The sequence below is a fragment of the Erinaceus europaeus genome, chromosome 13 (genome assembly GCF_950295315.1).
Source record: "Erinaceus europaeus chromosome 13, mEriEur2.1, whole genome shotgun sequence".
Lineage (NCBI taxonomy): Eukaryota > Metazoa > Chordata > Mammalia > Eulipotyphla > Erinaceidae > Erinaceus > Erinaceus europaeus.
Window position 1 is genome coordinate 69,048,134 of NC_080174.1, and position 71,191 is coordinate 69,119,324.

Consider the following 71,191-nt stretch of genomic DNA (forward strand, 5'->3'; position numbering starts at 1 on the left):
ATACTCGCTCCACACACTGTCCAGCCAGCCCAGAAAGCCCTAAGTAGCCTAGGTGTCACAAGTCCTGGATTTCTGTCTGCCCTCTAGAGGCACCTGCAAATAACTCGGCATCCCTGCACCACACCTCCCGCCAGCAGCAGGCACTGTTGCCATTTCGATGGTTTACAGACTACCTCTCTCCACTGGTGCTCACTTTGTCTGAGTCCCCAAAGCACTTCCGGTGCTCGCGGAATTTTGGTGCCGCCGGAGGTTCAGTGTGGGGACTCGGCGCGCAAGGCGGCAGGAGTCGTTTCCGGCCGTGTTGGAGGATCAGCTTGAGGCCCTGCGGCGGCGGCGACGAGAATATGGAGACGATCCTGGAGCAGCAGCGGCGCTACCATGAGGAGAAGGAGCGGCTCATGGACGTCATGGCCAAGGAGATGCTCACTAAGAAGTCCACGGTGAGAGAATGGGTCGTGGGCAGGAGCCACGTTTGAGGTGGGGCCCCTGCCGGTGTGTAACCGCTGGGCGCTGGTGGGGGCCCTCGGACCCTCCCGCGGCCCAGCCGCTGCCTCTCCCGGGGTCCGGCCCCGTCTCTGGGACCCGGCGCCCCCGCGGCCTCGGCAGAGACCTAGCGGGTCCGCGCCGCCCTCGGGCGGCCTTCCCACCTCCGACTCCGACTAACGGCGCCTGTGTCCCCGTTTGCCTTCTGCAGCTCCGGGACCAGATCAACTCGGACCACCGCACACGGGCCATGCAGGATGTGAGCGCCCCGCAGTCCGCTTCCCGGGGGCGGGGGGGGTCGGTCTGGGATGACGCCGCGGCGGGTCCTCGGGGTGCTCGGCGGGTGCTCGGGGTGCTCGGCGGGTGCTCGGGGTGCTCGGCGGGTGCTCGGGGTGCTCGGCGGGTGCTCGGGGTGCTCGGCGGGTGCTCGGGGTGCTCGGCGGGTCCTCGGGGTGCTCGGCGGGTCCTCGGGGTGCTCGGCGGGTGCTCGGGGTGCTCGGCGGGTGCTCGGGGTGCTCGGCGGGTGCTCGGGGTGCTCGGCGGGTGCTCGGGGTGCTCGGCGGGTCCTCGGGGTGCTCGGCGGGTGCTCGGGGTGCTCGGCGGGTGCTCGGGGTGCTCGGCGGGTGCTCGGGGTGCTCGGCGGGTCCTCGGGGTGCTCGGCGGGTCCTCGGGGTGCTCGGCGGGTGCTCGGGGTGCTTGGCGGGTCCTCGGGGTGCTCGGCTGCTTCCCAAGCTTTTCTGGATGCGGGGTGGGGTGTGGGGGGCTCTCTCGACCTTGCTCGCAAAGGGGTCCCGCTCACAGCGCTCTGCCCCACGGCTTTGCAAAAGTCAGGAGTCTGTCTGACTGAAGCACGGCAGGTATTCATTCTTCGGCAGAGGGAATGCTGTGAATTTGTAGTTTGCTTCTGGAGCGCCGTCTGAAAGTATCTTTTTGCCTACTGAACTGCATGTGCCTAGTAAGAGTTCCCATTTCTTGCTTTTAGGAAAATAATAAATCCCCACCTGCACAGGGGCAACTTCACAAGTGGTGAAGCAGGGCTGCAGGTGTGTCTCCCCCCCCCTCAATTTCTCTGTATACAAAATAAGAAATAAAAGGTTTTTTAATAATAATAAAAATCAGACTTGATACTTCATAAAGTTGAGTCAACAGAGATTTATTATATATTATGCTCTCTGCTGCTGCCTTTGTTGAAGTGTGTTGGGGTAAAGGAAAAGAACTAACCAGAGTTTCAGATTTTGGGGTAATAGTTGTACAAGTCCCTGGTCTCAGTAAAATTCCCAAAGCCAAAATATTGTGGAAACAAAGTTTGGTAAATAGTTGACAAAAGCTGACCTAAGCAGATGGAAGCTTTTTTTTTTTTTTTTTTTTTAATGGTCTTTATTCCACCTAGGAAGTAAAGTATCTGTTTTATTACATAATGATTATGTATTCCAGATTGTGCTAGATATATTACTATGTAATACTAAAAGCAGCTTATACTTAATAATTCCAAATTCTGGAATCTAGTCCCAAACTTTTGGAGAAAGGATTGTGTACTTGAACCATTGTAAGTTCAGATTCAAAGGAGGTTGTGTGGTGTTTTATTTAGCCTGTGCACTCCTCAGTCTAGTTTTTTTTTCAAGTAGAGCAGATCATTTTGAACTACCCTTTCGTTATTGATGGTCTTAGATAGGAATTGCTATTTACCAAAGGGTAAATCTTCTATGACTCTTATATTACCTTTTTTTTAGGGAAAGTAAGCACCAGTAGTATGTAAATACTGGAACTTTCTACCACCTCTCAAACCATTATCACTTAGGTGGTCTACAAACTGGACCAAAAGAACTAGAACTTTCTGTCAAAGGTTACAGACAGTACAGGAGTTTCAGCAATCCCCTCCCCTTTTAGATTTCCCTGAGATTTGACGAGAGGCTCCTTAGCTGCGTAGTTGTACAAATCACTGCATCCTTACGGCTTTGTGTTTGCTTTTCAGAGGTACATGGAGGTCAGTGGGAACCTGAGGGATTTGTATGATGACAAGGATGGGTAAGTGGCAGTTACTGTCAGCCTAGGAGTAAATGTTTCCGAGGATCCCTGGATAAAGAGCTCACCTATACTGTGTGTCCTTGGGAATTTTCCTGAAATTGCAGGTTACGAAAGGAGGAACTTAATGCCATTTCAGGACCCAACGAGTTTGCTGAATTCTATAATAGACTCAAGCAAATAAAGGAATTCCACCGAAAACACCCAAATGAGGTATGGTCTTGGGCGATATTTTCTCCAAACTCATGGAGCATTCTAAAGTTGTAAGGAGGTTGAAGATAATTTCCCTCAGAGGTACCTTCAGAAATGAAGAGTGCAAAGAACGTAGTTAACTGATAGCTTACAGCGTCAGTGCTTTCAGGATTCCTCTCTGCTTAAGCCAACTAAGTGCAAAGGACTTAGTTTTCTCATTTCTGCCCAATATGAGATTCTTCTGGTGAATAGTTTTTGTTTCAGAGCTCTCCATTGGGTTTGTCAAGATTGTGTCATCCTTACATCATAGTCTAGGCTCTCTCTCACTACATATTTCTGTTCTCTTTCCTTTCTCCCTTTCTTTCTCTCTTTCTCTTTGTTTTCTTCCACCAGGGGCTTGGTGCCTGCATAATGACTCAGCTGCTTCAGGCAGTTTGCTGGGTTTTTGTTTTAGAGTTAAAGATAGAGACAAAAGAAGAGGCAGGGGCTAGGCAGGGGCACACACAATAATACCATAGAGAAGGACCCAGGTTCAAGCCCCCACTCCCTACCTGCTGGGGAGGTGGACACTTCACAAATTGAGAAGGGAAAGGGGAGATAAAGAGAAAGGAGGTGGGTGATAGTGATAGTGTACAAGCTACTATGTGCAAGGACCCAGGTTTAAACCCCTGCTCCCCACCTTCATTGGGGAAAGGTCAGGAGCAGTGAAGCAAGTATTACAGGCATCTCTGTCTCTGTCTCTATCTCTCTTCCTCCTCTGAATTTCTCTCTGTCCTATCAGAGGGTGGAAGAGGGAAAGAACGAAGAAAGAAAAAAAAGGAAACATGGCTACTGCAAGTGGTGGATTCATCTTGCACCAAGCCCCAGCAATAACCCAGGTAGCAATTAGAGAGAGAGAGAGGAGAGAAGAAAGAGAGACACCTGCAGCACTGCTTCACCACTCATGAAAGCTTCCCCTCTACAGGTGGACATCAGGGCCTGAACCCAGGCTCTTGTGCTTTGTAACATGCACTCTATCGGGTGTTGCACCTCTTGACCTCAAGATTTCTTTCTTGTTTTTTTTTAATCGTTATTTATTTATTGACTAGAGACAGCCATAAATTGAGAGGGAAGGGGAAGATAAAGAAGGAGAAAGACAGACATCTGCAGCACTGTTTCACCACTTGCAAAGCTTTTCCCCTGCAGGTGGGGACTGGGGGCTGGAACCCGGGTTATTGCACATTGTAACAAGTATGCTCAACCAGCTATGCCACCACCTGGCCCCAACCTCAGCCTCAAGATTTTTTTTTTTTTTCCTTCCTTTCTTTTTTAAATCAGTGATTTAAATCGATTTATAAAGCCATAAGATAATGGTTATTATCCCATACCATTCCCACCACCAGAATTCTGTATCCCCTTGCCCTCTATTGGAAATTGCACTTGTTTTCCCAAACATTGAGTGTCATTTGTTGTAAAGTGTTAGGTTTGTGGGGTCTAGCCTCAAGTTAGGGAGGAAATATACCTAGGATTTTAGTGGGGTCTAAGTTAACCTCAGGTTTTCCTGCTTTTACTTTTTGATGATTCTAATAAATGTCATGGGATAATGTCCTTTAGTTGCTATATATATATATTTTTTTTAATTTATTGGGGAATTAATGTTTTACATTCAACAGTAAATACAATAGTTTGTACATGCATAACATTCCCCAGTTTCCCATTTAACAATACAACCCCCAATATGTCATTTATCATCCTTCATGGACCTGTATTCTCCCCCCCACCCACCCACCCCAGAGTCTTTTACTTTGGTGCAATAACTGTATATATTTTTTGCCAGTATCTCTGGGCCAACTGTATATAGTGTTTCTTCTAAAGATTATCAAGGGGTGCCAATAATGTTGTCAAAAGAGATTAAGAGATGTATCTTACTTCTTTTTGTATAGTTAGTTGAGTAGATAGAGCGATTGAGAGAAGTGAAGTAGGGAGTAGGAGAGGAAAGAGTGTCAAGGTCGAAGTAGTAAATATTTGATTAGAAAGGTGCCTTCTTTAGGCCAATCTACTAAATTGCTGAGCTTACTAGGTCTAAATCTAATCACAGAGAGTTATTGAGCACTATTACTTTGAGGTATGTAGTTGCCCCAAAGGATTATTTTATTTTATATTTTTATGTTTATTTTCCCTTTTGTTGTCCTTGTTGTTTTTCATTGTTTTTGTAGCTATTATTGTTGTTGTTGATGTAATCGTTGTTAGATAGGACAGAGAGAAATGGAGAGAGGAGGGGGAGACGGGGAGAGAAAGATACGACACCTGCAGACCTGCTTCACCGCCTGTGAAGCGACTCCCCTGCAGGTGGGGAGCCGGGGGCTTGAACCGGGATCCTTATGCCTGCCCTTGTACTTTGTGCCACTTAGTTTGGGAATAAAGAAAAGACTTGATTTTTTTTTTTTTGAAATTTTATTTATTTTCCCTTTTGTTGTCCTTGTTGTCGCTGTAGGTATTGTTGTTGTTACTGATGTTGTTGTTGTTAGATAGGACAGAGAGAAATGGAGAGAGGAGGGGAAGACAGAGAGAAGGAAAGAAAGATAGACACCTGCAGACCTGCTTCACCAACTGTGAAGCGACTCCCATGCAGGTGGGGAGCCGGGGGCTCGAACCAGGATCCTTACGCCGGTCCTTGCGGTTTACACCACGTGTGCTTAACCCATTGCGCTACTGCCCGACTCCCTACTGGATTTTTTTTTTCTTTTTTCCAATTTTTCAGGTGGGGGGGGAGATAGCATAATAGTTATGCAAACAGACTCATGCCTGAGTCTCCAAAGTCCCAGGTTCAATTCTCCATACTACTATAAGCCAGAAGATTTTTTTCAATTTTTCTTTTCTGTTTGTATTACTGTAACAATGTTTTAGCCGAAGAAAACAAAGTAACTAGAGAACAGTAAAACTCCCTAAAAGAAAAGGCAAGACCAAAGAAAACATCCAAAGTCCTACTTCTTGCATGATTTTCTGTGATATTGTGACTTTTGTGCTTGGAAAATCCATGTAAGCTTCTCTTTTCCCTCAGATCTGTGTGCCAATGTCAGTGGAATTTGAGGAGCTCCTGAAAGCTCGAGAGAATCCAAGTGAAGAGGCACAAAGTAAGTACCTTTTAACATTTCTATCCAGCACCAGCAAAATACAGAATATTAACAACTAAGGTTTTTCTCTCAGAGCCCTGAAAATAGAGACCCAGACAGATTTATAGCTGGGTTTTCTTACTGACTTTTCTCTTTGCAGGTTTCCTGTCAACATTGTTATCCTAAACTGGCCTTAGAAACATAGTTTTTTGGGAGTTGGGCGGTAGCTCAGTGGGTTAAGTGCACGTGGCGCGAAGCGTAAGGACCGGCGTAACAATCCCGGTTCGAGCCCCAGGCTCCTCACCTGCAGGGGAGTTGCTTCACAGGCAGTGAAGCAGGTCTGCAGGTGTATATCTTTTACTCCCCCTCTGTCTCCCCCTCCTCTCTCCATTTCTTTCTGTCCTATGGAACAATGACGACATCAGTAACAACAACAATAATAACTGCATCGACAACAAAAAACTGGGCAACAAAAGGGAAAATAAATAAATATATATATAAAAAAGAAAGTTTGAAAAAAAGAAAAGGAAAATAGTTTTTCTAGGGGCTGGGTGGTGACGCACCTAATTGAACGCACATGTTACAATGTGCAAGGATCCAGGTTTGAGCCCCCTGGTCCCCACCTGCAGGGAGAAAGCTTTGTGAGTGGTGAAGCAGGGCTGCAGATATCTCTCTGTCTCTCTCCCTCTCTATCCTTACCTCTTGATTTTTGTTTCTATATAATAAAGATAATAAAAATGTTTTTAAAAGTCCATTTAAAAAAAAAAGAAAAATAGTTTTTCTGAGCTAATCTAACTCAAATTTACCAGCTTGGAAAGCTTAGTTCTTTTTACTTCAGGAGCATAAGGAAGATACTTGGGCAAAGAACTTTTCCATTTCAGGAAACTTAGAAATTAACTCATTTGAAAAGCCAACTTCAAGAAGTAATCTTTAGCATCTAACCATAGATATCTCTGACTTTTTTTTTTTTTTCCTCCAGATTTAGTAGAGTTCACAGATGAAGAAGGTTATGGTCGTTACCTTGATCTCCATGACTGTTACCTCAAATACATTAACTTGAAGGCCTCTGAGGTAAGACCTGGAATGGGGAGGAAGTTCTGAGTGTAGGGGTGAGTCAGGCCACTGACTCTGCCAGACATAAGGCCACTGAGGCTGCCAGACATAAGGCAAGATAGTCTTTCATGTACTTTGTAATTGTTATGTAAATATTGGGGTGATGCAATTTCTTAGAATGAAGTAATATTTAAGATGAAAATCAGACTTCTACAGTGAATATTTGTATATTTTATTTATTTATAATTTTATTATTTTCTTTATAGACACAGATAAATGGTATGAGAGAGGGAAACAGAGAGATGCCTGCAGCCTGCTCCACTGTGAAACATCCCCCCTATAGGTAGAGAGAAAGGGCTGTGTCCTGGGCCAGTCCTTGAGCATGGTAACTTGTGTATTTTACCGCTTGCACCACTGCACGACCCCTCATAATTTTTCTCTGGGGCTGGGAGATGGTTCATTAGATTAAGCATGTGCTTTACCATATGTGAGTCCTTGGGTTCATTCCCCAGTTCCATGTGGGAATACTGTTGACAGTGTTGGGAGGAACTTTATGAATACTGGGACTGTGCTTTGGTGTTCCTTCTCACTCTATCTCGGGGGAAAAAAAATTATTTTATTAATGCATGAAGCACATTTTACTTTTGTGAAAGTAAGAAAAAAATGTTAAACATGGGTGGGAGAGACAGCATAATGGTGATGCAAACAGACTCTCATTCCTGAGGTTCCCAAGACTCACACTCAATCCCCTGCAACACAAGCCTGAGCTGAACAGTGCTGGGGGCAAGGGTCTAGACATATCAAGTTTCTCCTTTTTATTATTATCTTTATTTATTGAATAGGTACAGTGAGAAATTGAGAGGGAAAGGGGAGATAGGGAGATAGAGAGAGACACCTGCAACTCTGCTTCACCACTTGGAGAGCTTTCCCCCTGCATGTGAAGGCTCAAACCTGAGTCCTTGCATATTGTAACATGCACTCAACCAGATGCACCACTGCACCGGCCACCCAAGTTTCTTTATTAACCTCACATAAGTACATGGAAGATAAAAAAAATTCTGTCTGCCAACAAAGGACTATTTAACATTGTGGTGAGTCTAGGAGTCTTGAACAAAGTGTATGACAGATGATGTCAGTCTAGTGGAATTATTTCCCCAGTTAGTATAAGAATTAAGTGACAGTATAGAAAAAGACAAATATGAGTTGGGCCTTTAAAAAGTCGTCTCGGGTGGTCTGGGAGGTGGTGCAGTTGATAGGGCATCGGACTCTTGAGCATGAGGTCCTGAGTTCCGTCCCCGGCAGCACATGTACCGGGGTGATGCCTGTTTTTTTCTCTCTCCTCTTATGTTTCTCATTAATAAATAAATAAAATCTTAAAAAAAAAAAAGTTGTCTTGGGGAGTTGGGTGGTAGCGCAGTGGGTTAAGCGCAGGTGGCGCAAAGCACAAGGACTGGCAGAAGGATCCCGGTTCAAGCCCCCATCTCCCCACCTGCAGGGGAGTTGCTGCAGGTGTGCAGGTGTCTATCTTTCTTTCCCCCTCTCTGTCTTCCCCTCCTCTCTCCATTTCTCTCTGTCCTATCCAACAACAACGACATCAGTAACAACAATAATAACTACAACAATAAAAAACAAGGGCAACAGAAGGGAATAAATAAATAAATATTTTTTAATGTCATCATTTGTTTGAGATTATATTGTAACTTAGTATGAACATCTAATTTGAGCTCTTATAAATTTTTTTCTCCCCAGAAACTGGATTATATCACATACCTCTCCATCTTTGACCAATTATTTGATATCCCTAAAGAAAGGAAGAATGCAGAGTACAAAAGGTAGGCCTTACTAGCATCTAGACCTCTACCAAATTTCAGTAGATTATTTAATGTGAGAATTTGAAGGCAGAGTTCTGAATTTTGTTGCCTGAAAGATACATATGAATGACTTCTATGTTTAATGAAGGATGAGGATATTGAATGGTTTCAGGACATTTGTAATACACCGGCCTTGAGAATGTGTACCGTTGGGCCCATCAGTGATCCTATACTCAGATTATTTCTAACTTTACCTCATTGCAGAAGAAAGTCTTCCAACAAGGGATCTCTTTGTCTTTGGAATTTAATGGGAAAAATTAAACTTCTTTAGATTATGACTGGAGAGATGAGCATGGATCTAATATATACATGAAAATTTTTGTTTATTATTATACTCCTGCTTAGTGATCTATAGTCCTGATTTCCTGTCTTTTTCATTTTTTTTTAAAGATTTCATTTATTTATTGATGAGAAAGATAGGAGGAGAGAAAGGAGAAAGAACCAGACATCACTCTGTTACATGTGGGGCTGGGGATTGAACTCAGGACCTCATGCTTGAGAGTCCAATGCTTTATCCTCTGCGCCACCTCCCGGACCACTGTCTTTGTCATTTTTAACTTTTTACTTGAAATCCTTACTGTTCAGCTCTGGCTTATGGTGGTGTGGGGGATTGAACCTGGGACTCTGGAGCTTCAGGCATGAGAGTCTGTTAGCATAACCATTATGCTATCTACCCTCCACCCTTAAAAAATATTTTTGTATATTGTTAGATAGAGACAAATTGAGAGGGGAGAGAGAGATAGAGAGGAAAAGAAATAGAGACACCTGCAGCCCTGCTTCACCACTCGTGAAGCTTTCCCCTGCAAGTGGGGACCAGGGGCTTGAACCTAGGTCCTTCCACACTGTAATGTAAGCATTTAACCAGGTGCGCAACCAGCTGGCCCATACCTGAAATCCTTCTTGTGGAATTGTATTATGATGAAAAGAGATAGAAAAGATCAAAATCAAAATGGTATGTAACGGTGCAGTGAAATAACTCACACGGGTGTTGTTTTGCCATGTGCACAACCCAAATTTGAGCCTAGGTCCCACCATATAGAAGGAAGCTTTTGATACTATGGTCTCTTTCTGTCTGACCTTCTGTTAAAAAAAAAAAAAAAAAAAAGATTTGAGCACACTTGGCACAAAGCACAAGGACTGGCATAAGGATCCTGGTTCACCGGCATAAGGATCCTGGTTCGAGCCCTGGCTTCCCACCTGCAGGAGCGTCGCTTCACAGGCAGTGAAGCAGGCCTGCAGGTGTCTATCTTTCTCTCCCCCATCTGTCTCCCCTCTCTGTTTCTCTCTGTCCTATCCAACAATGACGACATCAATAACAACAATAATAACTACAACAATAAAACAACAAGGGCAACAAAAGGGGGGAAAAGGCAAATAAAAAAAGATGAAAGTATATTTTGCAGTGCATAACATCTGCTCTCTGTATGTTGCTTGTTTGTCTGTAGATACCTGGAGATGCTGCTTGAATACCTTCAGGATTATACAGACAGAGTGAAGCCCTTGCAAGATCAGAATGAACTCTTTGGGAAGATTCAGACTGATTTTGAAAAGAAATGGGATAATGGTACTTTTCCTGGATGGCCGGTGAGCTTCAGTAGAAACATGGTGGAGAACATGCCAGGAAGTTGAACTGTCTTACTTTATTAACACAAGATAGAGAAGGGGAGAGAGAGAGAGAGAGAAAGAGGGAGGGAGCATGAATGAACCAGAGCATCACTGTCACATGGAGTTTCAGGGATCAAATTTAGAACCTCATGCTTCTAAGTCTAGCACCTTATTCACTAATCTGAAACTGATAAGCTGGTGTGCACTCAGTCTATATTTTTATTACTAGGAATAATCTTGAATTTCCCTAGTCTTTCAGGGACCCTCTGGACATCATGGACTATCTGCTTTTTGCTCTGCTCTTGTAGAAACTTGAGTCATTTTTATAGATGCATATAAATAAAGGACCAACTAGCATCTGGCAATTTAGATGACCCCATTGCCTTCAGTCTTAAATCTTTTCATAAAACCTTTTTTTTCCCCCCAGAAAGAGACAAGCAGTGCCCTGACTCATGCTGGAGCCCATCTTGACCTCTCTGCATTCTCTTCCTGGGAGGTATGTTGTTTTTGTTTGTTTGATTGTTTTAGTCATTATATTGATCTCATCTGTTTACTCCACAGAGGAACCACTCAAGTTTCTCCTGTTTCTTTTTTATTTTATATTTCTATTTATTATTTTATATTTATTTGTTAGGAGGCATTTATTTAATTTCTTTATTGGGGGATTAATGTTTTACATTTGACAGTAAATACAATAGTTTGTACATGTGTAACATTTCTCAGTTTTCCACATAACAATACCACCCCCACTAGGTCCTCTGCCATCCTTTTTGGACCTGTACTCTCCCCTACACCCACCCAGAGTCTTACTTTGGTGCAGTACACCAACGGTTTCTCCTGTTTCTAATGCCATAGACATAGTATAAGGCACTTGTTCCTAGGATAGAGAGTCTGCACAGTCATTTCCCCAACTGCTTTGAAAATTTGTTAAGTGGGGGCTGGATGGTGGCTCACCTGGTTAAGTGTACAATTACAGTGCGCAAGGACCCAGATTTGAGCCCCCGGTCCCCACCTGCAGGGGGAAAGCTTTGCAAATGGCGAAGCAAGGATGCAAGTGTCTCTTCTCCTTCCCTCTCTATATCCCCCTACCTTTCCATTTCTGGCTGTCTCTATCAGATAAATAAAGATAATAAAAAGAAAATTTGTTAAATGATTCCAACTAAATCAATTTTTTGTGCTTAATAGTAGGTTACAAGATGATAAGATTACAGTGTCTAATTCCATAGCACACCCACTACCAGAGCTCTGTGTCCCCAACCGCTATATTAACCATATTGAATTTTTATGGAGCAGATACAACACTAACAAAATACGGCCACATATATACTTGATCACTGAATCAGTCCTTTGGAAACTTGAGTTTACTGTTGGGAGATTGACTGTAGAATGTGTGGTGATGCCCCAGTTTCAGGAACCCCACACACCACACCAACTTGCATAGTCCAAAAATTGAACCTTTGTTAATTCAGAAAATCTATTCTAATATTGTGACCTCTCTCTCTCTTTTTTTTTTTACATAGGAGTTGGCCTCCCTGGGTCTAGACAGATTGAAATCTGCACTCTTAGCTTTGGGCCTGAAGTGTGGTGGGTAAGAGATGTTTTCTTTCAGAACTGTCCTTTTTGCTGTATGTTTGCATTGTCTCCTAAGAGTCTTTGATGCCATTCTTCCTGTTATTCAAGATTGCAGAAACGAGCAAGGTTGTATGGTAAAGTAATCCTGTAATCTTTACCCTTCTTAGGACCCTAGAAGAGCGAGCCCAGAGACTGTTCAGCACCAAAGGGAAGTCCCTAGAGGCACTTGATACTTCCCTTTTTGCCAAAAATCCCAAGTCAAAGGGTACCAAGCGGTGAGTGAGTGACATTTTCTGCTTAGGCTGTTTGCTTGTTTGTAAGATGTGTTTATTAATGAGAAGGGGCAGGGAGAAAGAAAGAAAAACTACAGTATCACTTTGATACATGGTGATGCCAGGGAGCAAATCTTGGACTGCCGTCTTGAGAGTCCAAAGCTTTCTCCATAGTGCCACCTCCAAGTCTACCCCATTTAGTTTTCTTGTTTGGGTTATTTTTACCAAAGCTCAGCTCTGGCTTATAATGATGCTGGAGAGGATTGTACTTGGGACCTTTGGTGGCTTGGGCATGAAAGTCTTTTTGTGTAACTATTATGTTATTTCTCCAGACCACGGCTTAGTAGTTGAGGGTTTGTTTGTTTTTTTTTTAAATGAGAGAGTGGGGAACACCAGAGCACTGCTTTGTTCCTGCTTATAGTGATGCAGGGACTTGAGTATGAGACTGTAGAGCCTCAGTTGTGGATGCCTTTTGGATAACCATTATTTTGTCTTCCTCGAATTCTGGGAGGTTGTTCAGAGGATAAGATACTGGACTCTAGAGCAGAAGGTTCTGTGGTCAATCTCCAGCAGTGCATGTGCCAGAGTCATGTCGCCCTGGGCCCCACCACTTAACAATTTTTTTTTTTGTAAATAATGTGTATTTTATCTTTTATTTGTATATGGTTTACTTTTTTTAAATTGATTTAATAATGACGGTAGGATAAGAGTTGTACAGTTACACCGCAAGAGTTCCGTATCCCATTCCCTCCATTGGAAGGTTCCCTATTTTTTTTTTTTTCCTTTTGCCTCCAGGGTTATGCTGGGTGCCTGCACTATGAATCCACTGCTCCTGGAGCCTATTTTTTTCCCTTTTGTTGCCCTTGTTGTTGTTATTATTATTGTCATTTCTATTGGATAGGACAGAGAAAGCAAGAGAGGAGGGGAAGACAGGAGAGAAAGACACCTGTAGATCTGCTTCACTGCTTGTGAAGCGACCCCCCTGCAGGTGGGGAGCTGGGAGCTCAAACCAGGGATTCTTAGGCTGGTCCTTGTGCTTCATGCCATGTGTGTTTAACCTGCTGTGCTACCGCCCAGCCACCAGGTTCCCTATTCTTTATCCCCCCTGGGAGTATGGACTCAGGATCATTATGGATGCAGAAGGTGGGAGGTCTGGCTTCTGTAATTGCTTTTCCGCTGAACATGGGCGTTGGCAAGTTGATCCATACTTCCAGCCTGTTTCTATCTTTCCCTAGTGGGGCAGGGGTCTGGAGAGATGGGGTTCCCAGACACATTGGTGAGGTTGTCTGCCCAAGGATGTCAGGTTGGCATTATGATAGCATCTACAATGTGTTGGCTGAAAAGCATTAAGATATAAAGCAGAGTGAGGTGGCGCAGTGGATAAAGCATTGGACTCTCAAGCGTGAGGTCGTGAGTTCAATCCCCGGCAGCACATGTACCATGGTAATGCCTGGTTCTTTCTCTCTCCTCCTATGTTTCTCACTGATAAATAAATAAAATCTTAAAAAAAAAAAAAAAAAAAGATACAAAGCAGAACAAATTGTTTAATAACCTGACAGCTAATGTGCAGGTGAGCCAAAGGTATTGTCAGGGGAGATGGTGTCAGTGTTGGAAATAGGACTAGAAAGCTGGATCAGGGAAGAGAGTAGCTCCCAAATCTGGGAAAAGTATATAAATACCATTAACTGTAAACCCCATCAATTTGATCTGAGGCCCATATTAAGCACAAGAGCCTGTGTAACCTCTGCATCCATGTAGGTCTGAGCTCATATTTTGTGGTCATAGCTCTTAACTTACTCCCTGCAGAATTTTTACCACAATAGAAATGTTTAAGCATATTACATCACCATCGCTGGTTCAGAAACCACTCTGTTCTTTTCCTCCATTTATGGCAGAGTGCTCTCACTTTTGTTATGTACCAAGCATGATTTGTGGTTGAATGAATGTGAGGTCTCTAATGTTAAAACTGCACTCTTAATATCTCAGTAGTTCATGGAGATTACAAAACTGAACAGGTTTCAATTTTTTTTTTCTGAGCTTATTTTTGACATTGACAATTGGATCTATTCTTGAGTCTCATGTTTATATCGGGTAATTTTGTGGGTTTATTTCCTAGTTCTCATGTCAACAATGAGAAATAATTGTTATCCTGGTTTATTTATTTATTCCCCTTTGTTGCCCTTTTTTTGTTATTGTTGTAGTTATTGATGTCGTTGTTGGATAGGAGAGAGCAGGGGAAGACAAGAGAAGGGGAGAGAAAGACACCTGCAGACCTGCTTCACCACCTGTGAAGCAACTCCCCTGCAGGTGGGGAGCCAAGGGCTCGAACCCGGGGTCCTTTCGCGGGTCCTTGGGCTTTGCACCACGTACGCTTAGCCCGCTGTGCTACCGCCCAACTCCCAATTATCCTGGTTTTTTACAGATAAGGACTCAGATATTTTTATGTAATGTGTCCAGTAGGAGGGTTGGAAATTGGTCCCATGTCTCGGGTACTCCCATCACCCCACACTTTTTTTTCTAAGAAAGACCAGAGCACTGTAAAGCTTTGGTGGTGGTAGGGATTGAACCTGGGATCTCAGAGCCTCAGGCAGGAGAGTCTTTTGCATAGCCATTATACTGTCTCCCTTCTTTATTTTAATGTAGCACCATGAATGAGCTGAAGGCTTCACATGTATGCAGTTCCACTGAGTAGCTTCTCTGGCACAGTTGTTTGTCTGATTGTATCTTTAGAAGAGAGAGGAAGGGGGAGTCAGGCGGTAGCGCTGCGGGTTAAGTGCACGTGGCGCAAAGCGCAAGGACTGTCATAAGGATCCTGCTTGGAGCCCCCGGCTCCCCACCTGCAGGGGAGTCACTTCACAGGCCGTGAAGGTCTGCAGATGTCTGTCTTTCTCTCCTCCTCTCTCCATTTCTCTCTGTCCTATCCAACAATGACAGCAATAATAATAACTACAACAATAAAACAAGGGCAACAAAAGGGAATAAATAAATATTTTTTTTAAAAAAAGGAGAGGAAGGAAAAGCAGTGAGCTGCTCCACCATCTGCAGAGCTCCCTCACGCTCCTGTACTGTCCACATGGCTCTTGGGGGCTGTAAGAACTCAAACCCAGGTCCCATGCGTGGTGAGGTGTGTGTCCTATCTGCCACTAGTACCTAGCCCCCAGAATTCACTCTTTGAAAATTTTAATGATGGAAATGTAAATACCTTTATAAGGATTTCACCTTTAGAGTGGAATCAGAGAAGGAGCTCTGGTGAATTTCAAATAGTTTTTGGACTTTGTTTTTTTTCCCTTCACCAGAGTGCTGCTCAAGTTTTGGCTTATGGTGGTACAGGATTGAAGCTGGGACCTTAGGTCTTCAGGCTTGAGAGATTTTTGTATAACCACTATGCTATTTCCCTGAGCCTGATCTCTGTAATCTGTCTGCAAGTCCTGAGCTGAAGAGAGTATTTGTTTTCATAGCATGATACTTAAAAAAAAATTATTTACACAAGACGGTGGGGGAGGAGGAAGGAAGGGACGAACCGGAGCATCACTCTGGCACATGGGATGCCAGGAATTGAACTTTGTGCCTCCTGCTTCCAAGTTTAATGCCTGTTCATTGTGCCACCTCCTGCCCCTCCCCCCTTCTCCCCCTTGCCACCAGGGCTTTACTGAGGCTTCATACATGCACAATTCCACCATTCCTGGCAAACTCCCCATGCCCCCGTGCCCCCCAGATAGAGCATGAAAGGCAGCTATACCACAGTACTGCTTCATTGCTTGTTAAGTTTCCCCTTTTTGTGGTACTCCTATGTGGTGGCCTGGGGCTTGAACCTGGGTCTTCTTATATGATAATGTCTGTGCTCTACTGGATGAGCCATCTCCTTGTCCTCATCATGGTACAATACTTAAGTTTAATTTGTAATGCATCATGAAATAAATGTATTTGGGTTTGGACAGAAGAGCCCTTCAGTGATACAAGCTGTTTTTTGTTCTCAGAGACACTGAGAGGAACAAAGACATTGCTTTCCTAGAAGCCCAGATCTATGAATATGTGGAGATTCTTGGGGTGAGTAAAAGAGCTATAAGTACTACAAGGTTTAAGAGTTAAAAGTAGTAACTCAGAGGATTTTATTTTAAGGATTGGAAGGGAAAGGGTATGTGATTAGGTTTTTTCAACAGGAAGTAGAATTCTCTCCAGTAGATGACTGTTAAGTAGGTGATTATTGCTAAGTGATATTCCCAAGCTTGTTCAATTTCCATGAGACAAGACAAAAAGAGACTAAATTCTCTCAGTATAGTGTCCAGAAGAGTGTAGGTTCTTTGAGCACTAGAATATATCCAAGTGGTGACCCAGGAAGTGGCTTTTCAGGAAGGATTTCTTATGTAAAGGCATTACCTGTATGTTCACAGGACTGTAAACGAACTTGCCTTGTAAAGTGAGAACATTAGTGGAGGGCTGGTAAAATTATTTGCCTGGATAGTGCATTTGGTTTGCCATGTGCATGACCAAGGTTCAAGCCTGGCCTCCACCAGATTGGAAGTTTTGGTGCTGTGGTGTCTTTCCCTCTGTCTCTGTTCGAAAAAGTTGATCTGGAGCCATGAAGCTATGAAACCCACCACCTCCTAGCAAAAAAAAAAGGGGGGGGTTGTGCAGTAGTGCACCAGATTAAGTGCACGTGGCGCAGAGCGCAAAGACCAGAGTAAGGATCCCGGTTCGAGCCCCCAACTCCCCACCTGCAGGGGGGTCGCTTCACAAGTGGTGAAGCAGATATCTGTTGTTCTGTCCTCCTCTCTGTCTTCCCCTCCTCTCTCCATTTCTCTCTTGTCCTACCCAACAAGGACATCTATGACAAGAATCATAATAACCACAACAACGATAAAACAAGGGCAACAAAAGGGGGGGAATAGCCTCCAGGAGCGGTGCATTCCTGCGCAGAGCTCCAGCAATAACCCTGGAGGCAAAAAAAGGGAGGAGGAAGGGATGTTAATGTTACAGAGCCGGCTGTGAGCTGCTCTTCAATGGGCTTTTGAAAAGGAGCTTCCAGTTGTGTTGAAAGGAGAAAAGGACCTAATCTGACCTGATTGCTTATATCTAAGAGAGGAAAACTAAGAAGAGGAGAGGAAAACAGTTCCAGGAAAGAGAATGTAGGGGAAAAGCGGCATGCCGCCCCTGAAGGTGGTCAGTGTTTCTGAAGTCCTGCCGAAAAACAGCCTTTCTTTTTTAATGTCTTATTATCTTTATTTATTTACTTATTTATTGGATAGAGACAAATCAAGAGGGAAGCAAGAGACAGAGAGGGTGAGAGGGGAGCTGGGCGGTAGCGCACCAGGTTAAGTGCACACAGTACAAAGCACACGGATCTAGGTTCAAGCCCCCAGCTCCCCGCCTACAGAGTCTTATCCTTTGAAATGAGCGGTCAGCAATGTCTATAGGAAATTTCCTTTCTTCTTATATGCTGTTTTTTTTTTGTTTTTTTTTTAGCACAAACACATTTGTTCACTAACCCAAAGGATGATGCTGATTAAAACACTTTGAAATAGTTGAATGTAAAATAGTTGTGATATTATGTGCTGTTTTTCTCTGACTTTCCTTTTTAATTTATGGACCTCGCTTAGGAACAGCGGCATCTCACTCATGAAAATGTACAACGCAAACAGGCAAGAACAGGAGAAGAGCGAGAAGAAGAAGAAGAAGAGCAGATCAGTGAGAGTGAGAGTGAAGACGAGGAGAATGAAATTATTTACAATCCCAAAAACCTGCCTCTTGGCTGGGATGGCAAAGTAAGTCTCAGCACTGTTATCTTTCTCCCCATTTTGAAAGCAGATGCAAACCTCAGCAGATACTCAACTAATACTGTTCCTTTTCTGGTTTCTTTTAGCCCATTCCTTACTGGCTATATAAACTTCACGGCCTGAATATCAACTACAACTGTGAAATTTGTGGGAACTACACCTACCGAGGACCCAAGGCCTTCCAGAGACACTTTGCTGTAAGGAATTTAGAGATACTAACCCTGGAAATTGAAATATGAAACATGAGTGTTTTAGGAAAAACTTGAGTAGATCACAGGGTCTGGAGCTTAAGAGATGCAAGACTGAGTCTAAAAACAAAGATAGAGTCTTTGATGTTTAGCTTCAGCGCTAATCTTGAAATAATCTAGAAGCAGTCTATCACTCCTTGTTTTTCTTTTCTAGTCATCTTTAGATCTTCCTCCAAATCACCTTCCCTAATTTCAAATGGGAACCCAGCTTAAGTCCATGGTATTTGCCAGCCCTGAGCCAAAACTGTCTTTATAGCATCTCTCTCTCCCTGCACATCCTTGTTTTCAATCAGGGACAGTCTTTTCCATCCTTCACATATAAAAATGTTGCTGCCTTTCAGTGACCCTTACTCATGTTGGTAGGGGCTGCATTAGGAGGTGATTGGTTATAGTTATGTTTTTCTGTGGTCTTTATTTTATCTGAAAGGCTACTGCATATAGAATCCAGATTTTATAAATCAACTTAGCAATCTTGTCAGTACTGTAGTGGCTACAGCTCTGAACTTAAAATCATGAGTTCCTGTGTTTGCTCTCTGATACCACAAGTGCCAAAGTGATGCTCTGGTGTCTCTCCCTCTCCCTTCTCTATCATTAGTAAATAAACTTTTTAAAAAATATTTATTTATTTTCCCTTTTGTTGCCCTTGTTTTTTATTGTTGTAGTTATTATTGCTGCTGTTATTGATGTCGTCGTTGTTAGATAGGACAGAGAGAAATGCACAGAGGAGGGGAGAGAAAGGTAGACACCTGCAGACCTGCTTCACCACCTGTGAAGCAACTACCCTGCAGGTGGGGAGCAGGAGGTTGGAACCAGGATCCTCACGCTGGTCCTTGTGCTTTATGCCACGTGCGCTTAACCTGCTGCACTACTGCCCAACCCCCGCCCCTTTTTTTTTAAATAAGCCATCCTTATGACAAACAGTTCAATGCTGCTTTAAAATGATGGCCTTTTGTCCATCACACTCAGTTTGTATGAGCATGAACCACAAAATGAATGCTACCTTCAGGTAGTGTCTTCTGCAGAAAGCTTAGGGCTTTTTGGTTTTTGGGGTTTTTTTTGGATATTCTCTTTTTTAATTTTTTTTAATTATCTTTATTTATTTATTGGATAGAGACAGCCAGAAATTGAGAAGAGGGAAGCTAGAGAAGGAGAGAGACAGAGAGACACCTGCAGACCTGCTTCACTCTCAAAGCTTTCCCCCTGCAGGACCGGGCGCTCAAACCTGGATCCTTGTGCACTGTAGCATGTGCACTCAACCAGGTGTGCCACCACCCAGCCCCAAAAGCTTAAGGTTTATGAGAATGGAGTTAGTGCTTCCTGTTCAACTATTCCCATTTCACATTGTGGCTTTTGTGTGTTTTATTTATTTTTTTCTTTTCACAGGAATGGCGTCATGCTCATGGTATGAGGTGTTTGGGCATCCCAAACACTGCCCACTTTGCTAATGTGACACAGATTGAAGATGCTGTCTCTTGTAAGTAACCTTTATTTCTAGTTAATCAATCAAGACCATGTGGCCACTCCTGAAACTCACCCCAAAATGCTGACCTTTAGACTCAAGGGTAGTAGATTGTTAACATATAAAAGTTACAGTATTCACAGCTACATTTTTGAGAGACATAAGTTAGTCAGCAGTACTAGTTATTTCTCCTTTAAGAACCCTTTGCTGAGTATTAACCAAGGTCTGAACTCCCCTTTCTGCAAAATTTTGAGTGAATCTGATATGTGTATATTTTTCTAATTGATTTCCCACTGGTGGGAATGGGGAAATAGAAAATGATCTCAATAAGCTTGTTTCTGAAATGACAGGATAGCTACACAGAAATCGGACACCAGCTTATCTCGCAGAGAAAGAGTGAAGTGTAGTGCATGTCAGAGAATGCATTGTTAACAAGCCCAGAGATGTCGGCCTATTTACCTGGCAGTGGTTATCTTTTTCTGCCACTGGCATCTTGTAGGCTTTTTCTTTTCTTTTTACTTTATTTCTTCTCTCATATTTTCCCTTTTGATAGCTTAGAGTGACGAGAAAGGAATTTTACCATTGTGCCTGGTTACCTTCTCGGTGCTCACTTGATATACACATATTGGACTACTTATCTCTGGTCATCTGAGTCCTTGGCTTCCAGCTCTAGGCCTGTTTATATTCTTTGGTACAGAATCAGTAAAAATGGCTTCTTCCCCACCCTTCACCCCCTCCCCATTATTATTGAGAGATAGAACATTACTCTGATACATGCATTGCCAGATACTGAACTTGGGACATCATGCTTGAGAATTCTTTGTACCACCTCCCAGAGCACAGGAAATGGCCTCCTAAAAAGCTCCTTGAGGGGCTGGACAATGGTGGACCTAGTTGAGCATACACATTGCTGTGCACAATGAAGTGGGTTTAAACCCCTAGTTCCCATCTGCAGGAGGGAAATTTTTGTCAACATTGAAGCAGTGATGCTGGTATGCCTGTCTGTCTGTCTGTCTCTGTCTCCCCATCTTAATTTCTTTCTGATCTATCAAAGAAAGAGAGGTCTTGATTCCTGACATAGCCCATGTATTCTTTTTTTTTTTTTAATTCTCTTTTGTTGCCCTTGTTGTTTTATGTTGTAGTTATTATTGTTGTCCTCATTGTTAGATAGGACAGAAAGAAATGGAAATAAGAGGGGAAGACAGAAGGGGAAAGAAAGAAAGATAGCTGTAGACCTGCTTCACCGCTTGTGAAGTGACTCCCCTGCAGGTGGGGAGCCAGGGGCTCGAACCAGGATCATGCCAGTCCTTGCATTTTGTGCCACGTGCACTTAGCCCTCTGCACTACTGCCCGACTTCCCAGCCCATGTATCTTTTTTTTAATTTCTTTATTGGGGAATTAATGTTTTACATTCAACAGTAAATACAATAGTTTGCACATGCATTACATTTCTCAGTTTTCCATATAATAATACAACCCCCACTAGGTCCTCTGTCATCCTTCTTGGATCTGTATTCTCCCCACCCACCCACCCCAGAGTCTTTTATTTTGGTGCAATATGCCAGTTCCAGTTCAGGTTCTACTTGTGTTTTCTTTTCTAATCTTGTTTTTCAACTTCTGCCTGTGAGCTCATCCCATATTCATCCTTGTGTTTCTGACTTATTTCACTTAACATGAATTTTTCAAGGCCCATCCAAGATCGGCTGAAAACAGTGAAGTCACCATTTTTTATAGCTGAGTAGTATTCCATTGTGTATATATACCACAACTTCCTCAGCCACTCATCTGTTGTTGGACACCTGGGTTGCTTCCAGGTTTTGTCTATTACAAATTGTGCTAACAAGAACATATGTGTATACAGATCTTTTTGGATGGATATGTTGGGTTCCTTAGGATATATCCCCAGGAGAGGAATTGCAGGGTCATAGGGTAGGTCCATTTCTAGCCTTCTGAGAGTTCTCCAGACTGTTCTCCACAGAGGTTGGACCAACTGACATTCCCACCAGCAGTTTAGGAGGGTTCCTTTGACCCCACAACCTCTCCAGCATTTGCCCAGCCCATGTATTCTTTTTATTTATTTATTTATTTTTTATTTAAGAAAGGATAAATTAACAAAACCATAGGGTAGGAGGGGTACAACTCCACACAATTCCCACCACCCAATGTCCATATCCTATCCCCTCCCCTGATAGCTTTCCCATTCTCTATCCCTCTGGGAGCATGGACCCAGGGTCCTTGTGGGTTACAGAAGGTGGAAGGTCTGGCTTCTGTAATTGCTTCCCCGCTGAACATGGACGTTGACTAGTCGATCCATACTCGCAGCCTGCCTCTCTCTTTCCCTAGCAGGGTGGGTCTCTGGGGAAGCAGAGCTCCAGGACACATTGGTGGGGTCTTCAGTCCAGGGAAGCCTGGCCAGCATCCTGATGGCATCTGGAACCTGGTCAGCCCATGTATTCTTAGGAATCTTTTGTGAGTGTTTTTTCATTTTTCTTTTTTTTTTTTTTGGTGAGGCTGAATGGTTAGCTCTAGTACTAATCTCGAAATAATCTAGAAGCATTCTATCACTCTATTTGTTTTCCTTTTCTAGTCATTTTTAGATCTTCCTCAAAATCACCTTCACTAATATCAAATTGGGATCCAGCTAAGTAGGTAGGCTTACTAGGTAGGGTGTGCTCTTCACCGTGCAGACAGCTCGTGCAAACATGCCACAGTGTGGTATCTGGCACCCAGGGAAGCTCTGGCCCTGTGGTGTCTGTGTATGTACATCAGGGCCTTTATGCCTGCTCCTGATGGATGTTTTTAAATAATATATTTTATTTATTTTCCCTTTGGGTACCCTTGCTTTTTATTGTTGCTGTAGTTGTTGTTATTGATGTCATCATTTATAGGTAGGACAGAGAGAAATGGAAAGAGGAGGGGAAGACAGACGGAGGGAGAGAAAGATAGACACCCAGACCTGTTTCACCACCTGTGAAGCGACCCCCCTGCAGGTGGGAGCTGGGGGCTCGAACCAGGATCCTTAAGTTGGTCCTTGCGATTCACGCCATGTGTCCTTAACCCTCTGCACTACCATCCGATTCTCTCCTAATGGATTTTAAGATAGTGAGAGAAGGGCTGAGAAAACAGCATAATGGTTATGCAAAAAAAAAAAAAAAAAACCTCTCATGCAAGTGAGAAAAAGAAAGAGACACCAAAGCACTGTTCCACCATTTGTGAAGCACCATTTGCATGGTGCTTCCATGTAGTGCCAGGGGCTTGAACCCGGGTTCTCATGCATGGTAAAGTTGTGCTCTACTGAGTCAGGTATCTTCCCCCTTGATTGATCATTGAACTGAAGTTGTATACATTTTCTGCAATTTTTCTTCACTTCTTATTGGTGGGATAATTCTTTGAATAGGATTGCAGGTTTTTTGTTTGTCTTTTACTTCTTTTTTTTTTTCATTTCTTTATTGGGGGATTAATGTTTTACAGTCAACAGTAAATAAAACCGTTTGTACATTTATAGCATTTCTCAGTTTTTCACAACCCCACTAGGTCCTCTGTCATCCTTTTCCAGGACCTGTACTCTCCATCCCACCCACCCCAGAGTCTTTTACTTTGGTGCAATACACTGTTTATTTGTCTTTTAATCATTTAAGATAAATATCTTACAGATTTTTGGTTATTAAAAAAAAATGCCGGGAGCCAGCAGCGGATTAAGCGCATGTGGCACAAAGCACAAGGACCTGCTTAAGGATCCCAGTTCCAGCTCCCTGCTCCCCACCTGCAGGGGAGTCACTTCACAAGCGGTGAAGCAGATCTGCAGGTGTCTATCTTTCTCTCCCCCTCTCTTGTCTTCCCCTCCTCTCTCCATTTCTCTCTGTCTTATCCAACAATGACAACATCTACAACAACAATAAAAAACAAGGGCAACAAAAGGGGAAAATAAATACAAATAAATATAAACAAAATTTTTTTAAATGCCTATCCTTACTGGTGGTGACTGCTTCTCTTCCTGGAAGGGAAGAAATTATTGGCATAGCTGTTAACATTGGACTTGTCGTTGTTTTGAATCATTCTTTTTAAGTTTTTCTTGTGGAATTTTAAAAAGTCAAATCTCCACTTAGGTGGATGATCACAGTTGACCATTTTCACTAAGTCTGAATCTACTGGTCGTCATCTTGTTTATAGTGACAGCATAAGAAATTTAGACAGAGGGGCCAGGTGGTGCCGCACTTGGTTAAGTGCATATATTACAGTGCTCAAGGATCCAGTTTCAAGCCCCTGATCCCCACCTGCAGGGTGAAAGCTTCACAAGTGGTGAAGCAGGGCTGCAGGTGTCTCTCTCTCTCTCACGCTCGCTCACTCTTATCTTCTCTCAATCTCTCTCTGTCTCTATACAATAATAAATAAACAAGAAAAACCCCAAAAATTTAGACATGGTCTGGAGAGATAGCTCATCCTGTTAGAGCCTCAGAAGCCACAGCTTCTTCAACCCCAGGCACCACTAGATGTCAGAATTGAGCTCACCTCTCTTTCATTCTCCCCCCCCCATAGTAAATCCTTATTAAAAATAATGTTAAGAAATTCTAGGGCATTGCCTAGGAACACAGTTGTTTTGCTGAAATTAGATTCTCTGTCTGACTTTTATCAGGTCTGCTATCCCATCAAAAACAGGAAATAGTTACTTTGCTTCACTTCTTCTAGCGTTCACTTATTCTTAGTGAACCCATGCTGGTGTCCCAAAGTCACCCATTCTTTACTAATTGTTTTCAGATTTCCCTCCCCCAGAAACAAGAGCACTGCTTAGCTCTGGTTTATGGTAGTGTAGGGGATTGAACCTGGGACTTTGGAGATGGCATAACCATGATGCTACATCCCCCGCCTAGTTTTCGGATTTCTATAAAGAGTAACATCTTTTAATTCCTCCAATTTTCTACCCCCCCCCTTTTTTTTTCTTTTAACAAAATCAGGAGGAGCCAGGTGGTAGTGTACCCAGTAAAGTGCACATGCTACCATGTGCAAGTACCCAGCTTCAAACTCCTGGGATCCCCACCTCCAGAGGGGAGGGACGGGAGGCTGTATGAGCAATAGAGCCATGTAGCAGGTCTCTCTCTTTCTCCCTGTGCTATTTCTGTCTAAAGCACAGGGAAAGATGAGTAATTGAGCACTTGGGTGCACTTTCTCATTTACTATTTTCTTCATCTTTTTTATTTATTTTTCCTTTTGTTGCCCTTGTTTTTTTATTGTTGTAGTTATTGTTGTTGTTATTGATGTCGTTGTTGGATAGGACAGAGAGAAATGGAGAGAGGAGAGGAAGACAGAGAGGGGAAGAGAAAGATAGACACCTGCAGACCTGCTTCACCACCTGTGAAGTGACTCCCCAGCAGGTGGGGAGCTGGGGACTCAAACTGGGATCCTTATGCCGGTCCCTGCGCTTTGCACCACATGCGCTACCCGCTGCGCTACTGACCGACTCCCTATTTTCTTCATCTTAAGCTTCAGCTTCTCTGTATGATGCTCTGAGATCCCAGGTTCACTCCTTCACTCCCCACCCAGAGCTGAGCAATGCTGTTGAGTGTGTGAGTGTGTGTGTGTGTGTGTGTGTGTGTGTGTGTGTGTGTGTGTGTTAAAATGAAATAAAATATTTTTAAAAAGGTTAACTGGAGGAGGTCAGGTGGTAGTGTAGCGGGTTAAACACACGTGGCATGAATTGCAAGCACCAGTGTAAGGATCCCGGTTCAAGCCCCTGGCTCCCCACCTACGGGGGGGGGGTCACTTCACAGGAGGTGTAGCAGGTCTGCAGGTGTCTTATCTTTCTCTCCCCCTCTCTGTCTTCCCCTCCTCTCTGCATCTCTCTCTGTCCTATCCAACAATGATGACATCAACAACAATAAAACAAGGGCAACAAAAAGGGGGGGAAAGCAAATTAAAAATACATATATTTTAAAAAATGTTAAGTGGAAGCATATGAATCAAATGGATATACTTTCTTACCAGTATTTTCTTTTTTATTAATTTCTTTTCCCTTTTGTTGCCCTTGTTTTATTGTTGTTGTAGTTGTTGTTGATGTCGTCATTGTTGGATAGGACAGAGAGAAATGCAGAGAGGAGGGGGAGAGAAAGAGAGACACCTGCGCTTAACTCGCTCTGCTACCGCCCGACTCTCCATTATTATCTTTTTTATAATAATGGACATATTGTGCTTTTTCCACACCGTCCTCTGTTCTGAAGGTGTATCATTCTGACAGTAGAGATTCATGTCATTCTTACTGTGGTTTTGTATCTGTTCTGTCTTGCATAAGTGTCTGAGCACTCCCTTAGGAGCTATGGTGGCTGTCAACTTCATTGGGGTAATTTGCCATTTAATGGTGAGAAATCTTTTTTCTTCCCTCTCTCTTTAGAGATTTTATTTAGGGGGCCGCCAGGCTCTGGCGCGTGTGCTCACACCGAAATGCACAAGGACCTAGGTTCAAGCCACTGGTCCCCACCTGCAGGGGGAATGTTACACAAGTATCTCTGTCTCATTCCTTCTCTATCTCGCCCTTCTCAATTTCTCTCCATTTCTATCCAATAATAAATTATATTTTATTTATTTAATAAATAACATATATATTATTTATTTCACAAGAGACTCAAAAGAGAGAATCAGAGTATTGCTCTGGCATACGCAATGCGAGGGTTTGAACCTGGTATCTAATGCATGTAAATCCAGAACTCTACCACTGTACCAACCTCCCAGGCAGCTGAATCATCCCAATTGTTATTTCAATGTCTCTAGTGTTTGTTGAGCCATCTTATCTTTCACACTCTGTGGCTATGATATTTGTATTACTTTTTTACAAAATGGTATGGTTACTTTCTTCCATAATTCCACAAATATTGTATCATAGTAACCTCTTCTTTCCAGAATATCAGTTCTCTATTCTAAGAGGACTTTGTTCATACTTGGTCTAACTTTTCTTTTACAGCAAAGAAAAGACTGGGAATTATTGTTGGTTGGTGGTCCAATTCCAAAATTCTAATTTGGGTTAGACAACAACCTCAAAGTCCACAACAATGCTTGGAGGTTTATTGTAAATCCTGTATTTAGTGAATACTAAGACAATCCTAATTGGTGCTCATTTCTCATCCTTCAGTGTGGGCCAAGCTGAAACTGCAGAAGGCTTCGGAAAGGTGGCAACCTGACACTGAGGTGGGTGCTAATAACAGTGTCATGTGACAGCTTTCTCATCACAGGAGGGAGGTGAAAGGTGGCCCCTGGTTCACTGCACTAGCAAGTATAATATGATAGTACCTATTTTAAGGTTTTTTTTTTTTTTTTTTTTTTTTTTTAAACCAGAGCACTGATCACCTCTGGCTTGGCTAATGGTGGTATGGGGCCTTGAACTTGGAATTTCGGAGCCTCAGGCATGAGAGTCTCTTTGTAACCATTCTGCTCTCTGCCCCCACCCTTAAGATGTATTTATTTAAGAGAATTAGAGCATCATTCTGGCATATGCATTGTTAAGAGGTTGAACTCAGAGCCTTATGCTTATAAATCCAACAGTTTGTCCACTGTGCCACTTCCAGACATGAGTATTCAGTCTTTGTCCTGCCTCAAGAATTAATAAACTAAGGAGTTAAGAATTAATATATTTGGGGAGTTGGGCGGTAGCGCAGCGGGTTAAGTGCAAGTGGTGCTAAGCGCAAGGACTGCCATAAAGATCCCCGTTCAAGCCCCCAGCTCCCCACCTGCAGGGGAGTCACTTCACAGACGGTGAAGCAGGTCTGCATATGTCTATCTTTCTCTTCCCCTCTGTCTTCCTCTCCTCTCTCCACTTCCATCTGTCCTATCCAACAACACCACCAACAACAACAACCACAATAATAACTACAACAATAAAAAAAAAGAAAATGAAAAAAAAGAATATATTTGCTCTCCTTTGAGAAAAATATATAATGAAATACAATCCTCTCTTGGGGGTGGGGTGGGAGGTGTCCTTGTTGGTCTGGAAACAGACATTTCAAACATATTTCAGAAATGAGGAAAGACACATATATGAGGTATGATAGGAATCCCTTTCTTTTAGATAAATGGTTTTTACTACTCAGCTATTCAGGAAGTAGGGATAGTTACCTACTTGGCTTTTTCTCCCCCAGGAACTATTGAAAACTGTTATCTTCAATCAATCTTTCTGTCTTCCTTTTTTCCTTTCTTTTTTTTAAATTTTATTTATTTTTTTTTATTTTATTTTTTTTTTTTTTGTATTTTTAAAATTTTTATTTATAAACAGGAAACACTGACAAAAAACACAGGGTAAGAGGAGTACAACTCCACACAGTTCCCATCACCAGAACTCCATATCCCATCCCCTCCCCTGATAGCTTTCCTATTCTTTATCCCACTGGGAGTATGGACCCAGCGTCATTATGAGGTGCAGAAGGTGGAAAGTCTGGCTTCTGTAATTGAACCTGGGCGTTGGCAGGTTGATCCATACTCCCAGCCTGTCTCTCTCTTTCCCTAGTGGGGAAGGGCTCTGGGGAAGTGGAGCTCCAGGACACATTAGTGGGGTTGTCTCTCTAGGGAAGTCTTTTTGGCATCTTGGTAGCATCTGGAACCTGGTGGCTGAAAAAAGAGTTAACATATAGAGCCAAAAAAAAAAAAAGTTGACTAATGAACCTAAAGACTGGAATAGTTCATATGAAGAGTTGGGGGGAGTCTCTGTTTTGTGGATAGTTAGTAGTCCTATTTTAGTTATGTTCTTTTTATTTATTTATTTATTTAAGAAAGGATTAATTAACAAAACCATAGGGTAGGAGGGGTACAACTCCACACAATTCCCACCGCCCAATCTCCATATCCCACCCCCTCCCCCAATAGCTTTCCCATTCTCTATCCTTCTGGGAGCATGGACCCAGGGTCATTGAGGGTTGCAGAAGGTAGAAGGTCTGGCTTCTGTAATTGCTTCCTCGCTGAACATGGGCGTTGACTGGTCGGTCCATACTCCCAGTCTGCCTCTCTCTTTCCCTAGTAGGATGGGTCTCTGGGGAAGCTGAGCTCCAGGACACATTGGTGGTGTCTTCAATCCAGGGAAGTCTGGCCGGCATCCTGATGATACCTGGAACCTGGTGACTGAAAAGAGAGTTAACATACAAAGCCAAACAAATTGTTGAGCAATCATGGACCCAAAGCTTGGAAAAGTGGAGAGGAAGTATTAGGGAGGTACTCACTGCAAACTCTAGTGTACCTCTGCTTTCTTACTTTGGTGCCATACTCCAAACTCAGTCAATTTCTGCTTTGCGTTTCTACTTCTTCTTCTTTTTTTTTTTACATGCATAACATTCCCCAGATTCCCATTTAACAATACAACCCCCACTATTTCATTCATCATTTTTCATGGACCTGTATTCACCCCACCCACCCACCCACCCCAGAGTCTTTTGCTTTGGTGTAATACTCCAATTCCATTTCAGGTTCGACTTGTGTTTTCTTTTCTAATCTTGTTTTTCAACTTCGGCCTGAGAGTGAGATCATCCCATATTCATCCTTCTGTTTCTGACTTATTTCACTCAACATGATTTTTTCAAGGTCCATCCAAGATCGGCTGAAAACGGTGAAGTCACCATTTTTTACAGCTGAGTAGTATTCCATTGTGTATATATACCACAACTTGCTCTGAATGACTCTGAAAATGTCCAATAGTTCTAGGTTATCTATCTCTTCATTTAGCTCCCTTATGTCTTTACTGATTTTCTTCCTGGATGATCTGTGAAGTTGAGATAGTGGGGTGTTGAAGTCCCCTACTATGATTGTGTTACTGTTAATATATTGCTGTAGCTCTTTCAGTAGAAGTTTGATGTATTTAGATGGCTTCTCATTGGGTGCATAGATATTAATAATTGTTAAGTCCTCTTGATTGACTGATCCTCTGAGCATTAAGTAGTGTCCATTCCTATCTTTTTAAATTTTATCTATTTTAAAGTCTATCATGTCAGATATGAGAATAGCTGTTCCTGCCCTTTTTTGTGGGCCATTGGCTTGAATGATAGTTTTCCATCCTTTCACTTTAAGTCTGTGTTTGTCTTGTTACGTTAGGTGAGTTTCCTGTAGACAACATATTGTTGGGTTGTGTTTTCTGATCCATCTTCCTACTCTGTGTCTTTTAATAGGTGAATTCAGGCCATTCACATTTATTGATATCAGAGATTGAAGATATTTTAACGCCATTCTTGTAGAGTTTTAGAGTGTTTTGATATATGTTCTATTTGTGGTGGTCTGGTTGTTTATAGGAAACCTTTCAGAACTTCTTTCAAGGCAGGCTTGGTGATGGTTGCTTCCTTCAACTGTTGCTTGTCTGAGAAGGTTTTGATGCTTCCATCTAGTCTGAATGACAATCTAGCAGGATATAGTATTCTTGGCTGAAAGCCTTTCTCATTGAGCACTCGATAGATATCTTGCCATTCTCTTCTGGCCTGTAGTGTTTGTATGGAGAAGTCTGCTGCTAATCTTATGGGTTTTCCTTTGTAGGTGACTCTTTGTTTTTCTCTTGCAGCCTTGAGGATCCTTTCTTTATCCTTATTCCTTTCCAATCTAAGTATGACATGTCTTGGTGTCTTTAGGTCTGGGTTAATTCTGTTTGGGACCCTCTGGGCTTCTTGAATCTTTATGTCTTTGGTGTTGTCTAGACTAGAGAAATTTTCAGCTATTATGGCCTGGAGAATGCTTTCTTCCTCCCCTTCTCTTTCTTCCTCTGGTATGCCAATAATGCATATATTGTTTCTTTTGAAGTCATCCCATAGGACTCTGTTGTTGTTTTCAGCATCTCTTAATCTCTTTTTGAGATCTCTTACTTCTTCTTTAGTTGTCTCTAATTCATCCTCAATCTTGCTAATTCTGTCTTCAGCCTCATTGATTCTATTCTCTCTACCCTCTACTGCTTTCTGGAGTTCATCTATTTTGTTGCCCTGCTCTGATACTGTTTTAGCTTGTTCAGCTAGTTGCCTTCTTAGTTCAGCGATTTCAGCTTTCAGCTCTCTAATAACCATGAGATTATTAGAATTTTCTTCCATATTCTCATTTGCTCTTCCTACATTTCTGATTACAATTTTTTCAAATTCTTTACTCACTCCTGTTATTATTTCCTTGGCTAATGTTTGGATGTTGAACTCGTTGTTTTGTGCTTCACCCTCTGGAGGACTTTTAGCTGGACTCTTGTCCTGGTTCGAGTCTCCAATATTTTTTCTTGTTGTTTTAACCATTTTATATAAGTTAACAGTTTTTTCAATCCCTGGGTTGGAGTTCAGTGGTGTAAAAGCCTTTTTTTTTTCCCCCCCTGTAGGCTATGGGAGCCTGAGGGCTTTTAAACTATCAATAGGCTTCTTTGTTTAATCACTGACTCCTGACCAAGAAATAAAGCAGGGTGTGGCAGAGATAATCCAGTGGTTATGCAAAGAGACTTTCACAGCCCCTCAGCTATGCCACAGAGGTATAGGTCTTCTCCTGAGTTTCCCGGTTAGATCTCTGTGCCCTGGTGTCCCTCCCTGTTGCTGCTCCAGATTCTGAGGGTAGTAGCAATGGAGACTCAGAGTTGCACTTGGTGAGTCTCTGGGGAGTCCTTTCCTCCCTTCAGCTGTCCCCTTGTTGGTGGAGCAGACTGGAGGTGGTGTCTCCACTGACAAACTGTTGAACTGTGAGCAGTCACTTAATCTCTCCTTAGGCCCCTCTCTCCTCTCTGTCACCAGCCACGCGTGTTTGTACTCACGGGTGATTTACTGGGTTCCTGTGGTCATTCTAGTCCTGTCTTGTTTCGGTCCGGGTGGTCTCCTTTGGTATTCCTAGTTGATCCGGGAGAGGATAGGAGAGGAGAGAAAGCGATCTGCTGCTCGTAGCTCCGCCTCCGGAAGTCGAATCCTTATTTATTTATTTCCTTTTGTTGACCTTGTTTTATTGTTATAGTTATCATTGTTATTGATGTCGTCGTTGTTGGATAGGACAGAGAGAGATGGGGAAGACAGAGACGGGGAGAGAAAGATAGACACCTGTAGACCTGCTTCACCACTTGTGAATTGACTCCCCTGCAGGTGGGGACCCAGGGGCTCGACCCCATATCCTTCTGCCAGTCCTTGTGCTTTGCGCCACGTGCGCTTAACCTGCTGTGCTACCGCCCGACTCCCCCATTTTTCCTTTCTTTCTTTTAAATATTTATTCCCTTTTGTTGCCCTTGTTTTATTTTTTTATTATTATTTTTTTAATTTATTATCTTTTTTTAATTTTTATTTTATTTATTTTATTTATTCCCTTTTGTTGCCCTTGTTGTTTTTTATTGTTGTAGCTATTATTGTTGTTGTTGTTGTTGGATAGGACAGAGAGAAATGGAGAGAGGAGGGGAGGACAGAGAGGGGGAGAGAAAGACAGACACCTGCAGACCTGCTTCACCGCCTGTGAAGCGACTCCCCTGCAGGTGGGGAGCCGGGGCTTGAACCGGGATCCTTCTGCCGGTCCTTGTGCTTTGCGCCACCTGCGCTTAACCCGCTGCGCTACAGCCCGACTCCCCGCCCTTGTTTTATTGTAGTTATTCTTGTCGTCGTTGTTGGATAGGACAGAGAGCAATGGAGAGGGGGGAGTAAACCTGGGGGCTCGAACCGGGATCCTTACGCCAGTCCTTATACTCTTTCATCTATTTATGGGACTGTGCAGTGGTGCACCCAGTAGAGCGCACATGTGGCCATACACAAGTACTTGGGTTCAATCCCCTGGTCCCCACCTGCTGAAGGGAAACTTTATGAATAATGCAGCATTGCTGCAGGTTTCTCTCTATCTCCTCTTTCAGTTCTTTGTCCTAAAAAAATCTTTTTCATTTTTATATATCACTATAATTCATTTCGTAAGAAATAGTTTCACTTGAGGGAGAACAACTCTGATACATGCAGCACCAGGGATCAGCCCAGGAACACAGACATGCAAGTCTGACACTCTACCAGTTGTGCTATTTCTAAGCCATTTATTATTAATATTTTTAACTTTATTTTTCATTTGATAGTGCAGAGAGAAATTGAGAGAAAAAAAGGGATGGAGAGGGAGAGACAGATGCCTGCTGTACTGCTTCACCACTTGTGAAGTTTCTCCCTTGCAGGTGGGGAGTGGGGGCTTGAACCCAAGTACTTCTGCATGGTAACTTATGCACTTAACTAGGTACACTGCCACTCAGCTCCCCTAAAACCATTTGTTAACCTCCCTTAGCCAGGTTTTTTCATCTTAAAAACAAAAAGTGATTTAAATGAATTGTTTCCTCAAGTCTGGCATGTAACTGGTACCATCTAGATGATTAGGGGAGAAGTTACCTTCTTACACACACTAAGTGCCCTACAGCAGTAGGGCTTAATTTTATTTTATTTTATGTATTTATTTATTAATGAGAGGGATAGCAGGAGAGAGAGAAACAACTAGACATCACTCTAGTACATGTGCTGCTGGGGATTGAACTCAGGACCTCATGCTTGAGAGTCAAACACTTTATCCATTGCACTACCTCCTGGACCACCTAATTATCTTTTTTTAAAAAAAATATTTTATTATTGGATAGAGACAGAAAAATTGAGAGGGGAGGGAGAGAGACAGACACCTGCCCCTCTACTTCACCACTCATGAAGCTTTCCCTCTGCAGTGGAGACCAGGGGTTAAACCTGGGTTCTTGTACACTTGTGATGTCAGTGCTTAACCAGGTGCACCACCGCCTGGCAGGCTTAATTATCTTGCAGAATATCACTTGAGAAAGGCAGTTTTGGGGGTCAGGTGGTGGCACATCTGGTTAAGTGCACATTATAGAGCTCAAGGATCCAGGTTTGAGGCCCCCAGTGTTCACCTGCAGGGGGGGAGCTTCAATGAGTAGTGAAGCAGGGCTGCAGGTGTCTCTGTCTCTCCCTGTCACTCCCTTCCCTCTCTATTTCTGGCTATCTTATCCAATTAATGAAGATAATATAAAAAATTAAAAAGGCTACAGGTCCATGAAGGATGATAAATGACATAGTGGGGGTTGTATTGTTAAATGGGAAACTGGGGAATGTTATGCATGTACAAACTATTGTATTTACTGTTGAATGTAAAACATTAATTCCCCGATAAAGAAATAAATTTAATAAAATAAAAATTAAAAAGGCAATCTTATTTGAACATCAGTCATTGTCTGGCAGGGTGAGCTTAGGCACTCAGAAATTGCCTCTACCTGTTTCTCCAAAGAATTGTAGCTGTTAGCTAACAGTGTGTCTTTCCTTTTTAGGAAGAGTATGAAGACTCCAGTGGGAATGTTGTGAATAAGAAGACATACGAGGATCTGAAGAGACAAGGACTGCTGTAGTGTTCAGCTATGTAGCTCGGCTTTGGGCACACCCAGGATGCCCCTCGAATCTGCTTTTTCTATTTCTCTCAACCAAATCCTCCTAAAGACTTTTTGCTAAGTAGTCGTACAGCCTAGCGTGCACCTTGTAGAAACAAGACATGCTGGCAGATCACAGGGTTGAGATGCCTTTTGTCTTCATTTTATATTAAAAAAGAACTGTCAGAAAATAAAACCAGCTCATGTTCTGAATGTTTTGTACTTAAGCCCTAATTATGGGCCATAGTCCAGAGCTGAGCAGTGCTCTGGTTAAAGGCGGGAAAAAACCAAAAAGCTAGTTTATGGTGGTGCTGGAGAATGAACCCGGAACTCCTCGGGCATTAAAGTCTTTTTGCATGACCGTCATGCTATCTCCCCTGCCCCACCTCCCTACCTCTTCGCTCTATTTCCAGTAGCAAATATGGCTTTGTAATACCTGTTATGTTATATATTTTATGCTAGGGTAATCTAATCTGGCCTCTTTGCCATCATCCCAGCATAAGTGCTGCCTTTAAATGAACCAGCCTTTGTTGTTGCTTTTGTGAGCCAGGGGCTCATACGTGCCGTTACACCACTCCTAGACCAGCTTTTTTGGGAGACAGAGACAGGGAGAGATACCACAGTTTTGGAGCTTACCCTAGTGCTTACCAGGTGAGCAGTATTTCTGCCTGAGTCAGCTGTTTTTACACATAAGTACAGAAAGATAGAATAACCCAGGGCCCCTGCTAGGGATGAGGTTTTAGTATGAAGGTTTCCATTCTTTGTTTGTATAAAGAAAGGAGTTACACTGTTTTGGAATGATCCTACGGCCTTATCCCTTCCTGGAGTCTAAACATCCTGGCTCACAATAGAACCAGGGGCCGCTGTGACTGCTCGACTGCTACTTCAGAATGAGAGCCTTGATCCTATCTGCTTCTTTGTTCTGTAAGATTCCTATTTGACTATAGAAGTGGCTACTGATTTTGTGTTCATCAAGCCCATATAGCCAAGATTTTGGTGTGGAGTTGAGTAATAAGCCAGGATGTGTATCTTGAGCCTCAAATGGAAGGACCCGGAAGAGCCAAGGAAGAACCATTCTAACCCACCGCCACAACTAAGTCATTATCTGCTCTAGAACAGGGTTTCGTAATAGACTCCCCTCTGCCCTTCAGCACTCAGACCTCTAGTTTGCAGTGTATCTACTATAAAAGCTCCAGCACTGGGCTGAGGAGATAGAATAATGGTTATGCAAAAGACTCATGCCTGAGGCTCCCAGGTCCCAGACACCACTATAAGCCAAAATTGATCAGTGCCCTGGTCTTTCTGTGTCTTTCTCTGTGTATCTCTCCTTAAAAATAAAAGACCAGGGAGTCAGTCGGGCAGTAGTACAGCATGTTAAGTGCATGTGGTGGTAAGCACAAGGACCACCGTAAGGTTCCTGGTTCGAGCCCCCGGCTCCCACCTGCAGGGGAGTCATTCACAGGCGGTGAAGCAGGTGTCTATCTTCCTCTCTCCCTGTCTCCCCCTTCTCTCTCCATTTATTTCTGTCCTATCCAACAATAATAATAACTACAACAATAAAACAAGGGCACCAAAAAGAGAGTAAATATTTTTAAAAATAATAAAAGGGCCAGTGGGTAGATGGTATAATGGTTATGCAAACAGACTCATGCCTGAGGCTCCAGAGCCCCAGGTTCAATCCCGCACACCACCATAAACCATAGATGAACAGTGCTCTGGTAAAAATAATAAAGACAAAAAAACTTCAGCACTGAGGCCCAGTGAAATTGCTCTTGGATAGTGCGCTGCTTTGCCATATTTGAGCCTGACCCTCACCACACTGAAGCTTTGATGCTGTGATGTCTCCCCCCACCACCCCCCTCCCGCATTAAAATTGGCCTTCTCCCTCACTGTATTTCCCTAGTCATCTCCACTGTAGTAGGAATTCACCACCCTGAGCCTTGTGGCACTTCGCTCTGGGTGGGCATTTCTTTTTGTTTCAAACCATCCCTGGGGAAATCCCGCACATGTTCGTTTTTGCTTCAGCTCTTTGAGCTGCTGAACATCCCAGTTTGTAATCTCTCCAGGGCCCCCAGCTACTGAAGCAGGAGAGTGAGCAGATAATTAAGCCTAATTGAACCAACTAGAAACCCTGCTGGAAACTGGCCCAACGTGCAAGGGTTCATTGTCATTAGGGAAAGGGGGTTAACTAAGTCTTGGAAACAGATGTCCCTCCAGCCTTCTCGCTGCTACCTTCCTGCTGTCACATTCCCAAGTCCCCTCTCTAGGAGTGAGGTACATAGGACCTTACAAAGTGGAGGGGAGGTGGGGCTAGGTCTTAGAAGTCTTACAATCGGAAGTTGGGTGGTAGTGCAGCAGGTTAAGCACACATGGCGCAAAGCGCAAAAACCTGAGTAAGGATCTCAGTTCAAGCCCCCGGCTCCCCACTTGTAGGGGGCATCGTTTCACAAGTGAAGCAGGTCTGCCGGCGTCTGTCTTTCTCCCCGCCTCTCTGTCTTCCCCTCCTCTCTCCGTTTCTCTCTTGTCCTACCCAACGACAATATCAATAACTACTAAAACGAGAGCAACAAAAGGAATAAATAAATTTTAAAAAGTCCTGCCATCTTCCTTGCCTCAGACATCTGCAGTGATCCTCTGAACTGCATGCCAGAAGAAACCTAGGTTTCCCCAGTCACAGCAAAGCCTTTTTCTTCGTTTGTTACCTTCACATCTAAACATGTGTTCAATGATTTCCAAATGCCAGGCACAGTTTGGCATGCAAGCCTTACTAGTAAGGTGAAGGTGATACAGCAGGAGTAGAGCTAGAAGTAAGCGAGTTCCACAGCCTCTGAGCAGGTGGGGAGAGCATGAAGGCCCACTCCACCCAGCCTAGAGTTTTTAGCAAAAGCATGACAAAATCCCAACGGAAACAATGCCTTTAAGGTCTGCTTTAAGATAAGCAGTATTGGGAGTCAGGCGGCGCAAAGCACAAGGACCGGCATAAGGATCCTGGTTCAAACGCCCAGCTCCCCACCTGCAGGGGAGTCACTTCACAGGCGATGAAGCAGGTCTGCAGGTGTCTATCTTTCTCTCCCCTCTTCTCTCCATTTCTCTCTGTCCTATCCAATGACGACATCAGTATCAACAACAATAAAACAGCAAGGGCAACAAAAGGGAATAAAGAAAAAAAAAAAAAGATAAACAGTATTTTAGCTGTGCTCTGACCAGGTTCAGAAAGGAGTGGAATGTTGCTCTTTCTTGGCTTTGCCCAAGAGTTCTTAGTTTTGGTGGGTGGGGTGGGGGCTCGTAGACTCCTTTGAAAATACAAAAACAACAGGATTTCTCCCTAAGGAAAAAAAAAAAAAAAGGTTTATTAATGAGAGGACCTGTGATGCTAGGGCTCCAATTAGAGACTTCATGCTTGAGAGTCCGATGCCCTATCCACTCTACTACCTCCCTGCCCACCCTCGCTACACCCTTAGAAAATGTACAATCAGGCTGGGGCAGCAGCATGATGGCTATGCGAAAAGACTTCAGCCTGAGATAATGAAGATCCTAGGTTCAGACCCCAACACCACCATTAACCACAGCTAACAGTGCTCTGGTAAGAGAAAAGAGAGAGTCGGGTAGTAGTGCAGCAGGTTAAGCACAAGTGGTGAAAAGCATGAGGACCAGCATAAGGATCCCGGTTCAAGCTCCTGGCTCCCTACCTGCAGGGGAGTCACTTCACAAAGCAGTGAATCAGGTCTGCAGGTGTCTTTCTTTCCCCCTGTCTTCCCCTCTTTCTATTTCTCTCTGTCCTATCCAACAACAATGACATAATAACAACAATGACATAATAACTACAACAATAAAGCAACAAGGGCAACAAGAGTAATATTAAAAAAGTAATATTAAAAAAAAAGAAAAGAAAATGTACTTGCATAGGCATTTTGGTATAATTTTAAAGGTTCATAAATCCTTGTATATCCTTGGGAGTCGGGCGGTAGTGCAGCAGGTTAAGCGCTCATGGCGTCAAGCGCAAGGACTGGCATAAGGATCCCGGTCCGAGCCCCCAGCTCTCCACCTGCAGGGGAGTTGCTTCACAGGTGGTGAAGCAGGTCTGTAGGTGTCTATCTTTCTCTCCCCCTCTGCCTTCCCCTCCGCTCCCCATTTCTCTCTGTCCTATCCAACAATGACAACATCAATAAAACAACAAGGGCAACAAAAGGGAATAAATATAAAAAAAGCATATCCTTGGTTCCTGAACTTTAAATCTCTCCTACAGATATGGAGTCTGGGGCAGGGGAGATAGCAGACTGGTTATTCAAAGACACTCTCTTCCCTGAGACTCCAGGTCCCAGGTTCAGTCCCCCAGCACCACCATAAGCCAGAGCTGAACAGTGCTCTGGCAAAGAAGAACTGATAGGGAGTGTGAATCCTTGCCAGGGCACTTCCAGACAAGAATTGGAGATTAAACTTTGCTAGGTTCCATCAAAAAAGCTGCAGAATCCATCTGCCCTCAAAGCCCTAGCCCGTTGCTGCTGACCCCAGAGGCTGATGCGATGAAGGCCCCTCCCAGCCCCTTCCGCACACACCTTTCCCTCCCAGAAGTTCTCTCAAGCCCCACCTTTTTTTTTTTTATTGGAGACAGAAATTTAGAGGTGAATTGGAGATAGAGAGGGAGAGAGACAGACACCTGCAGTCCTGCTTCACTGCGGCCCTGCTTCACTTGAACCCAGGTCCTTGCTCACAGTAAGGCTCCACCTCTTGAGAGGAAAATGAATCAAACTGCCTTGTCGTAATTGCTTCTCCCTTTCTTGTGGGTGCCCAGCCTGGAGTCACTTATGTAGGATGTTCTGTGATGGGTCACACCCTGAAGATAACCAATGTAGGAAATAAAGTGCAAAGTTCATGGGGTTTTCTCCTCCCATTGATTTTTTTTTTTTTACCATCAGTATTACTTTATTGAGGGAATGTTGATTTACAAGATTGTCATGAGTGTCATTGATGTTTGGGGCTCCAGCAGGCTGGGCTAGCTTCGAGGCAGTAGACAGAGACTTGAGGACACATGGCTGGGCAGAGAAGCTGTATTCTTTATTCACGAACAACGATTCATAAACTAACCCAAACCAATCACCACACAGATCTGTCCTACATCCTTCTCCTCCGGCGGCCATGGCAAGAACTCTGGAAGTCCGTAGGGTAGGGGGCAGGGAGAAGCGAGTAGCACAAAAACTAGCAAGGGCCAAACCAAATCTCCTGGCGGGCGGAGAGCGAGACCAAACCAATGTGAAGCATAGCAACAATTCCCCCTTTTTCTTTTTAACTAAATGACCATAGTATCAGGGGTGTGGGGTGAACAAAAACCTATATCGTACAGGCATTTTTTAAAAAAAGAAACTGGCACAAACATGGAGGAACATGTAAGCGAGCAACAAGAACCAGTGTGCTGCCAAGGGAAGGCCTGAGGGGGCCATTTTTTGCCTCTGGGGGGCGTTACTTGCCTCGATGGGCATTTTTTTTAATATTTATTTTATTTATTTCCTTTTGTTGTCCTTGTTGTTTTATTGTTGTAGTTATTATTGTTGTTGTTGGATAGGACAGAGAGAAATGGAGAGAGGAGGGGAAGACAGAGAGGAGGAGAGAAAGATAGATACCTGCAGACCTGCTTCACCACCTGTGAAGCGACTCCCCTACAGGTGGGGAGCTGGGGTTCAAACCGGGATCCTTATGCCGGTCCTTGTGCTTTGCGCCACCTGCTCTTAACCCGCTGCACTACAGCCCGACTCCCTCTCGACGGGCATTTTTTAGCATGGGGGGAGGGTAAGGCCTACAGTCTCAAGGCAGCTGGCTGCAGTCAGTCTTTGAGAAACCCAGCAGCATAAAGGGAAGCTGCTAGTTTTGTGTAAAGTGTCCAAGAGGTGTACCAGTGAGTCCAATAGAAGTGCGAGTCCAAAGCAGATGTCCACAGAGGAATGCCAGGGGCTGGAACGTTGTATGAGGAAGGTCAGCTGCTGGAATTCTGCTTTTCTGTAGAGAACTTGACAGCTGCAATTTACTTACTATGAAACAAAACTTGTAGCAGGTTAGAAGTTTATCAAAATTGATAACTCTTACAATTGGAAGTCTTTTTTAGTATGATTTTAAGGTTGTTTAAAGTTTAAACAATAGAATGCCAAAAGGTAAACATAAGAACCATGGAAAGAAAAAAGCCTCATGTATGAGAATCATTAGCATAACCATAGCGCAATCTAACGTTTTATTTGAGAAGGATTCAAGAGTTTTACATATCAACAAGTCTATTTAACCTTTTGTTACACCCATTGAATATGGAGACACACCCTAGTTGTGCACAGGTTTTTTTTTTTTTAGACTTAGTTAAAATATATTGATTTTTAACTAATTTTTAACTCAGACTTTAAATGTAAGTTCATTTTACCTTTATGAGAACTATGTTGAAAACCTTTTTCATTTAACTCTGTCTGGTAAGAATATAGCCTTAAAGTTACATTTTTAACCTTAAAGTTAATGTTTAGCAAACTTTAAACACACACGTAAACATGGTCTTCAATACACAAGAAGGAAAACTTTGTTACGAAGACATGTCATTTTAAACACAAATTTAGATATGTCCTGTCTAGCGGTGGCCTCTTGCGCAACTTCAGCTCTAGGAATTGTAGGTTGCGATCTCTGGACGAATCTCTGCATATTCTAGCTCATCTGCCTTCAGACCCAAGCTGGGGATCTTGGCCAGGGGGCCCAGTTTCAGCAGGGAGCCCGTGGTCTCCGGGTGGTCCGGGATCTGCCCAGACTTCATAGCAGGAGGGCGGGCGGGCCAGCCATGCAGAAGGCGCAGGCCGAGGTGCCCCGAGGTGGCGGCCATGATGGGCTGCAGACTTGCCCGCCATGTCTGCTGCCCTGCTCTCGGTGGCCGAGCAGCGTGGGCTCCCACGCCCAATACCCCGCGCCACACGGCAGAAAGCCAGCTCATGCGGGCTTGCATTGGGCTCCTGCGGGCTGGCATTGGGAAGAAACCACAGAGTGGTCCAGAGATAAATGTTCCAGAAACAGGGAAACAGTCTCGTGAAGAAAGGGCAGAGGCCTTTGGAGATCTCTTCACAAGCAGAAGAGAAGGCCACAGTGCATAGGTAGCCAAATTGTCTTCACTTATCTGAGAGATGCGCAGGTCAGGTCCACGTGGGTGCCGTTTGTCGTTAAAGTTCAGGGCTCCAGCAGGCCAGGCTAGCTTCGCGGGGGTAGAGAGAGACTTGAGGACACATGGCTGGGCAGAGAAACTGTATTTCTTTATTCACAAACAATGATTCATAAACTAACCCAAACCAATCACCACACAGATCTGTCCTGCATCCTTTTCCTCCGATGGCCCCGGCAAGAACTCTTGAAATCCGTAGGGGTTCCGGGGCGGGGAGAAGGGGGCCTGTGAAATTAGCAGGGGCCATACCACAATCTCCCAGAGGTGGGGGGGGTGTGAAACCAAAACCAATGTGAAGCATACAACACATGAGGGTACATTTCCCCAAGATAGATGTCAGTACCCTTCATCATCCTGTTCTGCACAAAACCACAGAGACTTAGGCCCCTAAATTCCTTTTTTAAAAATATTTATTTATTTTCCCTTTTGTTGCCCTTGTTTTTTTATTGTTATAGTTATTGTTGTTGTTATTGATGTCACTGTTAGGTAGGACAGAAATGGAGGGAGGAGAAGATAGAGAGGGGAAAAGAAAGACACCTGCAACCTGCTTCACCACTTGTGAAACTCCTCCTGTACATGTGGGGAGCCGGGAGCTTGAACCGGAATCCTTACACCACCTAATTTCTTTCTTTTTTAATGTTTATTTATTTTCCCCTTTTCGTTGCCCTTGTTATTGTTTTTTATTGTTGTAGTTATTCTTTTTATTTATTTATTTATTTGTTTGTTTGTTTATTTATTTATTAATGAGAAACATAGGAGGAGAGAGAAAGAGCCAGACATCACTCTGCTACATGTGCTGCCTGGGGGGGGGGGGGGGATTGAACTCAGGACCTCACGCTTGAGAGTTCCATGCTTTATCCACTGCGCCACCTCCTGGACCACTGTTGTAGTTATTCTTGTTGTTATTGATGTCGTTGTTAGGACAGAGAAATGGAGAGAGGAAGGGAAGACAGAGGGGGAGAAAAAGATAGACACCTGCAGACCTGCTTCACCACCTGTAAAACGACTCCCCTGCAGGTGGGGAGCCAGCAGCTCAAACCAAGACCCTTACACTGGTCTTTGCACTTTGCGCCATGTGCGCTTAACTCACTGTGCTACCGCCCGACTCCCTTAATTTTTTTTTTTTTAAAGCTTGGGTTGATAGTTGCCTTTCCCCATTAGACTCCCATTCAGGTCAGCTCAGAGGGCAATGGCTTCTCCCTATCCGATCTCTTCTGAGAGCCCTCACCACTTGCCAGATTCTGATCTACACAAATCAGGTGTCCCAGTGGGACACTGGAAAAGGAGTTTTTCCGGCTGCCTAAACTACCAATTGCCTTCATTTTCTTCCTCCAGCTGATCTGGGCATTGGCTGATGTTCCTGGAGCCCTTGTGTATCCCCAATAACATCAGAGGGAACTTGCAGAGCTGACAAATGATTGCAGAAAAAGAGGGGCAGCCAGCTTCCCAGGGCTATGCCTGCAGCTTTCCTGACGTGTGTATGTGTGTGTGTTTGCACATGCAAGCACACACACAAACACACACACACACACACACACACACACGCTGCCCTCCTCAACTCCAGGTGTGCAGGTAGGTCTGTGGGTTGCTGGGAATACTGGGAATAGTCTCTTGAGCCATGGAGGGCAAGCAGTCAGAACTAACAGAAATGAGGAGGAGGCTGGGGAGATAGCACCATCAGCAGTGTATCAGCCTGAAGAAAGAGAGGTCCCAGGTTCAATCCCTAGCACCACCATAAACCAGAACTGAGCAGCTGAGCTCCAGTTTAAGAAAAAGAGAAGTAGAAATGAAGAGGTAACTATCCATTCAGGCTCTGTCCAACTTTTCTTTCTTTTTTTTTAACTATCTTTATTGGATAGAGACAGACACCTGGTGGTCTGGGAGGTGGTGCAGTGGATAAAGCATTGGACTGTCTTTCTGTGTGTGTGTGTGTGTGTGTGTGTGTGTGTGTGTGTGTGTGTGTGTGTGTGTGTACCTCCAGGGTTATTGCTGGGACTCAGTGTCTGCACTATGAATCCAATGCTCCTGGAGGCTGTTTTTTTCCCATTTTGTTATCCTTGTTGCTGTTGTTGTAATTGGTGTTAGATAGGACAGAGAGAAATCAAGAGAGGACAGGAAGACAGAAGGGGACAGAAAAACACCTGCAGGCCTGCTTCACCGCTCGTGAAGTGACCCCCCTGCATGTGGGGAGATGGGGGCTCAAACTGGGATCCTTAAGACAGTCCTTGCGCTTTGTGCCATATGTGCTTAACCCGCTGCACTACCTCCCAGCCCCCATTTTTCTTTTTCTTTTTTTTCCAGAGCACTGCTCAGCTCTGGTTATGGTAACGCAGGACATGAGAGTCTCTTTGCATAACCATCATGCTGTCTAGCCCTGTCTCTGTCGTCTAGCTCTTCTTTTTTCTTTTTTCTTAAATTTTATTTATTTTCCCTTTTGTTGCACTTGTTGTCTTTTTATTGTTGTAGTTATTATTGTTGTTACTGATGTCGTCGTTGTTGGATAGGACAGAGAGAAATGGAGAGAGGGGAAGACAGAGAGGGGGAAAGAAAGACACCTGCAGACCTGCTTCACCACCTGTGAAGCGACTCCCCTGCAGGTGGGGAGCCGGGGGTTCAAACTGGGATCCTTATGCCGGTCCTTGCGCTTTGTGCCACGTGCGCTTAACCCGCTGCGCTACCACCTGACTCCCTGTGCAGCTTTTCTATTCTGTTGAGTGAGTGTTCTTTCTCACTCCTATGCTGCCCCTTAGCCTCATCTGTCCAAACTAGAAAGGGGAAAGTAACCTGTGTGGAAGTCCCCCATAGGGACGGGGAAGTTTTTCTGTGAAAGACCATCATTCTTGGGCTGTACAAAATTATCAACCTAGATTCGACTTCCGGAGGCGGAGCTACAAGCAGCAGATCACTTTCTCTCCTCTCCTCTCCTCTCCCGGATCAACTAGGAATACCAAAGGAGACCACCCGGACCGAAACAAGACAGGACTAGAATGACCACAGAAACCCAGTAAATCACCCGTGAGTACAAACACACGTGGCTGGTGACAGAGAGGAGAGAGGGGCCTAAGGAGAGATTAAGTGACTGCTAACAATTCAACAGTTTGTCAGTGGAGACACCACCTCCAGTCTGCTCCACCAACAAGGGGACAGCTGAAGGGAGGAAAGGACTCCCCAGAGACTCACCAAGTGCAACTCTGAGTCTCCATTGCTACTACCCTCAGAATCTGGAGCAGCAACAGGGAGGGACACCAGCGTACAGAGATCTAACCGGGAAACTCAGGAGAAGACCTATACCTCGGTGGCATAGCTGAGGGGCTGTGAAAGTCTCTTTGCATAACCACTGGATTATCTCTGCCACACCCTGCTTTATCTCTTGGTCAGGAGTCAGTGATTAAGCTAAGAAGCCTATTGATAGTTTAAAAGCCCTCAGGCTCCCATAGCCTACAGGGGGAAAAAAAAAGGCTTTTACACCACTGAACTCCAAGTCAGGGATTGAAAAAACTGTTAACTTATATAAAATGGTTAAAACAACAAGAAAAAATATTGGAGACTCGAACCAGGACAAGAGTCCAGCTAAAAGTCCTCCAGAGGGTGAAGCACAAAACAACGAGTTCAACATCCAAACATTAGCCAAGGAAATAATAACAGGAGTGAGTAAAGAATTTGAAAAAATTGTAATCAGAAATGCAGGAAGAGCAAATGAGAATATGGAAGAAAATTCTAATAATCTCATGGTTATTAGAGAGTTGAAAGCTGAAATCGCTGAGCTAAGAAGGCAACTAGCTGAACAAGCTAAAACAGTATCAGAGCAGGGCAACAAAATAGATGAACTCCAGAAAGCAGTAGAGGGTAGAGAGAATAGAATCAATGAGGCTGAAGACAGAATTAGCAAGATTGAGGATGAATTAGAGACAACTAAAAAAGAAGTAAGAGATCTCAAAAAGAGATTAAGAGATGCTGAAAACAACAACAGAGTCCTATGGGATGACTTCAAAAGAAACAATATATGCATTATTGGCATACCAGAGGAAGAAAGAGAAGGGGAGGAAGAAAGCATTCTCCAGGCCATAATAGCTGAAAATTTCTCTAGTCTAGACAACACCAAAGACATAAAGATTCAAGAAGCCCAGAGGGTCCCAAACAGAATTAACCCAGACCTAAAGACACCAAGACATGTCATACTTAGATTGGAAAGGAATAAGGATAAAGAAAGGATCCTCAAGGCTGCAAGAGAAAAACAAAGAGTCACCTACAAAGGAAAACCCATAAGATTAGCAGCAGACTTCTCCATACAAACACTACAGGCCAGAAGAGAATGGCAAGATATCTATCGAGTGTTCAATGAGAAAGGCTTTCAGCCAAGAATACTATATCCTGCTAGATTGTCATTCAGACTAGATGGAAGCATCAAAACCTTCTCAGACAAGCAACAGTTGAAGGAAGCAACCATCACCAAGCCTGCCTTGAAAGAAGTTCTGAAAGGTCTCCTATAAATAGTCAGACTACCACAAATAGGACATATATCAAAACACTCTAAAACTCTACAAGAATGGCGTTAAAATATCTTCAATCTTTGATATCAATAAATGTGAATGGCCTGAATTCACCTATTAAAAGACACAGAGTAGGAAGATGGATCAGAAAACACAACCCAACAATATGTTGTCTACAGGAAACTCACCTAACGTAACAAGACAAACACAGACTTAAAGTGAAAGGATGGAAAACTATCATTCAAGCCAATGGCCCACAAAAAAGGGCAGGAACAGCTATTCTCATATCTGACATGATAGACTTTAAAATAGATAAAATTTAAAAAGATAGGAATGGACACTACTTAATGCTCAGAGGATCAGTCAATCAAGAGGACTTAACAATTATTAATATCTATGCACCCAATGAGAAGCCATCTAAATACATCAAACTTCTACTGAAAGAGCTACAGCAATATATTAACAGTAACACAATCATAGTAGGGGACTTCAACACCCCACTATCTCAACTTGACAGATCATCCAGGAAGAAAATCAGTAAAGACATAAGGGAGCTAAATGAAGAGATAGATAAACTAGAACTATCGGACATTTTCAGAGTCATTCATCCCAAAAAACTGGAATACACATTTTACTCAAAACCACATGGATCATTCTCAAGGATAGACCATATGTTAGGCCACAAAGACAGCATCAGCCTATTCAAGAGCACTGAAATCATCCCAAGCATCTTCTCAGACCACAGTGGAATTAAACTAACACTTAACATTCAACAAAAGATTAGTAACAGTCCCAAAATGTGGAAGCTCAACAGTACACTTCTTAACAACTTGTGGGTCAAAGAGGAAATCAAGGAAGAAATCAAAATGTTTCAAGAGTTCAATGAAAATGAAGACACAAGCTATCAAAATATTTGGGACACAGCTAAAGCAGTCCTAAGAGGGAAGTTCATAGCTATACAAGCACACATTAGGAAACAAGAAAAGGCACAAATAAACAGCCTGATTGCACATCTTAAAGACCTAGAAGAAGAACAACAAAGGAATCCTAAAGCAACCAGAAGGACAGAAATTACTAAAGTTAGGGCAGAAATAAATAGCATTGAGAATAGGAAAACCATACAAAAGATCAATGAAAGTAAATGCTGGTTCTTCGAAAGAGTAAATAAAATCGACAAACCTTTAGCCAGACTCACAAAACAAAAAAGGGAGAAGACCCAAATAAATCGGATAGTAAATGAAAGAGGAGAAATCACAACAGACACTGCAGAAATTCAACATATCATGCGAGGCTTCTATGAACAACTATATGCCACCAAGCTAGAGAACCTGGAAGAAATGAATGATTTCCTAGATACCTACCAACTTCCAAAACTAAGTAAAGAGGAAGTGGATAACATGAACAGGCCCATCACAGCTAATGAAATTAAAACAGTTATCAAAAATCTTCCCAAAAATAAAAGTCCTGGACCAGATGGTTTTACAAATGAATTCTACAAAACTTTCAAAGAAGAACTAATACCTCTACTTTTAAAAGTCTTCCAGAAGATTGAAGACACTGGAATACTCCCTGCCAGCTTCTATGAAGCCAACATCACCCTGATACCAAAAGCAGACAGGGACACAACCAAAAAAGAAAACTACAGACCAATATCTCTGATGAACATAGATGCAAAAATACTGAACAAAATTCTAGCCAACCGGATACAGCAGTATATCAAAAAAATTGTTCATCATGACCAAGTGGGGTTTATCCCAGGCATGCAAGGTTGGTTTAATATACGTAAATCAATCAATGTGATCCACCACATCAACAAAAGCAAGACCAAAAACCACATGGTCATATCAATAGATGCAGAGAAAGCCTTTGACAAAATACAACATCCCTTTATGATCAAAACACTACAAAAAATAGGAATAGATGGAAAATTCCTGAAGATAGTGGAGTCTATATATAGCAAACCTATAGCCAACATCATACTCAATGGTGAAAAACTGGAAGCATTTCCCCTCAGATCAGGTACGAGACAGGGCTGCCCACTATCACCATTACTATTCAACATAGTGTTGGAAGTTCTTGCCATAGCAATCAGGCAGGAGCAAGGAATTAAAGGCATACAGACTGGAAGAGAAGAAGTCAAACTCTCCTTATTTGCAGATGACATGATAGTATACATGGAAAAACCTAAGGAATCCAGCAAGAAGCTTTTGGAAATCATCAAGCAATACAGTAAGGTGTCAGGCTATAAAATTAACATTCAAAAGTCAGTGGCATTCCTCTATGCAAACACTAAGTTAGAAGAAATTGAAATCCAGAAATCAGTTCCTTTTTCTATAGCAACAAAAACTATAAAATATCTAGGAGTAAACCTAACCAAAGAAGTGAAATACTTGTATACTGAAAACTATGAGTCACTCCTCAAAGAAATTGAAAAAGACACAAAGAAGTGGAAAGATATTCCATGTTCATGGGTTGGAAGAATTAACATCATCAAAATGAATATATTACCCAGAGCCATCTACAACTTTAATGCTATCCCCATCAAGATCCCAAGCACATTTTTTAGGAGAATAGAACAAATGCTACAAATGTTTATCTGGAACCAGAAAAGACCTAGAATTGCCAAAACAATCTTGAGAAAAAAGAACAGAACTGGAGGCATCACACTGCCAGATCTCAAACTGTATTATAGGGCCATTGTCATCAAAACTGCTTGGTACTGGAACATGAACAGACACACTGACCAGTGGAATAGAATTGAGAGCCCAGAAATGAGGCCCCACACGTATGGACATCTAATCTTTGACAAAGGGGCTCAGACTATTACATGGGGAAAGCAGAGTCTCTTCAACAAATGGTGTTGGAAACAATGGGTTGAAACATGCAGAAGAATGAAACTGAATCACTGTATTTCACCAAATATAAAAGTAAATTCCAAGTGGGTCAAGGACTTGGATGTTAGACCAGAAACTATCAGATACTTAGAGGAAAATATTGGCAGAACTTTTTTCCGCATAAATTTTAAAGACATTTTCAATGAAACGAATCCAATTACAAGGAAGACTAAGGCAAGTATAAACCTATGGGACTACATCATTAATTAAAAAGCTTCTTCACAGCAAAAGAAACCACTACCCAAATCAAGAGACCCCTCACAGAATGGGAGAAGATCTTTACATGCCATACATCAGATAAGAGTTTAATAACCAACATATATAAAGAGCTTGCCAGACTCAACAACAAGACAACAAATAACCCCATCCAAAAATGGGGGGAGGAATTGGACAGAATATTCACCACAGAAGAGATCCAAAAGGCCGAGAAACACATGAAAAAATGCTCCAAGTCTCTGATTTTCAGAGAAATGCAAATCAAGACAACAATGAGATATCACTTCACTCCTGTGAGAATGTCATACATCAGAAAAGGTAACAGCAGCAAATGCTGGAGAGGGTGTGGGGTCAAAGGAACCCTCCTGCACTGCTGGTGGGAATGTCAATTGGTCCAACCTCTGTGGAGAACAGTCTGGAGAACTCTCAGAAGGCTAGAAATGGACCTACCCTATGACCCTGCAATTCCTCTCCTGGGGATATATCCTAAGGAACCCAACACATCCATCCAAAAAGATCTGTGTACACATATGTTCTTGGCAGCACAATTTGTAATAGCCAAAACCTGGAAGCAACCCAGGTGTCCAACAACAGATGAGTGGCTGAGCAAGTTGTGGTCTATATACACAATGGAATACTACTCAGCTGTAAAAAATGGTGACTTCACCGTTTTCAGCCGATCTTGGATGGACCTTGAAAAAATCATGTTGAGTGAAATAAGTCAGAAACAGAAGGATGAATATGGGATGATCTCACTCTCAGGCCGAAGTTGAAAAACAAGATTAGAAAAGAAAACACAAGTCGAACCTGAAATGGAATTGGAGTATTACACCAAAGTAAAAGACTCTGGGGTGGGTGGGTGGGTGGGGAGAATACAGGTCCATGAAAAATGATGAATTAAATAGTGGGGGTTGTATTGTTAAATGGGAATCTGGGGAATGTTATGCATGTAAAAAAAAAAAAAAAAGAAGTAGAAACGCAAAGCAGAAATTGACTGAGTTTGGAGTATGGCACCAAAGTAAGAAAGCAGAAGTACACTAGAGTTTGCAGTGAGTACCTCCCTAATACTTCCTCTCCACTTTTCCAAGCTTTGGGTCCAGGATTGCTCAACAGTTTGTTTGGCTTTGTATGTTAACTCTCTTTTCAGTCACCAGGTTCCAGATGCCATCAGGATGCCGGCCAGACTTCCCTGGATTGAAGACCCCACCAATGTGTCCTGGAGCTCAGCTTCCCCAGAGACACACCCTACTAGGGAAAGAGAGAGGCAGACTGGGAGTATGGACCGACCAGTCAACACCCATGTTCAGCGGGGAAGCAATTACAGAAGCCAGACCTTCCACCTTCTGCAACCCTCAATGACCCTGGGTCCATGCCCCCAGAGGGACAGAGAATAGGAAAGCTATCAGGGGAGGGGTTGGGATATGGAGATTGGGCGGTGGGAATTGTGTGGAGTTGTACCCCTCCTACCCTATGGTTTTGTTAATTAATCCTTTCTTAAATAAAAAAATAAAAATTAAAAATTAAAAAAAAAATTATCAACCTAAAAATTAGCACTTAAGGCACCAGACAGTGATGCATTCTGTAGAACACACACATTACCATGCACAAGGACCCGGGTTCAAACCCCTAGTCACCACCTGCAGGGAAGAAGCTTTATAAGTAGTGAAGCAGTGCTGCAGGTGTCTCGTTCCTTACCACCTCTCTCTGCAGGTGCCTCTCTCTACTGCCTCTCAATTTCTCTGTCTCCACAAAGGGAAAAATATAGTACTGGGGCTGGTTAGTACTGCACCTGGTTGAGCGCAGGTTACAATACACAAGGACCCCAGTTCAAGCCCCTGGTCCCCACCTGCAGGGGGAAAACTTTGCAAGTGGTGAAGCAAGTGGTGGTAAGTGTCTGTCTGTTTGTCTCCCTATCTCCCCCTTCCCTCTCGATTTCTGGCTGTCTCTAACCAATAAGTAAAGATAACATTTTTTAAAAAAATATATCACTTAATATTGTATGAAAAAAGCTAGGGAGTTGGGTGGTAGCATAGTGGGTTAAGCACACATGGCACAAAGTGCAAGGACTGGACTAAGGATCCTGGTTTGAGCCCCCGGCTCCCCACCTGCAGGAGAGTCACTTCACAGGCAATGAAACAGGTCTGCAGATGTCTTTCTCTCCCCCTCTTTGTCTTCCCCTCCTCTCTCCATTTCTCTCTGTCCTACCCAGCAACGATGACAACAATAACTACAACAATTAAAAAAACCAAACAAACAAGGGCAACAAAATGGAATAAATAAATTTAAAAAATATTTAAATAAAAAAAACCTGTGGTTGCCTTAACAGGCAGACCACATAACTTGAAGGACTCTATATGACCTGTGGGCTGGACATTCCCCAGCCCTGTGTTGGAGGGTCAATGGAAGGGCTAAGACTCCTGAAGCTGAGGAGTGAGCATGGGAACAGCAATGGCCCTTATTCCCCAGGGCTCCTATCCTGCCTCATCTCAGGGCCTTAGATTTTGAGCCCTGCCACGTTCATGCACTAAAGACCACTGCTGGGAGTCAGGTGGTAGCACAGCCAGTTAAGCGCAGATGGTGCAAAACAAGGACCAGCCTAAGGATCCCGGTTCGAGCCCCCGGCTCCCCACCTGCAGGGGAGTCGTTTCACAAGCAGTGAAGCAGGTCTGCAGGTGTCTATCTTTCTCTCTCCCTTCCTGTCTTCCCCTCTTCTCTCCATTTCTCTCTGTCCTATCCAACAACAATGACATCAATAACAACAGTAACGACTATAACAAAAAACCAAGGGCAACAAAAGGGGATAAATAAATAAATAAAATTTAAAAATGGAGAGAGAAGGGGAAGACGGGGAGAGAAAGACACCTGCAGACCTGCTTCACCGCCTGTGAAGCGACTGATTTCGGACCCTCTCTGTGACCCAGTGTTTCCCTGGTCTGGGTTCTGAGGAAGCCCTCCCTACCCCCCACCCCAGCACCTTCTGATACTGGAGGCAAATGAGGCCAAATCAGAGGCAACAAATGTCTGTTTCCTGTTATTGCACCTGCTCCCGATCTGTCTCCCCTCGGGCTCAGGATGCTGCTGCTGCAGGGCCAACAACATCTGTTCTCAGAGGGGCTGTTAACTAGGAGGCTGGCCCCTTTGTGCTGCCTCAGTGTCATTCTGCAGGAAGCAAAAGCCCAGCCCATGAGACTCCTTACTGCCTGCAAGTTGGCCTTCCCTGCTCCCCTGCCTCAGTTTATTCATTTGCATGACACAGTAATGGGCATCTCTATTTGTAGCTCTGACCTGAACTGCCAAGGACTGGTCCTCTGCACTGGCTCCTGCAGCACCTCAGAAAAAAGATGCCTGTGTGAGGTTGCGAGTTCGATCCCCGGCAGCACATGTGCCAGAGTTATGCCTGGTTCTTTCTCTCCTCCTGTCTTTCTCATTAATAAATAAATAATCTTAAAAAAAAAAAAAAAGATGTCTCTAAAAAAAAAATAGATGCCTGTGGTCAACAGTAGCCATATGGCTGCTTTGTTCAGAGGTAACTGTCCTCAGCCCCAGGACTTCCTGGACCCTGTGACCGACCCTAACCCAGGAATGTTCCTAGACCAGTACTGGGGCTCCCCCTACTTTTCCCTGACCTCATGACCTCTTCCAGTTATCCACTTTTCTGACCTGTCATCTCTGGACTAGTTACTCCCTGCAGCGGCCCCCTTCACTCTTTCCCTTCCACCAGTCCTCCTGCTGGTCTTACTGGTAGCCCAGAACTTGGTGAGGAGCCAGCTGACCCATGTCCAACTAAGCAGCATACAAAGGAGGAGACAGCCTTCTGATTCTCGCATCCCAATGGAGATGGGCCCATGGTGTTCGAACACTTCCACAGATATGTCACAGCTTCCACTGCTTCGGAGAGACGTGCCACTTCTCCAACCAAATGGCAGAATGTGGACCCGAGGAGCACAGCTGTGAGGTGCAAAGATGGACTGTGTAGTGTCTCAGGCCAGTGCTCAAGGAGGAGCTGTCACCTGGAAGCTGACATTCAGCAGTGCAAGGTGCTAGGAGAGAAAGATGAAGTGGGAGGGAGAGAAGTCAGTACTAGGAATGCCAGGAGAAGCTGAGGTGACCTCAGACTACTCTCCTGTACCCATCTTCCTGGACTTGTTGGCATTTTTTAACTTTATTTCATTTGATAGAAACAGATAAATTGAGAAGGAGGGAATATAAAAGAGAGACAGAGACACTTGTAGCCCTGCTTCACCACTTGTGAAGCTTTCCCCCTGCAGGTGGGGACCACGGGCTCAAACCCAGGTCCTTGAGCATTGCAGTGTGTGTGCTTAACTAGGTATACCACCACCTGGTCCCTTGGCATTTTTTTTTTTTTACAAGAGTACTGTACAACTCTGGCTTGTGTCGGTGTGGGGGATTGAACCCGGAACTTCAGAGCCTCAAGCATGAATTTTTTTTTTTATTGTAGAACCATAATGCTCTCTCCCCCACCTGCTGTTGGCACTCTCACTACCCAGCTGATACAACTCAACACTTACCACTACATGGCCCAATGCAGCCACAGTCATGGGATGGGTCCTAGCTCTTGTCTAAGACTCAAGAGCTCGGCCTCCAGTGCAAGACCCTGATCTCTGCAGTGTTGTGCTGTCCTTCATTGTCTGGTACTCAGTCAGCCTTGGGTCAGAATCCCACCAGCCTCTGCTCTGGACCCCTCCCTTGTGGTCCCCTATTGTGATCCTGCTCCCAGTAGCCCCACCTTTCCGAATCTCTGAACCCTACCCTTTGACAGAGCCTCAGATGGAACTCAGTGTCTGTTGCTGGACGTTCTCTGGCCAGTGGAGAAGCCACAGCAACATGGAGAACCCGGAACCAGTGGTGAGGGTGAGGCGCAGAGGAAAGCACCAACCTCGGGGAGGGCTTCAGAGAGACAGCTCATTTATTATTCATACACAGGGTTAGCTATACTGATCACTATCCAATAGGAACATGGGGGAGTGTGTAGGACCCAATGAGGAAAGCGCATGACACTCACGCCATGTTAATTACCCCCAGGTGCACCTTATTTACACTCTTAGGTTACACCTGCTTCTCATATCTAGCTCAGGCTCAAAGGCAAGTTACCAGGCCCAAGTTAAGGCCTTATAAAGGGAGGTTACGTATCAGTCACACATGGGAAACGGGAACTTAAGGGTATTGTGTAAGGAGGCAGCTCCCTAGCCTCTGAGCTCATGCCATCTCAGCCTACAGAGTCGAGGAGAGACCCACCTTTAGGCCAGGCTGGCATTGGGGTCTACCTCCTCAAGACTCAATGGAGAAATGATAGGCCTCTAGGGTGGGGGATCTGCACCTCCCACAAATTTCCACCAATTCTTCCCCACCCAGCCCTTTATCAAGCACCCTGACCTCTAAACCTTGTCTGACTGACCCTGCTTTTGAGGTAAAGTCAGCCTCCTTATGGAATTCCCTCCTCTGAACTTCCTTTTTAAAAATTAATTAGTGGGGTGGTCGGGCTGTAGCGCAGCGGGTTAAGCGCACATGGTGCAAAACTCGAAGACTGATGTGAGGATCCTGGTTCTAGACCTTAGCTCCCCACCTCAGGGGGGGGTCACTTCACAGTTGGTGAAGCAGGTCTGCAGGTGTCTGTCTTTCTCTCCTCATCTCATTCTTCCCCATCTCTCTCCATTTCTCTCTGTCCTATCTGGCAACAACAACATCAATAATAACCACAATGATAAAAACAACAAAGGCAACAAAAAGGGAAAATAAATAAATAAAGTATTTTAAAAAATTAATTAGTGGGGCTGGGTGGTGGTGTACCTGGTTGAGTGCACATATCACAATGTGCAAGAACCTGGGTTTGAGCCCATGGTCCCCATCTGTAGGTGGAAAGCTTCACAAGTGGTGAAGCAGGGCTGCAGGTTTCTCTCTGTCTCTCTCCCTCTTTATCTCCCCTTTCCCTCTCAATTTCTGGCTGTCTCTATCCAATAAACAAATAAATAAAATGAAAAAAAATTAAAAAATGTTTTTACTACACTCAGTACCCCACACCTCTATAAGCCAGAGCTGAATAGTGCTCTGGTAAAAAAAAAAAAAAAAAAAAAAAGTTAAAAAATAAATAATGGGGCTGGGTGGTGGTGCACCTAGTTGAGTGCACATGTTACAATGCTCAAGGATCCAAGTTCAAGCCCCCAGTTCCCTCCTGCATGAGGAAAGCTTCACAAGTGGTAAAGCAGGGCTGCAGATGTCTCTCTCTCACCCTCTCTGTCTCCCCCTTCCCTCTTGATTTCTGGCTGTCCCTATCCAATAAATAAATAAAGATAATAATAAAAAATTAAATGTTATTTTTTAAAATTTATTTATTCCCTTTTGTTGTCCTTGTTGTTTTATTGTTGTAGTTATTACTATTATTGATGTCATCATTGTTGGATAGGACAGAGAGACATCAAGAGAGGAGGGGAAGACAGAGGGGGAGAGAAAGATAGACACCTGCAGACCTGCTTCACCACTTGTGAAGCAACTCCCCTGCAGGTGGGGAGCTGGGGGCTCAAACTGGGATCCTTACGCTTGTCTTTTTATTATCATTTATTTATTGTATAGAGACAGAGAAGCAAAGAGTGAAGAAGAGATAGGGAAAGAGAAAAAGAGACACCTACACCACTGCTTCACTACTCCCGAAACTATCTCCCTACAGGTGGGGAGCAGGGGCTTAACCCTGGATCATTGTACATTGTAATGTGTGCCATGAGCCAGATGCAGCACCACCCAGATCACCACCACCACCACCATTATCATTTTGTAGAACAGAGAGAAATTGAGGGGCCAAATGGTGGCACACTTGGTTGAGCACACATGTTATAATGCTCAAGGACCCAGGTTCAACCCCCCCAGTCCCCATCTGCAGGGGGAAAGCTTTGTGAGTGGTGAAGCAGTATTGCAGGTGTCTCTCTGTCTCTCTCCCTCTCTAATCCCCTTCCCTCTCAATTTCTGGCTGTCTCTATGCAATAAATAAGTAAAGATAATAAAAAGAGAGAGAAATTGAGAGGGGATGGGAAGGTAGGGAGAGAGACAGAGACGCCTGCAGCACTGCTCCATCATTCATAAATCTTCCTCCCTACAGGTGGGGACTGGGGTATTGAACCTGGATCCTTGCACATGGTAATATGTGGGCTCAACTTATATGTTCAGCGCAGACTCTGAACTTTTTACCATCAGTGTCTCCCCTCCCCCTCTACGTCCCCAACATTCTCCCTTCCCACCAAGTTCCAAGGAAGTCAGATCAAATTCTTGTGTTTGTCCAGGGTGGCAGCATGAGGTGAGGTATTTAGGGTGTGAGTGTCCACATACAAGATACCCTCCCTCAGGGTGGGACTGAAACCTGCCTAGAACTTTCCCTCAGCAGAGGGATCATAGCACTTCTCCCAGGCAGCCCTCTCTGCTCTCAGGCCAAGGCCACCTGACCATCTCAGAGAAAAAGCTACTTCCCACACCTGCCTTGGTGACCATCACTCTACCAGGGCCCAAGAGAAACACCAGTGTCTCTCACACCTGCCTGCTCTGGGAGATTCAGGCAGAAAGGGTAGTGTGTAACAGCTAGGAACCATGTGACAGGCAACAGGCATAACAGGGCCCTGTTGATGATGATGTCTGGCATTCATCCCCTGTACAAACTAAACAGAGCTCCCCATCCCTTCATCTTCACCTGACTTTTTCTTCCTGAAGTTCTGTGCCACCTTCTCTTATCAAGGTGGTGGCTGCTTCAAAGAGCAGAAAGTTACAGTTGGAAGCCCCAAGGGTTTGGACATCTGTAAGGTGGGTGGGTCCCTGGAATGCTCCAAGGATTGGGGAGTTATCCTTCTGCAGAACTGCAGGCCTTTTTCTTCCTGTCTGGACAGAGTAGATCAGCAACCCCACCTGGCTGGAGCTAGAGCTCTGAGAGCCAGGCTTCCTGGAGTCCAGCACACTGACCTGTTCAGTTCTGCATTATATGGAAACCAGGACAGCAGCTGGGGCTGGGAGGTGGTTCATCTGATAGAGTGTACACTTCACCATGGCAGAGGACCTGGGTTTGAGCCCCTGGCCACAACATGGGAGCACCATGGAAAGAGGAAGTTTCACAAGGGGAAAAGCACTTCTGTACTGTTTTTTCTGCTAAGAAGGAGGAGGAGGAGGAGGAGAAGGAGAAAGAGAAGTAGGAGAGGCGGAGGAGGAACAGGAAGAGGAAGAAGGGAAGGAAGAAAGGAAATAAGAGAAAAGAAATAGTGTTCACCAGTAGTGATCATGCAGGCATGAAGTCCCAGTGAAAAGACCTGGCAGGAAGGAAGGAAGGGAGGAAAGAAGGAAGAAGGAAGGAAGGAAGGAAGGAAGGAAGGAAGGAAGGAAGGAAGGAGAAGAAAAGAGAGAGAGAGAAAAGGGGGATGGAAGGTAGATAGCATAATGGTTATGCAAAGAGACTCTCATGCTTGAGGCTGGAAAGTCCCAGATTCAATCCCCCTGCAGCACCATAAGCCAGAGCTGAGCAGTGCTCTGGTTAAAAAAAAAAAAAAAAGGAAGGTCTGGCTTCTGTAATTGCTTCCCACTGAACATGGGCGTTGACTGGTCAATCTATACTCCCAGCCTGCCTCTCTCTTTTCCTAGTAGGGTGGGGCTCTGGGGAAGCCGGGCTCCAGGACACATTGGGGACTCAGTGGCTGATCTCTAAAGGGGAAGCTAAGGTGTGTGTATGGGGGGGATAGTTTAGCCATGACTCTACATAGCACTATCAGTCCAGTGAGGGAGAGAGGGGGGCAGTGGGAAGATGAATGCTTTTTTATCTTTTTGCAGCTGATATGGTCCAGCTCAGGCTACACTACAGGCTGCAGCCAGGTCTGCATGGCAGGAACCCCCAGATGTCAGAGGACTGTGGCTCATCCCTGCTACCAGGAATGCTGCTGCCAAGTCTCAACTTTAGGCAGCTGCCTCCCACTGGATGGGAACCTCCACTTGGACCGGGCAGCCCCAGGATCCATGCAAGGTCCCCCAACACTAGGCTCTGGCCAGGACTGTGCTGCTGTTCTTCTACTTTGTCTTGCTCCTGTTTCTGTTTCCCTAATTGGGCCAGCAGAAACAGAGGAGTACCCAATAGAACCCTACTAAGACCTGCAAGCCCCCCATCTTTGTCCACATTGCTTCTCTGATTCCTATAGCTGTATCTTTAGTGAGAGTGATCAAGTTCAATGGTTTGGGCTTAAGCCTCCTTAGTTCTCCCTCTCAGGGCCTAAACTTGAACTTGATCCTCCAAGTGGATCTCATCTCCAATTCTAAGGACCGATTATAGATTTTCTGGGAACACAGAATAACCTTGCACTGACCACAATCAAACGAGATGACTCCAAAATCCTACAGGGACAGTCTCCTCATCTGTAAAAACAAACAAACAAAAAGATACAGCTCCATATACGCCCCCTGCCCCACTCTTCCTCAGCCTTTGATTTTAAGAGCAAGCAGGGCTGAAACAATGGGGAAGGTGACTTAACAGTAGAATGTGGGACTTAGGTACACAAGACCCAGGCTTGATCCTTAACAGTGTATATGCCAGATCAGTGCTCTGGTTGGCCTGTTTCTGCAATAAAAGTAACAAACTAAATAAAAGTATTTAGGGACTAGGGAGACAACATAATCGTTATGCAAAAGAGTTTCATGCCTGAGGCTCTGAGATCTCAGGTTCAATCCCCAGCTGGTACCACCATAAACCAGAACTGAGCAGCACTCTTGCTTCTCTCTCTCAAGAGATTTACACAGGGAATTTAGTTATTATGGCTGAAACACCCAGTATTGAGAATGTGGCTGGAACATTGATTAGCAGTCATAGTGGGTGACTAGGGAAATAGATTTTGTCTTCTTTTCTTTTTTCTTTTTTTAAAATATTTATTTATTTTCCCTTTGTTTTTGCCCTTGTTTTATTGTTATAGTTATTATTGTTATTGTTATTGATGTCTTCGTTCTTGGATAGGACAGAGAGAAATGGAGACAGGAGGGGGAGATAGGGGGATAGACACCTGCAGACCTGCTTCACCGCCTGTGAAGAGACACCCCTGCAGATGGGAAGCTGGGGGCTTGAACCAGTATCCTTATGCTGGTCCTTGCGCTTTGCGCCACGTGTAACTTAAGCCCCTGCGCTACCGCCGGACTGCCCCATTTTACTCTTTTTATTTACTCATTTTACCAGAGCACTGCTCAGCTCTGGTTTATAGTGGTGTGGTGGATTGAACATGGGATTTTAGAGCCTCAGGCATGAGAGTCTCTGCATAACCATTATGCTATTTCCATCAGCCCCAGGAAGAAGCCTCTTCAGAACTCTTAAATCAACCTTCTTTGTGGTGGAGGTTCTCTTGCCTCTGCTGTGTATTTGCATAGGCCTTGGGTGAGTCACTTAACTTTGCCTTAGGCCTTGGGTAAGTCACTTGGGTGAGTCCTTGAGCTACTTCCTCTTTTCTTTTTTTAACCAGAGCACTGATCAGATCTGGCTTATGGTGGTGTGGGGGATTGAACCTGGAATTTTATTTTTTTTTAATTCTTTAATATTTATTTATTTTCCCTTTTGTTGCCCTTGTTGTTTTTATTGTTGTGGTTATTATTATTGTTGTTATTGATGTCGTCGTTGTTAGATAAGACAGAAAGAAATGGAGAGAGGAGGGAGTCTGGCGGTCGTGCAGCAGGTTAAGCGCTGCGGGTTAAGCGCAAGTGGCTCAAAGCACAAGGACCGGTTAGGATCCCCTTTCGGAGCCCCTGGCTCCACACCTGCAGTGGAGTCACTTCACGGGCGGTGAAGCAGGTCTGCAGGCATTCCTCTGTCTCTCTTCCTCTCTATCTCCCCCTTCTCTCTCAATTTCTCTCTGTCTGTATCCAATAACAAAAAAAGAAAAAAGAAATGGAGAGAGGAGGGGAAAACAGAGAGAGGGAGAAAGATGTCTGCTTCTTTTTTGCTCCACCTGAGCTTAACACACTGCGTTACCGCCGACTCCTGTTTTTTATTTATTTTTTATTTATTTATTTATTTATTTTCCCTTTTGGGATCCTTATGCGGGTCCTTGCGCTTGGCGCCGCGTGCGCTCAACCCCCTGCGCTACCAGCTCTGCTCCCTGTACCTGGAATTTTAGAGCCTCAGGCCTGAGAGTCTCTTTGCGTAACCATTATGCTATCTACCCCCACCCATTTCTTTTTTTTTTTCTTTAAAAATTTTTTTATTTTCATCAGAGCACTGTTCAGGATGAGGGCGATCTGGTTGCGACATCTGTCACCCCGTTGATCGCCAAGGTTGATCGGGCTGGCTAGGTGGGTGTCCCCTTCCTCCCTTACCGCTCCATGTGCGTCCCTCCTGAAGCTAAGTACTCCCTTGGTCGAAGAGGACGGTTGAGAGTATACGAATAGCTGTGTTCCCTCACTAGGACCTCCAAACAAGCTCTCGGAGCACTGTTTAGCTCTGGCTTATGGTAGTGGGGATTGAACCTAAGACTTTGGAGCATCAGGCATGAAGAAAGTCTTTCTGCATAACCGTTAATGCTATCCCCTTCACTTTGCTAGGGAACTAGTTTAACTGTGGTAACATCAGATCCTCCTGCCTGAGGTTCCTGGTTCAGTCCCTGGTACTTCATGTATCACGGTGGTACTTTTGCTCTGTGTGTGGCATGTGAAACTCTTTCATATGGAATAAACAGAATAAACCTCTAGAAGTTACACTTGTCACACCTTTCCAAACATTGATCCTTCAGTATGGGTCGAAGCTTGAAAAAAAGTGTATTCATTATTATAACCTAATAATAATTCAACGACTAGTTCAACAGATCTATTTTGAATTACATGCCAATAATTGTGATGGGGTGATGAGGTGGTGCAGTGGATAAAGCATCGGGCTCTCAAGCATGAGATCCTGAGTTCAATCCCCTTCAGCACATGTACTAGAGTGATGTCTGGTTCTTTCTCTCTCTCCTACCTTTCTCATGAATAAATAAATAAAATCTTAAAAAAAAAAAGGGAGAGAGAGAGAACCCAGGCCCAGGGAGTGTATAGCTTGATGAAATGGCTAGGAGTATGGTTCTGAGCTCCCTTATCTGAACTGGTCCCCTGTGTCCATCTGAAGCAACAGCCTTATCTGCCCTGAGGAAATCAAGGTTCAAAAGGAGAAAGGCTGAAGCTCAGGAAATGGTAGTGCCTAGAGCCTTGCACTCTCAAGCATAAACTTCCGACTTTGATTCTTGGATTGTATATGCCAGAGTGATGCTCTGATATTCTATCTCTCTTTATAATAATAATAGGGGGCAGGGCGGTAGCTCAGTGGGTTAAGCGCACATGGAGCAAAGCGCAAGGGCCAGCTAAGGATCCCGGCTCCACACCTGGAAGGGAGTTGCCTCACAGGCTGTGAAGCTGATCTGCAGGTGTCTTTCTTTTTTTTTAATTTTATTTTTTAATGTTTATTTATTCCTTTTTGTTGCCCTTGTTTTTTTTCTCTCTCTCTTTTTGTTTTTTAATTGGGGAATTAATGTTTTACATTCAACAGTAAGTACAATAGTTTGTACATGCATAACATTTCCCAGTTTCCCATATAACAATACAGCCCCCACTAGGTCCTCTGAATCCTTCTTGGACCTGTATTCTCCCCACCCACCCACCCCAGAGTCTTTTACTTTGGTGCGATATGCCAATTCCATTTCAGGTTCTACTTGTGTTTTCTTTTCTGATCTTGTTTTTCAACTTCGGCCTGAGAGTGAGATCATCCCATATTCATCCTTCTGTTTCTGACTTATTTCACTCAACATGATTTTTTCAAGGTCCATCCAAGATTGGCTGAAAACGGTGAAGTCACCATTTTTTACAGCTGAGTAGTATTCCATTGTGTATATAGACGACAACTTGCTCAGCCACTCATCTGTTGTTGGACACCTGGGTTGCTTCCAGGTTTTGGCTATTACAAGTTGTGCTGCCAAGAACATATGTGTACACAGATCTTTTTGGATGGATATGTTGGGTTCCTTAGGATATATCCCCAGGAGAGGAATTGCAGGGTCATAGGGTAGGTCCATTTCTAGCCTTCTGAGAGTTCTCCAGACTGTTCTCCACAGAGGTTGGACCAATTGACATTCCCACCAGCAGTGTAGGAGGGTTCCTTTGACCCCACACCCTCTCCAGCATTTGCTGCTGTTACCTTTTCTGATGTATGACATTCTCACAGGAGTGAAGTGATATCTCATTGTTGTCTTGATTTGCATTTCTCTGACAGAGACTTGGAGCATTTTTTTCATGTGTTTCTCGGCCTTTTGGATTTCTTCTGTGTTGATTATTCTGTCCATGTCCTCCCCCCATTTTTGGATGGGGTTATTTGTTGTCTTGTTGTTAAGTTTGGCAAGCTCTTTATATATGTTGGTTATTAAACTCCTGTCTGATGTATGGCATGTAAAGATCTTCTCCCATTCTGCGAGGGGTCTCTTGGTTTGGGTAGTGGTTTCTTTTGCTGTGAAGAAGCTTTATAATTTGATGTAGTCCCATAAGTTTATACTTGCCTTAGTCTTCTTTGTAACTGGATTCATTTCATTGAAGATGTCTTTAAAATTTATGCGGAAAAGAGTTCTGCCAATATTTTCCTCTAAGTATTTGATAGTTTGTGGTCTAACATCCAAGTCCTTGATCCACTTGGAATTTACTTTTGTATTTGGTGAAATACAGAGATTCAGTTTCATTCTTCTGCATGTTTCAACCCATTGTTTCCAACACCATTTGTTGAAGAGACTCTGCTTTTCCCATTTGATAGTCTGAGTCCCTTTGTCAAAGATTAGATGTCCATAGGTGTGGGGGGGCCTTGTTTTATTGTTGTAGTTATTACTGGTGTTGTTACTGATGTCGTCATTGTTGGATAGGACTGAGAGAAATCGAGAGAGGAGGGGAAGACATAGAGGGGGAGAGAAAGATATACACCCGCAGACCTGGTTCACCACCTGTGAAGCGACTCCCCTGCAGGTGGGGAGCCAGGGGCTCGAACCGGGATCCTTCTGACTGTCCTTGTGCTTTGTGCCACCTGCGCTTAACCCACTGTGCTACTGCCCGACTCCCTAGGTGTCTTTCTTTCACCCTCTCTGTCTTCCCTTCCTCTCTCCTCCATTTCTCTCTGTCCTATCCAACAACAATGACAGCAATAACAACAATAATAGTAACAACAACGATAAACAACAAGGGCAACAAAAGGGAAAAAATGGCCTCCAAGAGCAGTGGATTCATAGTGCAGGCACTGAGCCCCAGCAATAATCCTGGAGGCAAATAATGATGATGATGATGATGATGATGATGATGATGATGAGTTGAGGAGGCCTTGCTCTCAAGTCTGGGGCCTATAAATCAGGAGTGGGGGCTTAGAACAGCAAAGTGAAGCCTGGGGACTATTTTGAGAGCTGAGGGGCCCCTCGTATGTTCTCTGGCCTTTCTCCTCACCTAAAGAAACTGGGTCTCCCCCCACCAATATGTCCTGGAGCTCAGCTTCCCCAGAGACCCACCCTACTAGGGAAAGAGAGAGACAGACTGGGAGTATGGACCGACCAGTCAACGCCCATGTTCAGCGGGGAAGCAATTACAGAAGCCAGACCTTCTACCTTCTGCAACCCACAATGACCCTGGGCCCATGCTCCCAGAGGGATAGAGAATGGGAAAGCTATCGGGGGAGGGGGTGGGATATGGAGATTGGGTGGTGGGAATTGTGTGGAGTCGTACCCCTCCTACCCTATGGTTTTGTTAATTAATCCTTTCTTAAATAAAAAAAAAAAGAAAAAAAAAAAAAAGAAACTGGGTCTCCACACAGCACAGTACCACATGTGAACAGTGTCACACTCTTTACAAAGTGCATTCATATTCAGTCTGTTCTAACAGCCTCCCAAGGTTAGACAGGACCAGGTATGTACACACACACATATACACACACGACTAAGGAAGGAAACTGCTCTGTACGATAGTGTCAGTGGCACCTGTTAGAGACAGGCTTTCCTTTGCAGCTCAGATTTTTGTCACTTACTAGCTACAGGTCCTTGCCTAAATAGATTAATCTCTCTGAGCCTCAGTTTCCCCACCTGAAAGATGGGGGTGCTGACCTTCCATAGTGTTGCTCTGAATTAAGCTGGAACAGTGTGGGGACTTGGGAAGGAGGAATCCCAGTAGAAACTATAGTTGGCCCAGCAGGATTGAGAGTAACTGAAGGTAGAAATAGAAAGAAAAGAATAGGCATTATTCTTCCCTTAAGGCTCAAGTGATTGGGCGACTATCTAGACTATCTTCCTTTCTGGTCCAAGGTGCCAACAGCCTGGGGTGGAGGTTAGGGCGTTCATTAGGGAAATGGAAACTAAGAAGCCCAGGGGCCCCAGGACCTTGATAGTTAACAAGGGCGGAGACCCCTCCACTCAGCATGATTGACAGAGGCATGCTGGGACTTGCAGGCTGGCGGACCATCTCTGCTGCAAGGGCCGCTGGGAAATGTAGTCAGTGTCCTGCCCGGGACTGCAGTGTCCTGCGCACGGAGTGGTGACAGCTCTGAAGGTACGTGGCAGTGACAAGGGGATGGAAGCAGGAAATCCAGGACAAGGTTGAGCAGGAAAGAGTGGGCATGCTGAGGGACGGGACCCCTGTCCTATAACCATCAGTACGGGGGCACCCCCTGGCCTGTGGCTGATGCAATGTGGCCTCTTGGGAGGGGGCCAGGGAGCAAAGGGACATTTTCCTTGCCGTCGAGGAAAGCAGATCAGGACTGGGGGCCTTGCTCAGGATGAGATCCTTCATCCCCGAGAGTAATGTGATGTTCCCCCAACTCCATATAGATGCACTACTGACACCTTCCATATAGACACCAGCAGAGCTCTGTTTGGGGTGGGGTGGGGGAGGCAGGGAGAAAGTAGGGCAATGGAATTGGGTACCCCTCCAGTGATGTGGCTGAGCGCTTCACTTCCAACAAATATGTTGGACCCTCACTCAGGAACAGCTGGATGCCTTCATTCCCAGAGTCTTACAACAAACTGTACATCTCACAGGGGCAAAGGGAAGGCCGTGCAGAAGGAAATTGCAGAAGGCCTATTCTAGGGAGGAGCAGGAAGAGGGCTAGGCCCTCCTATTTTCTCCGTGCACGTGCACGGAGGCCTCTTCTGCCTGTCACCCCCTTCCCTCAACCCTCTGAGGTTGAATCTTCACCTGTAGGGTAACTTGCTGGCCACAAGGAGCTAGCTCCTGTCTGCCTTCCTCCAGAGTGTGTCTGTCCTGCAGGGCCCAGCATGGACCAATCTGTGGCTATCCAGGAGACCCTGGCTGCAGGAGAATATTGCATCATCATATCCTTGCCAGTACTGAACTCCCAGCCCTGGCTTGGCCCTGGCCCTGCGAAGTGGGACAGATGGTGTCTGTGCTTTCCATCCTCATTGTGTGCTATCAAGGGAGAAGAGAACCAGTGTTTACTAAGTCCTTACTCAGTACCAGACTTTCTGCCAGGTGCTTTCAATACTTTTCACACTGCTGTGAAGTTAGGGACTATTATTTCTATTTCACAGAGGTGAAGTGACTTGCCCAAAGTCACACCATGAATCTATGTGGGCAAGAGAAGGGGAGGGAAAGTGGGAGAGAGACTGGGCTTTGGTTTCCTTTGGGTTTCCCTTGACCCTGAGCAGCAGGCGGTGCAAGGTGTGCTGTGTGAGGGAGACAGCCGGCAGAGCCGCCTCCTGGGGCTGGTGCGGTACCGCCTGGAGCACGGAGGCCAGGAACACGCGTAAGTGTGTGTGTGTGGGGGGGGGGGTGTGTGGAGGGGTGGGGGGGTTCCTTGCTTGTCTGGAGGGTTCTTTTCACAGCTTGTCCTTCACTGTGTTCTCCAGCTGGACTTCAACTATCCCTCTAGTGTAGTGTAAGTCTTCTGAAATAACGATAGTTACTATTTTGAAACACTTCTAAGTCCTTCATATATATTTGCTCAAAAATAAATTTAAATAAACAATAAGGGGTAGGGTGGTGACATATGATAGAGAGCATGTTTTACAATATTCAAGGATTCAAGTTCAAGCCTCCAGTTCCCATCTGCAGAAGTAAAAATTTCGTAAGTGGTGAAGCAGGGCTGCAGGTCTCCCCCCCCCCCCATTTCCTGTTTCCCTCTCAATTTCTGATTTCTGTCAGTTTCTATCCAAAATAAATAAAATTAAAATCTTTTTTTAAAATTTATTTATTTATTCCCTTTTGTTGCCCTTGTTGTTTTATTGTTGTAGTTACTGATGTTGTTGTTGGATAGGATAGAGAGAGGAGGGGAAGACAGAGAGGGTGAGAGAAAGATAGACACTTGCAGACCTGCTTCACTGCTTGTGAATCTACCCTCCCCTCCTCCCCCCGCCCCGCAGGTGGTGAGCCAGGGGCTCGAACTGGGATCCTTATACCGGTCCTTGCACCGGTCTTTGTGCTTTGCGCCATGTGTGCTTAACCTGCTGCGCTACTGCCTGACTCCAAAATTAATAAATGTTTTTTTAATACTTATTTATTCCCTTTCTTGCCCTTTTTTATTGTTGTTGTTACTGATGTCGTTGTTGTTGGATAGAACAGAGAGAAATGGAGAAAGGAGGGGAAGACAGAGAGGGGGAAAGAGAGACACCTGCAGACCTGCTTCACCACTTGTGAAGCGACTCCCCTGCAGGTGGGGAGCAGGTGGGGAGCCAGGGGTTCGAACCGGGATCCTTATTCCGGTCCTTGCGTTTTGCGCCACGTGCGCTTAACCCGCTGCGCTGCCGCAGGACTCCCTGATAAATGTTTTAAAGAGTTTTCAGGGACTGAGTGGTGGTACAGGTGGTTCAGCACACAACCAGGTTCAAGCTCCCAGTCCCCACTGGTAGGGGGAAGCTTTAGGAGTGGTAAAGCAGTGCTACAGGTGTCTCTCTCTTTTGCTCTCTCTCTGCCCCCTCTCAATTTCTCTCTGTCATCTCAAATAAAATAAATATACAATAATTATATTTTTTAAAAGAGTGATTAATGTTGGCAGCCTGAGAGGCAGCACAGTGGACTGATTAAATGTTAGATCCTCAAACATAAGGTCCTTAGTTTGATCCCCGGCATCACATATGCCACAGTGATGCTCTGGTGATCTCTCTCTCTCCTCCTCCTTTCTCTCATAATAAATAAGTAAACAAATGTTCAGTGTTGCTCTCATATTACAAAGAAGTAGAAAGAATAAATACTTGTCGAAGGTCTCGTAGTCATAAAATGAACCCTAGGGTCTGAAACTAGGATGGAGGGGTCTTCTACCTATGCATGTGTTTATTTATTGGATAACAACAGAGATCAATTGAGAGGGGAAGGGGAGATATTGAAAGAGAGACACTTGCAGCCCTGCTTCACCTCTGATTGGGGGGCTTGAACCTGGGTCCTTACACATTGTAACATGTGTCTTCAATCCAGTGCATCATCTCCCCACCAACTTCCTACCTTTTCTAATCCACCACCCTCACTTTACAGATGGAGAAACTGGTTCAGGGAGAGAAAGGGGGTGACTTAAGTTTGCGCTGGTCACCTACTGCTGGAATGCACATTTTACTAACAAAGCAGGGGTTCCCAAAGGAAGAAAAGTTCAGTTTTAATGCCCCATCTGTTAAGTCGCAATCTCTGATAAACTAGACAGAAAAAGGGAAGGCGTGTGCGTCCTTGAGTGCCACCAGAACAGCCCGAGGCACCAAGGAGGCTGTATGAGCATCCTGAAGGCCAACGGGACTGTCCTCACTTCTGCTTCCTGCCCCCAGCCTCTTCCTGTATACACATCGGAGGATGGCCATTACCGGGGAAGATGTCTCTTTGGACCAAATAGTGCCGGTCTCTCGGGATTTTACGCTGGAAGAAGGTGCCACAGGGATGGGTGGTATGAGTCTTTCTCCACCTGCCCTCCCCCCCCACCCCAACATTCTGCCCTTGTTGGGGGTGGGGCCTGGGAGCAGGGACATTACTGGGGCTGGGGAGCTCAACTGCTAAATTACTTTTTCTTTCTCTCTCTCACAGTGTCCCCAGATGGTGAAATCTACATTCTTGGTGAGTGGTCCTTTTCAGCCAGGGTCCCAGCCAGAGACCAACTGAACACAGCATCTACTGAGAGAGGAGTGGCATGGAATAAAAGCACCCTCTGATATCCCGCTGTGCCAAAACCCTGTGGGACCTGGCCGGCCCTGCTTCTAGCCTTAGCTTCCTGTGTTTTCTCCCTTGTTGCTGTGCTGGGAATTCTCTGGTTGCTGCCATCACCTCAAATGTGACATCTTGGCACAGAGCCCTTGCACGTTCCCTCATCCTTAGAGCCCCTACACCAATTTCTATTTAGCTTCAGTTCACACTTTGCTGTCCCCTGGGAAAACTATTGAACTCCTGAAATTGTAATTCATGAATACATGTTGTTCCTTTTTCTCATCCTTGCTAGTTGTCTATCACTCACAATGGTGTAATTCTTTTTTTTTAATTATTTTTAAAAAAAAATGTATTATCTTTATTTATTGGATACAGAGAGCCAGAAATATAAAGGGTAGGGGGAGATAGAGAGGGAGAAAGAACGAGATACACCTGCAGCATAGCTTCACTGCTCACAAAGCTTTGCACCCTGCAAAGGGGGTGGGGCTTGAATCCAGGCGTTTCCACATTGTAATATGTGTGCTCAACCAGGCATGCCACCATTTGGCCCCTAATTCTTTCTTTTATTATTTATTTATTTATTAAATATTTATTTATTAATGAGAAAGATAGGAGAGACAGAGAGAAAGAACCAGGCATCACTCTGGTACATGTACTGCTGGGGATTGAACTCAGGACTTCATGCTTGAAAGTCCAGTGCTTTATCAACTGTGCCACCTCCTGGACCACTTCTTATTTATTTTTATTTAATTATTACTTGTGGCTCAATGTGTCTTCATTACTAGGCTACAGGAATTGTAGCAGTAGTAGATATGACTAATTAACCAATGGTTACTTTGTTCCAGGTACTATGCCTTGTTATAGTTCCTCATAACAATTTTATGGGACCATACTGTTCTTATTCCCATTTAAAAAGATTAATTAATTAATTAATCAATTAATTCCTTTTTTGTTGCCCTTGTTGTTTTATTGTTGTAGTTATTATTGTCTTGTCTTCGTTGTTGGAAGGACAGAGAGAAATGGAGAGAGGAGGGGAAGACAGAGAGGGGAGAAAAAGATAGACACCTGCAGACCTGCTTCACCGCCTGTGAAGCGACTCCCCTGCAGGTGGGGAGCCAGGGGCTCGAACCAGGATCCTTATGCCAGTCCTTGCGCTTTTCACCAAGTGCGCTTAACCCTCTGTGCTACCACCAGGCTCCCTCTTATTCCCATTTTACAGACAAGGTAACTGAAACAGATATTCCATACTTATTAAGAGAGAGACAGCAGGATACAGACTCAGAATCCAGACTCTGAGACTGCACTTTTATTTTTGTTGTCATTAGAGATTCATTGCTCCATGTAGACACTTTTTTCCAGATAGAGAGAGGAGAGACAAGACAGAAAAAGAGAGAATCATGGGGAGGAAAAAAATGAAAAAAAAAGAAAAAGAAAAAGAGAGTAGTTGGGGGAGATAGAATAATGGCTATGCAAAAAGACTTTCATGCCTGAGGTTCTGGGCTCCCCAGTTCAATCTTCTGCACCACTGTAGCCAGAATGGAGCAGTACTTTGGTAAAAATTTAATAAGTTAATAAGTAAAATAAAATAAAATCATCTTAAAAAGGAAAATAGAGGTAAAAATATCATAACATCTAAGCTTCCCCCAGTGCAGGGAGGGTGAGGCTTGAACCTGGGTCACAAGTCTGGCAAAGCAAGTACACTATTCGGATGAGCTATTTGGCCAAACCTTCCTTTGCTCATTTTCTTCTTCTTCTTTTTTAAAATATTTATTTATTTTCCCTTTTGTTGCCCTTGTTGCTTTATTGTTGTTGTAGTTATTGATGTCATCATTGTTGGTTAGGACAGAGAGAAATGGAGAGAGGAGGGGAAGACAGAGAGGGGAACAGAAAGACACCTGCAGACCTGCTTCACTGCCTGTGAAGTGACCCCCCTGCAGGTGGGGAGCCGGGGGCTCGAACCGGGATCCTTACGCTGGTCCTAGTGCTTTGCACCACCTGCGCTTAACCCGCTGTGCTACTGCCTGACTCCCTCTTCTATTTTTTTTTTAATTACCTTTATTTATTGGATAGTCAGTCAGAAATCAAGAGGGAAGAGGGGAGATAGAAAAACAGAGAGACACCTGCAGACCTGCTTCACCACTTGTGAAACTTTCCCCCTGCAGATGGGGACTGGGGGCTTGAACCTGGGTCCTTGTGCATTGTAACGTGCACTGAACCAGATGCACCACCACCCACACCCTCTTTTTTATTTATTTATTTATTTGATAGAGACAGCCATAAATTGAGAGGAAAGGGAGTGGTAGGAAGAGAGAGAGACAGAGAGACACCTGCAGCCCTGCTTCACCACTCACAAAGCTTTCCCATGGCAGGTGAGGATCGGGAGCTCGAGTCTGGGTCCTTGCGCACTGTTAACATGTGCACTCAACCAGATGTGCCACCACCCACCCACCCTCTTTTCATTTTTTCTTTTTCATTCTTTATTTTTTTGGTGAGAGAGAGACAGAGGGAGGGAGAGAAGCGCAACACAGTATTGCTCCAACTCTCTTGAAATATTCTTCTTGAGTCACTTCACAGGCGGTGAAGCAGGTCTGCAGGTGTCTATCTTTCTCTCCCCCTCTCTGTCTTCCCCTCCTCTCTCCATTTCTCTCTGTCCTATCTAAAAAAAAAAAAAAAAAGAAGAAAAGAAAAAGAAAGAAAAGAAAAGAAATATTCTCCTTTACATGGTGCTCCCATATGGTGGATTCAAACCCAGGCCCTCAACACTTGCTAAATTGTGAGTTCTGCCAGGTGAGCCACCTCCCAGGCACCTTGAACCTGTACTCTTGACTGTTCTTCTGTTTGATTGCTACTACTCATGCATTAGTTAAGCTCATCTGAGTATTCATCATGTGTCTGCTGGGTGCTGGGGTGACACTGAATAAGACATATCCACAGAGGGTGGGGAATGGCTTTTCCAGTCAAGTGTATACTGTACTATGCATAAGGATGTGGGTTCAAGCTCCAGCTAACACATGGGAGTACCATGCAAAGGGGCAACTTCATGAATGCTGGGGTGGTGGTCAGTGCTACCTCTCCTCTCCTAATCCCTTACACCTGGAAAAAATAATCTGCAGGGCACAGTAGAATCAGGTTGGCACAAAGCCCCAGTGGAATCACAGTGAGACACACACACACACACACACACACACACACACACACACAGCCTGTCTCCTTAAAGATCAGTCCTCTTCACCATAGTTTTCCTGATGCCCAGCACATGCCTGGCTGTCAGGTGGACTGACTGGGGAATAGCCCTCTCTGCTCTGTCTCTATGCTTTTCA

The 71,191-nt window shown here is 44.3% G+C and overlaps 2 protein-coding genes across 4 annotated transcripts in view; both read left to right on the forward strand.

The window, feature by feature from the left end:
- The first annotated feature begins 237 nt into the window (after window positions 1–237).
- On the forward strand, window positions 238–34,171 carry SF3A3 (splicing factor 3a subunit 3). 2 transcript variants are annotated; one of them, XM_060206182.1, is made up of 18 exons: window positions 240–440; window positions 695–742; window positions 1,466–1,526; window positions 2,456–2,508; window positions 2,613–2,718; window positions 5,738–5,810; window positions 6,769–6,860; window positions 8,592–8,674; window positions 10,159–10,297; window positions 10,746–10,814; window positions 11,839–11,906; window positions 12,058–12,165; window positions 16,140–16,209; window positions 17,760–17,924; window positions 18,023–18,133; window positions 19,568–19,658; window positions 26,761–26,816; window positions 33,880–34,171. In XM_060206182.1, exons 1-18 carry the CDS (start codon window positions 379–381, stop codon window positions 33,955–33,957), a joined length of 1,533 nt encoding a protein of 510 aa, XP_060062165.1. In that variant the 5' UTR covers window positions 240–378; the 3' UTR covers window positions 33,958–34,171. The 2 variants fall into 2 exon arrangements, with proteins under 2 accessions (XP_007538147.1, XP_060062165.1); XM_007538085.3 differs by lacking the exon at window positions 1,466–1,526 and having other exon boundaries at window positions 238–440.
- A 30,627-nt stretch (window positions 34,172–64,798) lies between these two features.
- Window positions 64,799–71,191, forward strand: part of INPP5B (inositol polyphosphate-5-phosphatase B) — a 96,513-nt gene continuing 90,120 nt past the window's right edge. The window contains exons 1-4 of one of the 2 annotated variants that reach the window (XM_060206180.1): window positions 64,799–65,068; window positions 65,405–65,499; window positions 67,502–67,617; window positions 67,755–67,784. In XM_060206180.1, the coding sequence (XP_060062163.1) occupies window positions 65,012–65,068; window positions 65,405–65,499; window positions 67,502–67,617; window positions 67,755–67,784 (298 nt within the window). In that variant the 5' untranslated portion in view covers window positions 64,799–65,011. The remainder of the gene's footprint in view (window positions 65,069–65,404; window positions 65,500–67,501; window positions 67,618–67,754; window positions 67,785–71,191) is intronic. The other variant, XM_060206179.1, reaches the window with a different exon arrangement.

Excerpts from the sequence above, each read along its gene's own strand:
- SF3A3 (XM_060206182.1), top strand. The coding sequence starts at position 379 with ATGAGGAGAAGGAGCGGCTCATGGACGTCATGGCCAAGGAGATGCTCA. Across the intron at positions 6,861-8,591 it reads TTAACTTGAAGGCCTCTGAG|AAACTGGATTATATCACATA; the intron begins GTAAGACCTGGA and ends TTTTCTCCCCAG. Across the intron at positions 26,817-33,879 it reads GGTGGCAACCTGACACTGAG|GAAGAGTATGAAGACTCCAG; the intron begins GTGGGTGCTAAT and ends TTTCCTTTTTAG.